At 43.3% G+C, this 71045-nt stretch overlaps 3 protein-coding genes, 1 long non-coding RNA gene and 1 other non-coding gene across 9 annotated transcripts; 3 read left to right on the top strand and 2 right to left on the bottom strand.

Annotated features, from left to right (window-relative positions):
* Nucleotides 1-24520: 24520 nt before the first annotated feature.
* LOC125544631 lies at nt 24521-28846 on the bottom strand. Of its 2 annotated transcripts, none has more exons than XR_007299577.1 (4): nt 28288-28846; nt 26506-26673; nt 26147-26415; nt 24521-25569 (listed from the first exon to the last, which is right to left on the bottom strand). It is a non-coding gene; the product is annotated as an uncharacterized LOC125544631 (long non-coding RNA). The 2 variants fall into 2 exon arrangements; XR_007299576.1 differs by having other exon boundaries at nt 24521-25197; nt 28288-28844.
* A 6425-nt stretch (nt 28847-35271) lies between these two features.
* LOC125548562 (nuclear pore complex protein NUP35-like) lies at nt 35272-37417 on the top strand. The gene is made up of 3 exons (XM_048712132.1): nt 35272-35807; nt 35897-36008; nt 36737-37417. The coding sequence occupies exons 1-3, from the start codon at nt 35302-35304 to the stop codon at nt 37064-37066; spliced, it is 948 nt and encodes a 315-aa protein (XP_048568089.1). The 5' UTR covers nt 35272-35301; the 3' UTR covers nt 37067-37417.
* Nucleotides 37418-39412: 1995 nt separating this feature from the next.
* On the top strand, nt 39413-47974 carry LOC125544630 (nuclear pore complex protein NUP85). The gene is made up of 18 exons (XM_048708374.1): nt 39413-39950; nt 40356-40458; nt 40603-40713; nt 40822-40905; nt 41105-41176; nt 41255-41311; nt 42108-42227; nt 43807-44007; nt 44689-44799; nt 44886-44923; nt 45021-45177; nt 46065-46166; nt 46246-46302; nt 46486-46632; nt 46772-46842; nt 46931-47018; nt 47177-47233; nt 47390-47974. The coding sequence occupies exons 1-18, from the start codon at nt 39529-39531 to the stop codon at nt 47585-47587; spliced, it is 2196 nt and encodes a 731-aa protein (XP_048564331.1). The 5' UTR covers nt 39413-39528; the 3' UTR covers nt 47588-47974.
* A 287-nt stretch (nt 47975-48261) lies between these two features.
* On the top strand, nt 48262-55573 carry LOC125544629 (dolichyl-diphosphooligosaccharide--protein glycosyltransferase subunit STT3A-like). 4 transcript variants are annotated; one of them, XM_048708369.1, is made up of 23 exons: nt 48262-48542; nt 48628-48690; nt 49087-49142; nt 49228-49299; nt 49401-49506; nt 49595-49645; nt 50630-50725; nt 50821-50880; nt 50962-51075; nt 51162-51248; nt 51493-51596; nt 51750-51845; nt 52930-53050; nt 53135-53215; nt 53295-53423; nt 53519-53767; nt 53844-53987; nt 54064-54250; nt 54344-54441; nt 54613-54692; nt 54773-54860; nt 54971-55063; nt 55174-55573. In XM_048708369.1, exons 1-23 carry the CDS (start codon nt 48405-48407, stop codon nt 55228-55230), a joined length of 2370 nt encoding a protein of 789 aa, XP_048564326.1. In that variant the 5' UTR covers nt 48262-48404; the 3' UTR covers nt 55231-55573. The 4 variants fall into 4 exon arrangements, with proteins under 4 accessions (XP_048564326.1, XP_048564328.1, XP_048564329.1 ...); XM_048708371.1 differs by lacking the exon at nt 49595-49645; XM_048708373.1 differs by lacking the exons at nt 49401-49506; nt 49595-49645 and having other exon boundaries at nt 48520-48542.
* A 1485-nt stretch (nt 55574-57058) lies between these two features.
* Nucleotides 57059-57253, bottom strand: LOC125549791. The gene has a single exon (XR_007301510.1). It is a non-coding gene; the product is annotated as a U2 spliceosomal RNA (small nuclear RNA).
* Between the last annotated feature and the right edge of the window lie 13792 nt (nt 57254-71045).

Below are 71045 nucleotides of genomic sequence, written 5' to 3'. Positions count from 1 at the left end.
ATCGAGGAGAACTTTGTATTGAGATCCAAAGAGAGAGAAGAAGCCTTCTAGATAATAACTATGGGCCCAAAGGTCTGTGGTAAGCTACTCACACATCTTCGGAGAGGCTATGGTGTTGATGTAGAAGCCCTCTGTGATCGATTCCCCCTCCGGCGAAGCACCGAAAAAGGCCCCAAGATGGGATCTCACGGCTACAGAAGGTTGCGGCGGTGGAAATAGGGTTTTGTGGTGCTCCTGGATGTTTTCGGGGTATATGGATATATATAGGAGGAAGAAGTATGTCGGTGGAGTTGCGAGGGGCCCACGAGGGTGGGGGCGCGCTTAGGTGGCAGGCGCGCCCTCCTGCCTCGTGGCCACCTCGTTTCTTTCTTGACGTCTACTCCAAGTCCCCTGGATCACGTTTGTTCCAAAAATAACTCTCCCGAAGGTTTCATTCCATTTGGATTCCGTTTGATATTCCTTTTCTGCGAAACACTGAAATAGGCAAAAAAAATAACAATTTCACTGGGCCTTGGGTTAGTAGGTTAGTCCCAAAAATAATATAAAAGTGTATAAATAAGCCCATTAACATCCAAAACAGATAATATAATAGCATGGAACAATAAAAAATTATCGATACGTTGGAGACGTATCAGTGCAGAGCGCCGCGGGCCCCAACAGCCTGCGGCCACGCTTGACGCGTGGTGATTGATTGGATGTGCGCATCTCCGCTTCCCCATGCTGCCTCGGCAACTGCCCGACTGACAAAAGACTGGTGCGGGCTGTATTTTCCTTCATTACCTTCCTTCGTTTTGCTCCAGATCCCCTTTCTTGCCCTTCGCTTCCAGAGACTCCAGATCAACCCAGGTCCTCCTTCGAGCTTGTCATTGATGGCGCCCGAGAAAGCCCAGGCTACTCCTTCGCCATCCTGGTACGAGCCCGCGCTCAACGCACCGAGCGTGTCGGAGAAGAACCTTGTTGTCGTGCACTTGATGACGGCGGAGGGTGACGAGAAGAGGAAGACTATGCTCCGGGTCGGTTCCGCCGAGCCTAAGGCCCCTGGCAGCACTTTCTACCCCTTCTTCACGAGTAGCATCATCGCCAGGTTGGTTCCCCCCTTCTCCGACTTCTTCTACTCCGTCCTCAGCCATTATAAGATCCACGCCCTCCATCTTCATCCCAACTCCGTCCTTCTCATGTCGATCTTCGCCTTCTACTGCGAGGCGTACGTTGGAGTGATGCCATCCGTGGCACTGCTGTGCCACTTCTTCTTTCTTCGGCTTAAGGAGGGCCCCTGCTCAGGGTGTGTTGGCTTCGTCGCGGCCAACAAGACCAATGCCATCTCGAAGGCCGGGAAAAGGCCGAGGGTTTCAGGAGCAAGTGGGTCCTGATGGACGCCAAGCGCGTCCACCCCCAGCAGGTGCTGCCGACGGAGATGCATGTGTCCCACAAGGGATGGCTTCGCGTGAAGCTCACCGACCCGTGGGCAACGCGGGTGCTGGAGAGGATGATTGCCGACCTGAAGCCCGGCGACTCAATAACCGCGAAGCTGACGGGGGCTATAATCGCCAAAGAATTCATGGCGCAACGCGTGGCTCCCCTCCAAGTGCACCCGCGCCCACTGTGGAAGCTTGGAGACGAAGGGGACGACCTCCGCCTGCGCCCGGAGCCCCTTTCCGATGAGGAATTGCGCTCGACTCTTTGTTCCTTGGTCGGGGACGACCAAGGGTACCCTCATGATGGCCTTGTTCCCTTGTACCACCGCCCGGATGGGGCGAAGGTTGTCGCCGCCCTGCCTGTCTTCGATGACCGTGGGCTTGTGCCGCCTGCGCCCACAAACATCCCGGTGATGACAACTCCGGTAGTCGTGTCTTCCGGCGAGTCTCGCAAGGAGGGAAAGGAGGAAGAAGAGGGAGAGGAGGAGCATGACTCGGAGGCAACCCGCGAAGGGGCAGGGGAGTCTTCCCCTTTGCGCAAGGCGAAGACCCGCCTGATGATGATGATGAGGCCGATGTCCCCCTAGAAAGGGAGAAGCTGCGTACTGCAGGGGGCTCCTCGAGGTCCAAGGTCAGTCCCTGGAGGAAGTCACCGGTCGGGATTCCGACGAGAAGAAGGTCGGCGCTGGTCTCCTGAGACGACGCCCCTGTTCTATCGCTGCCTGAAGCTGCTTCCAACTTGCCTGATGCCCCCTCTTCTGCGCCTAGAGCCCTTGCGCCCATGCCTCAGGCTGGGAGGCTCTCGGGCTTCAAGCTCAGGAAGCAGAGGGACTACGCCGCGGTGGACAGTAAGTATCCTTTTCTTGCCTTGTTCCTGCTTCTGCTATTGATTCTTGACGCCTTCTGTTGCTTGACTAGGCCGACGCCAGCGGCGAAGAGGAGGAAGGAGGACACGGCGGTACTGCTCGGGACCAAATCACCTGCAGCGGCCACACCCTCCTCCACAGGGAAGGATGGTGGCGGTGCTCACGCTTCCCCGACCCGATCGTCCTCACGAAACTTGGGGGAGCGCCCTCTGGAGGAGGAAGCCCCCATGGCCTCGCTGGCACCGAAGGCGCCGACGTCCGGCTCGGCTGCTGAGGTCCCCAAAGCTCAGGAGCCCTCAGCCTCCCATGCCATCGTGACAATGTTGCCTCTTCCTTCCTCCGCCGCTCTGCTGACCCCGGATTCTTCCGCCTCCCCCGACATCCTGGAGCACACTGTTTCTGCACTAACCTTGTTGCGGGAGGATCTTCAAGGCATCGACCGTCGCCTGGTGGTCGGGCGCCTGGAGCTGATCTCTGGCTGGCTCCACTTCGACGTGGTCGTCCGGGCGGCGCTGAGCCAGGCTGCAGTGGACTCCGAAAAGGACAAGCAGGCCGTCGCCCAAGCTATGGCTGCCCGCGAGGCGGCGCTGAAGGATGCCGGAGCCGCCCAAGGTCGCTGCCAGCTGCTGGAGGCCGAACTGAAGACCCTACGCAGTGAGCGTGCGGACGAAGCTCGGGGCCGCAGGGCGGAGGAGGAGAAGATGAAGGCCCGGGAGGACGGCGTCAAGGGTCAAGACGCCGAGCTTGAGCAGTTGGCGGAGGCGCAGGCTGTGGAGCGCAGCCGGCTGGAGAAGTTGGAGTAGAAGGTGGAGGCAGAGAAGGCCGAGCTAGAAGCCAAGGCACAGGTCCTGGCCGAAGTCCGCATGGCCTTCAAGTCCCTCGAGGAGAGGTCTCGCGCGGTGCTGTGGTCACTCTACGAGAAGGGCTTGGAGGAGCCATTGGCTACCGACAACGAGGGCCCCACCCAGCTGCTTCCTTATCTGGTCGAGGCGCTTGAGGAAGTCGTGAGCAGTATCGGCCCCTTGGCAGAGGCAGAAGCCCGCATCCTTTCCTCAGCCGCGTTGACGCGCGTCTTCAGCCACCTCCATCTTCGCGATCCTGCCGCCCACCTCAACGAGCTGCTAGAGCCCGTGGGCCACAGGCAGGCAAGTCTGGGTACCCCCGTTCCCAGGATGCCGACACGACCGATAAAGATCTTCGTAGAATATGTAGGAGCCAATATGGGCATCCAGGTTCCGTTATTGGTTATTGACCGAAGAGATGTCTCGGTCATGTCTACATAGTTCTCGAACCCATAGGGTCCGCACGTTTAACGTTCAATGTCGATTTGGTATTATATGAGTTATGTGTTTTGGTGACCGAATATTGTTCGGAGTCCCGGATGTGATCACGGACATGACAAGGAGCTCCAGAGTGGTTCAGAGGTAAAGATCAATATATAGGACGATGCTATTTGGTCTCCGGGATGGTTTTGGAATGCACCGGAAAGTTATGGAATACCAAAAGGGGTTTCGGAGGCACCGGGAGAGTATTGGGCCTTAATGGGCCAAGTAGAGGGGAACACACCAGCCCACATGGGCTGGTGCACCCCCTTATGGCAGCCACACCCAATTAGATGGAAGGGGGCACCACCTCCTCTTACCATATCCGGGAGAGGGGAGGAAGGAAAGAAGGGGGCGCCTCCTCCCTTTCCTTCCCCCTTGTGCCAATTTTTGGCAGGGGGCGCACCAAAGGGAGGAGCACTAGGGCTGCTGCCGCACCACTTGGGGTGCCCTAGGGGCTGCCTCCTCCCCTCCCACACCTATATATATGTGGGGAGGGGTGCCACACAATACATAGCTTATTCCAAGTCTTGTTTCGGCACCCCTCCGCCTCTAGTTTACTCCTCCGCTCTAGATCGTCGCAGTGCTTAGGCGAAGCCCTACGGGATTACTTCACCACCACCGTCACCACGCCGTTATGCTGACGGAACGCATCTACTACCTCGCTCTGCTTGCTGGATCAAGATGGCGAGGACGACATCGAACTGAACGTGTGTAGAACACGGAGGTGCCGTGCGTTCGGTACTTGATCGGGTAGATCGAGAAGGTGTACGACTACATAAATCGCGTTGTGACATGCTTCCTCTTACAGTCTACGAGGGTACGTAGACACACTCTCCCACTTGTTGCTATGCATCTCCATGGATACATCATTGCGTGTGCGTAAAAAAAGTTGTTTTCCATGCAATGTTTCCCAACAGTGGCATCATGAGCCAGGTCTATGCGTAAATGATATGTGCGAGTAGAACACAAAAGTGTTGTAGGCGGTGATAGTCATACTGCTTACCACCAACGTCTTATTTTGATTCGGCGGTATTGTGGGATGAAGCAGTCCGGACCAACCTTACATATCCACGCACATGAGACCGGTTCCACCGACTAACATGCAACTAGTTTTGCATAAAGATGGTTGGCGGGTGTCTATTTCTCCTAATTTAGTTGAATCGAATTTGACTGCGACCGGTCCTTGAAGAAAGTTAAAATAGAAAATTTGACGAAACACCATTGTGGTTTTATGCGTAGGTAAGAACGGTTCTTACTAGAAGCCCGTAGCAGCCACGTAAAACTTGCAACAACAAAGTAGAGGACGTCTAACTTGTTTTTGCAGGGCATGTTGTGATGTGATAAACGTTATTGTATGAGATGATCATGTTTTTTAAGATATCTAACAACTAACAGGAGCCTTATGGTTGTCTCTTTATTGTATGAAATGCATACGCCATGTAATTGCTTTACTTTATCACTATGAGTTAGCAATAGTTGTAGAAGCAATAGTTGGCGAGACGACCACGACGCTACGATGGAGACCAAGGTGTCAAGCCGGTGAGGATGGAGATCATGACGATGCTTTGGAGATGGAGATCAAAAGCACGAGATGATGATGGCCATATCATGTCACATATTGATTGCATGTGATGTTTATCTTGTATGCATCTTATTTTGTTTAGTACGGCGGTAGCATTATAAGATGATCCCTTCACTAAATTTCAAGGTAAAAGTGTTCTCTCTGAGTATGCACTGTTGCTACAGTTCGTCGTGTTGAGACACCACGTGATGATCGGGTGTGATAGACTCTAAGTTCACATACAATGGGTGCAAGACAGTTTTGCACATGCGGAATACTTGGGTTAAACTTGATGAGCCTAGCTATACAGACATGGCCTCAGAACACTAGAGACCAAAAGTTCGAACGTGAACCATATAATAGATATGATCAACATAGAGATGTTCACCATTGATGACTACCCCATCTCACGTGATGATCGGACATGGGTTAGTTGATTTGGATCACGTATCACTAAGAATTAATCAAGTTTATTTTGTCCAATGATCTTCATGAAAGTTTTTATTATATCCTTCTTGGATATCTATCACTTTGGAACTAATTTTCATGTGTTTCTTTTGAAAAGCTCAAACAAATATAAGTGAAGATCATGAGGATAATTTTTCTTTCTTTCTCTCAAATTAATTTAAGTGAAGCAAGAGAGAATTTCTTGAAAATTTTACTAACTCTCAAATAAATCTAAGTGAAGCAAGAGAGAATTTCTTCAAAAATACTAAAGCACACCGTGCTCAAAAAGATATAAGTGAAGCACTAGAGCAAGTCCATAGCTCATAAAAAATTTAAGTGAAGCATAGAGAGCAATTCTAACAAGTCATGACATAATTTTGGCTCTCTCAAATAGGTGTGTCCAGCAAGGAATCAAGACTTAAAACACAAAATAAAACAAGAAAAGACTCATATCATGCAAGATGCTCCAAGCAAAACACATAGTATGTGACGAATAAAAATATAGCTTCGAGTAAAATACCGATGGTCGTTAGAAGAAAGTGGGGATGCCACTCAGGGCATCCCCAAGCTTAGTTGCTTGCTCTCTTTTGGATAATAGCTTGGGATGCCAGGCCATCCCCAAGCTTAGGCTCTTCTTACTCCTTATTCCTTCATCCATCGTAAGATAACCCAAAACTTGAAAACTTCAATCACACAAAACTCAACAAAACCTTCGTGAGATCCGCTAGTAAAACAAAGCAAATCACTACTATAAGTACTGTATCAAACCAATTCATATTTTGTTTTTGCATTATATCTACTGTATTCCAACTTTTCTATGGCAAAAACTCATTAAAGAAAACCATAGAGCCATCAAAACAAGCACACAACACAAAGAAAACAGAATCTGTCAACACAGAACAGTTTGTAGCAATCTGACTATTTCGAATACTTCTGAAATTCCAAAAATTCTGAAAAATTAGGACAACCTGAGAAATTTGTATATTGATCTACTGCAAAAGGAATGGGTATTTTATCGCTCCCTGATTAAAAATGAGAATTATTTTCATGAGCGCAAAAGTTTCTGTTTTTTTCAGCAAGATCGAACAACTATCACCCAAGAAGATCCTAACGGCTTTACTTGGCACAAACACTGATTAAAACACAAAAACATAATCATAACAGTAGCATAATTGTGCTAACACTAAAAAATAGGAAGCAAAAATAAATTGTATTCATTGGGTTGCCCCCAACAAGCGCTATAGTTTTACGCCCTTAGCTGGGCATAAAGCAAGGATCTACGTTTTGTCATCTCCGGTCTTGGCTACTTTGGTAATGGTTTTCTCAAACCCGGGAGACTCTTTGTGCTTCCCTAAATTTTCAGGAAAATAAACCATTTTTAGATCCAAAATATCCAATTGCTTGTTGCAAAGAGTAATCAAGGTATTCATGCGATTGATACTACCATTGAGATGTTTGAGGGGTTCGTTATATTTCTGTAATTCAACCATGGGTTTATGCAAATCACCAAGTTTGTCTAACATTTGAACTCCCTCTGGGGTAAAACAAAACCCCTTATTTTGAGGTGGAACACCCAAAATTCCTTCTAAAATTTCATAGGCAGCACTGGCATCAAGCTCAATAAAATTCCCTTTAGCGGCAAAATCTAGGAGTTGTCTATGATGCAAAGCTAGTCCTATGTAAAAATTACGAAGCAAGATCTTAGCATTACCCCTTTAAATTGCAAATACGATAAGATTCCATAAGCCTATACCAAGCATCTTTCAAATTTTCTCCTTGTCTTTGCTTGAAGTAAAGAACTTCAAAATCTGGTAACAAAGGAGGGGTAAGCACACTAGCCATTTAGACTAGAGGGTAAGAGCACGGATAAATCCAATGATAAAACGGCGAAACAAAAAAGAGGGGCGAATAAAACGGCAATTTTTTTGTGAAGTGAGGGAGAGGAAAACAAGAGGCAAATGGCAAATAATGTAAATTGCGAGGAGATGAGATTTGTGATTAGGAACCTGGTATATGTTGAAGATCCTCCCTGGCAACGGCGCCAGAAATTCCTTTTGATGCGGCTTGAAGCTACGTCGGTATTTCCCCAAAGAGGAAGGGATGATGCAGCACAGCGATGGTAGGTATTTCCCTCAGATGTGAAACCAAGGTTATCGAACCAGTAGGAGAACCAAGCAACACAACGTAAACAACACCTGCACACAAATAACAACTACTCGCGACCCGACGTGTAAAAGGGGTTGTCAATCTCTTTCGGGTAGCAGTGCCAGAAATTGGCAAACGGGCGCGAGAGAGTTGTAAATATTTATAGATCGAACGCCAAATAAAATAAATTGCAGCAAGGTATTTTTGTATTTTTGGTTTAGTAGATCTGAAAATAAAAGGCAAATAAAATAGATCGCGAAGGCAAATAATATGAGAAAGAGACCAGGGGGCGTAGGTTTCACTAGTGGCTTCTCTCAAGAAAAATAGCAAATGGTGGGTAAACAAATTACTGTTTGGCAATTGATAGAACTTCAAATACTCATGACGATATCCAGGCAATGATCATTATATAGGCATCACGTCCAAGATTAGTAGACCGACTCCTGCCTGCATCTACTACTATTACTCCACACATCGACCGCTATCCAGCATGCATCTAGTGTATTAAGTTCATGAAGAAACGGAGTAATGCAATAAGAACAATGACATGATGTAGACAAGATCTATCTATGTAGAGATAGACCCCATCGTTTCATCCTTAGTAGCAACGATACATACGTGTCGGTTCCCCTTCTGTCACTGGGATCAAGCACCGTAAGATCGAACCCACTACAAAGCACCTCTTCCCATTGCAAGATAAATAGATGAAGTTGGCCAAACAAAACCAAAATATCGGAGAAGAAATACGAGGCTATAAGCAATCATGCATAAAAGAGATCAAAGAAACTAAAATACTTTCATGGATATAAAAAGACAGATCTGATCATAAACTCAAAGTTCATCCGATCCCAACAAACACACCGCAAAAATAGTTACATCATATGGATCTCCAAGAGACCATTGTATTGAAAATCAAACGAGAGTGAGGAAGCCATCTAGCTACTAACTACGGACCGAAGGTATACAAAGAACTACTCACGCATCATCGGAGAGGCACCAATGGAGGTGGTGAACCCCATCCGTGATGGTGTCTAGATTGGATCTGGTGGTTCTGGACTCTGTGGCGGCTAGAATTGATTTCCGTCGAATCCCCTAGGGTTTTTGGAATATTGGGGTATTTATAGAGCAAAGAGGCGGTCCGGGGGGCACCCGAGGTGGGCACAACCCACTAGGGCACACCTGGGCCTCTTGGCGCGCCCGGGTGGGTTGTGCTCTCCTCTGAGCACCCCCCAGGCGCAGCCTTGGCCCATTAGGTGTCTTCTGGTCCAAAAAAATCTCCGTAAAGTTTTGTTGCATTTGGACTCCGTTTGGTATTGATTTCCTACGATGTAAAAAACATACAAAAAACAGCAAGTGGCACTTGGCACTATGTCAATAGGTTAGTACCAAAAAATGATATAAAATGATTATAAAACATCCAAGATTGATAATATAACAGCATGGAACAATCAAAAATTATAGATACGTTGGAGACGTACCATTGACAAACTTGTTGTAGGAGGAGATGCAGACGTTATGAACGTTTTGCAAGCTCGATATGATGACTACTTGATAGTTTAGTGCGCCATGTTTTACGGCTTAGAGCCGGGATTTCAAAAATGTTTTGAATGCCACAGAGCATATGAGATGTTCCAAGAGCTGAAAATTGGTATCTCAGATTCATGCTCGTGTCGAGAGGTATGAGACCTCTGACAAGTACTTTGCCTACAAGATGGAGGAGAATAGCTCAGCCAGTGAACATGTACTCAGAATGTCTGGATACTACAATCAGTTGAATCAAGTGGGAGTTAGTCTTCCAGATAAGATAGTGATTGACAAAGTTCTCTAGTCACTATCACCAAGTTACTAGAACTTCGTGATGAACTATAATACGCAAGGGATGGCAAAAAAATCTCAAGCTCTTCGCGATGCTGAAATCGGTGAAGGTAGAAATCAAGAAAGAGCATCAAGTGTTGATGGTTAACAAGACCACTAGTTTCAAGAAAAAGGGTGAGGGAAAGAAATGGAACTTCAAGAAGAATGGCAAGCAAGTTGCCACTCCCGTGAAGAATCCCAAAGCTGGACCCAAGCCTGAAACTGAGTGCTTCTACTGCAAAGGAAATGGTCACTGGAAGTGGAACTGCCCCAAATACTTGGTAGATAAGAAGGATGGCAAAGTGAACAAACCTATATTTGATTTACATATCATTGATGTGTATTTTACTAGTGTTCGTAGTAACCCTAGGTATTTGATATCGGTTCAGTTGCTAAGATCAGTAACTCGAAACATGAGTTGCAAAGACTAGTTAAAAGCGAGGTGATGATGTGTGTTGGAAATGATTCCAAGGTTGATATGATCACCATCACACTCCCTCTACCTTCGGGATTAGTTTTGAACCTAAATAAATATTATTTGGTGTTTGTGTTGAGCATGAATATGATTAGATCATGTTTATTGCAATATGTTTATTCATTTAAGTCAGAGAATAATTATTGTTCTACTTACATGAATAAAACCTTCTATGGTCATACACCCAATGTGAATGGTTTACTGAATCTCGATCGTAGTGATACACATATTCATAATATTGATGCCAAAAGATGCAAAGTTGATAATGGTAGTGTAACATACTTGTGGCACTGCCGTTTAGGTAATATTGGTGTAAAGCGCATGAAGATACTCCATGCAGATGGAATTTTGGAATCACTTGATTATGAATCATTTGACACTTGCTAACCATGCCTCATGGGCAAGATGACTAAAACTCCGGTCTCCAGAACAATTGAGCGAGCTAATGACTTACTGGAAATAATACATACCGATGTATGCGGTCCGATGAGTGTTGAGGCACGCGGCGGGTATCGTTATTTTCTGACCTTCACAGATGATTTGAGCAGATATGGGTATATCTACTTAATGAAACACAAGTCTGAAACATTTCAAAAGTTCAAAGAATTTCAGAGTGAAGTGGAGAATCATCGTAATAAGAAAATAAAGTTTCTATGATCTGATCGTGGAGGAGACTATTTGAGTTACGAGTCTGGCCTTTGTTTAAAACAATGTGGAATAGTTTCACAACTCACGCCACCTGGAACACCATAGCGTAATGGTGTGTCCGAACGTCGTAACCATACTTTATTAGATATGGTGCGATCTATGATGTCTCTTACCGATTTACCACTATCGTTTTGGGGTCATGCATTAGAGACAGATGCATTCACTTTAAATAGGGCACCATCTAAATCCGTTGAGACGACACTGTATGAACTATGGTTTGGCAAGAAACCTAAGCTGTCGTTTCTTAAAGTTTGGGTTGCGACACCTATGTCAAAAGGCTTCAGCCTGATAAGCTCGAACCCAGATCGGAGAAGTGCGTCTTTGTAGGATACCCTAAGGAAATAATTGGGTACACCTTCCACCATAGATCCAAAGGCAAGATCTTTGTTGCCAAGAATGGACATTTCTAGAGAAGGAGTTTCTCTCGAAAGAAGTGAGTGGGAGGAAAGTAGAACTTGATTAGGTAATTGTACCTTCTCCCAATTTGGAAAGTAGCACATCGGAGAAATCCGTTCCTGTGATGACTACACCAACTAGAGAGGAAGCTAATGTTGATGATCATGATCATGAAACTTCATATCAAGTTACTACTGGACCTCGTAGGTCGAACGGAGCATGTTCCGCACCAGAGTGGTACAGTAATCCTGTCCTGGAAGTCATGTTACTAGACCATGGCGAACCTACGAACTATGAAGAAGCTATGATGAGCCCAGATTCTGATAAATGGCTTCAGGCCATGAAATCTGAGATATGATCCATGTATGAGAACAAAGTATGGACTTTGGTGGACTTGCCTGATGATCGGCAAGCCATTGAGAATAAATGGATCTTCAAGAAGAAGACTGATGTTGATGGTAATGTCATTGTCTACAAAGCTCGACATGTCACGAAAGGTTTTCGACAAGTTCAAGGGGTTGACTACGATGAGACCTTGTCACTTGTAGCGATGCTTAAGTCAGTCTGAATCATGTTAGCAATTGCTGCATTTTATGATTATGAAATTTGGCAAATGGATGTCAAAACTGCATTCCTTAATGGATTTCTTAAAGAAGAGTTGTATATGTTGCAACCAGAAGGTTTTGTCGATCCTAAAGGTGCTAACAAAGTGTCCAAGCTCCAGTGATCCATCTATGGACTGGTGCAAGCATCTCGAAGTTGGAATATACGCTTTGATGAGGTGATCAAAGCATATGGTTTTATACAGACTTTCGGTGAAGCCTATATTTACAAGAAAGTAAGTGGGAGCTTTGTAGCGTTTCTGATATTATATGTAGATGACATATTATTGATTGGAAATGATATAGAATTTCTGGATAGCATAAAAGAATACTTGAATAAAAGTTTTTCAATAAAAGACCTCGGTGAAGCTACTTATATATTGGGCATCAAGATCTATAGAGGTAGATCAAGACGCTCGATAGGAATTTCACAAAGCACATACCTTGATAAAGTTTTGAAGAACTTCAAAATGGATCAGTCAAAGAAAGGGTTCTTGCCTATGTCACAAGGTATGAAGTTGAGTTAGACTCAAAACCCGACCACGGTAGAATATAGAGAGAGAATGAAAGTCATTCCCTATGCCTCAATCATGGGTTCTATAAAGTATGCAATGCTATGTACCAGACATGTTGTGTGCCTTGCCCTGAGTTTGGCAAGGGGGTACAATAGTGATCTAGGAGTAGATCACTGGACAGCGGTCAAAATTATCCTTAGGTACCTAAAGAGGACTCAGGAAATGGTTCTCGATTATGGAGGTGACAAAGAGTTCGTCGTAAAGGGTTAAGTCGATGCAAGCTTTGACACTAATCTATATGACTCTGAGTCTCAATCTGGATACATATTGAAAGTGGGAGCAATTAGCTAGAGTAGCTCCATGTAAAGCATTGTAGACATAGAAATTTGCAAAATACATACAGATCTGAATGTGGCAAACCCTTGACTAAACCTCTCTCACGAGCAAAACATGATCACACCTTAGTACTCCTTGGGTGTTAATCACATGGCGATGTGAACTAGATTATTGACTCTAGTAAACTTTTTGGGTGTTGGTCACATGGTGATGTGAACTAGATTATTGACTCTAGTGCAAGTGGGAGACTGAAGGAAATATAACCTAGAGGCAATAATAAAGTTGTTATTTTATATTTTCTTATTCATGATAAAGGTTTATAATTCATGCTAGAATTGTATTGATCGGAAACCTTAATACATGTGTGAATACATAAACAAATAATGTGTCCCTAGTTAGCCTCTACTAGACTAGCTCGTTGATCAAAGATGGTTAAGGTTTCCTATCCATTGAAATGAGTTGTCATTTGATAACGGGATCACATCATTAGGAGAATGATGTGATGGACAAGACCCATCCGTTAGCTTAGCATAATGATCATTCAGTTTTATTGCTATTGCTTTCTTCATGTCAAATACACATTCCTTTGACTATGAGATTATGCAACTCCCGGATACCGGAGGAATGCCTTGTGTGCTATCAAATGTCACAATATAACTTGGTGATTATAAAGATGCTCTATAGGTATCTTCGAAGGTGTTTGTTGAGTTGGCATAGATCGAGATTAGGATTTGTCACTCCGAGTATCGGAGAGGTATCTTTGGGCCCTCTCGGTAATACACATCATAAGCTTGCAAGCAAACGACTAAGGAATTAGTCACGAGGTGATGTATTAAAGAACAAGTAAAGAGACTTGCCGGTAACGAGATTGAACTAGGTATGAGGATACCAACGATCGAATCTTGGGAAAGTAACATACCAATGGACAAAGGGAATTACGTATGTTGTTATTTCGGTTCAACCGATAAAGATCTTTGTAGAATATGTAGGAGCCAATATGGGCATCTAGGTTCCGCTATTGGTTATTGACCGGAGAGATGTCTCGGTCATGTCTACATAGTTCTCGAACCCGTATGGTCCGCACGCTTAACGTTCGATGTCAATTTGGTGTTGTATGAGTTATGTGTTTTGGTGACCGAATGTTGTTTAGAGTCTCGGATGTGATCACGGACATGACGAGGAGCTCCGTAATGGTTCGGAGGTAAAGATTTATATATAAGACAATGCTATTTGGTTTGAGGAATGGTTTCAGAATGCACCGGAAAGTTATCAGAATGCCGGAAGGGGTTTCGGAGGCACCGGGAGAGTATTGGGCCTTAGTGGGCCAAGTAGAGGGGAACACACTAGCCCACATGGGCTGGTGCGCCCCCGTTATGGCAGACACACCCAATTAGATGGAAGGGGGAGGCGCCACCTCCTCTTACCATATCCCGGAGAGGGGAGGAAGGAAAGAAGGGGGCGCCTCCCTTTCCTTCCCCCTTGTGCCAATTTTTGGCAGGGGGCGCACCAAAGGGAGGAGCCCTAGGGCTGCCGCCGCACCACTTGGGGCGCCCTAGGATCTGCCTCCTTCCTTCCCATGCCTATATATATGTTGGGAGGGGTGCCACACAATACACACCTTATTCCAAGCCATGTGTTGGCACCCCTCCGCCTCTACTTTACTCCTCCGCTCTAGATCGTTGCAGTGCTTAGGCGAAGCCCTGCAGGATTACTTCACCACCACCGTCACCACGCCGTTATGCTGACGGAACTCATCTACTACCTCACCCTGCTTGCTGGATCAAGATGGCGAGGACGACACCGAGCTGAATGTGTGCAGAAGGCGGAGGTGCCATGCGTTTGGTACTTGATTGGGCGGATCGAGAAGGTGTAAGACTACATCAACCGCGTTGTGAAATGATTCCACTTACGGTCTACGAGGGTACGTAGACACACTCCCCCCTTGTTGCTATGCATCTCCATGGATACATCGTTGCGTGTGCGTAAAAAAATTTGTTGTCCATGCAACATTTCCCAACATGACCGACCTCCTCCTCTAATACCCTAAAATCCTAAAACCTACAGGGGAGTCCACAAAATACTTTTTCCATCACCGCAAGTTCCAGAACCATGAGATCCAATCTAGAGGCCTTTTCCGGCACTGTGCCGGAGGGGGAAACGATCATAGAGGGGTTCTTCATCATCCTTGCTGCCCCTCCGATGATGCGTGAGTAGTTTACCACAGACCTATGGGTCCGTAGTTAGTAGCTAGGTGGCTTCTGCTCTCTTTTTGATCTTCAATACAATGTTCTCCTTTGTGTTCTTGGAGATCTATTTGATGTAATGACTTTTTGCAATTTGTTTGTTGAGATCCGATGAATTGTGAGTTTATGATCAGATCTATCCATGAATATTATTTGAATTTTCTTTGAACTCTTTTATGCATAATTATTATAGCCTCGTATTTCTTCTCTGATTTATTGGTTTGGTTTGGCCAACTAGATTGATTTATCTTGCCATGGGAAGGGGTGCTTTGTGATGGGTTCGATCTTGCAGTGCTCAATCTCGGTGACAGAAGGAGACAATATGGGATTTATTTCATATGTGAGTTTATCTTGTCTACATTATGTCATCTTGCTTAAGACATTACTCCGTTCTTTCATGAACTTAATACACTAGATGCATGCTGGATAGTGGTCGATGTGTGGAGTAATAGTAGTAGATGCAGAATCGTTTTGGTCTACTAATCTAGAACGTGATGCCTATATACATGATCCTTGCCTTGGATATCGTCATAATTATTTGCTTTTCTATCAATTGCCCAACAGTAATTTGTCTATCCACTGTATGCTATTTTCTCGAGAGAAGCCTCTAGTGGAAACTATGGCCCCCAGTCTATTTTCTATCGTATATTAAAACCAAAAATACCTTGCTACAATTTTCTTTTATTTAATTTATTTTGTATTTTTGTCAGATCTATGTATCAAAACCTATACAATTTAATCTTGCTCATAACCGTTGAGGGATTGACAACCCCTCTACACGTTGGGTTACAAGTATTTGTTGTTTGCGTGCAGATACTATTTACATAGTGTTGCTTGGTTCTCCTACTGGATTGATAACCTTGGTTTCATAACTGAGGGAAATACCCATCTCTACTGTACTGCATCATCCTCTCCTCTTCGGGGAAATCCCAACGCATATCACAAATAGCATCTGTTCCGTTGGAACCACGGGGGGCCAAATGAGCTCGTGGGCACTGAGTTCGATGACAGCAATGGACATCGGAGCTTGGCCAAGCGGAGTGAGGTCCCTGAGGACGCATGGCTTGATATTAATGTGTTGGTCAGCTTCTGGGGAGCACCAAGGTGGTCGGGAAGCAGAGGAGGATAAGCGGGGGTCACCGGAGGAAGAGACTGAGGTGGCGACGCTCTCGACGTACAGGAGGAGACATGGGTTGCGGCTGGCGAGGGGGCCCTGCTGGTCAAATACCGCTTCAACCTCATCCACGTCAGCAAATTGCCGAAGTAAACCCACCCATGATGGTTTTTGAACTGTATTGGATAGTTCAGGGGGTCAAGAGAGCAGAAAAGTAGTTCGGGGGGTTATGTGAACCAGCCACTTTGTTCATGGTAGTAAAATGGACTTTTTTCCTTAAAAACGAATGTATGGTCGACGTCATTTTGATGGTAACCCATAGAGCATACTTCCATTCTAAATCTCCCAATCCATGCTCTAGGTGATTGCTTTAATCGGTATAATGATTTTTTAGCTTGCACACTTTCCTACTGTCGCTTGACTAGTGAAACCAGGGCTATTTACATATACATTTCCTCTTGTAGATCTCCATGAAGAAAAGCATTTTGACATCCATCTGGTGCAATTTCAAATTTTTATTTGCAACTATGGAGATCAAGGCTCTAATTTTATTCATCTTTGCTACCAGGGAAAATGTCTCATCATAATATATTGCATAGGGTTGACTATACCCCTTAGCTATCAAATATGCCTTATATCTTTCTATCTTCCCCTCGAAGATTTGCTTAACAAAAAAAACACTTACATCCCACTACCTTTTATCTTGAGGAAGAGAAGTGACTACCTAGGTATTGTTTTTATCCAACGCCGTCATTCCTAAAGCATAGTAGCTCTCCATTCTTGGCATCTTTTAGACTCAAGTGCAGTTATGAAGGATCTGTATTGCGGACTAATAGATTCATATGAAATGAAGTGAGAGACATTATAAGTGTCTAATTTAGCATGTAGCTTACAAGTTGTACTTCTGGTTGTCTTCCTTCTAGCGATTGGCAGATCCAAGTCAACATCACGTGCCACTTCAGCTTCATCATTAGAGAGAGCCATAAGTTGTACTAGTGGCAACGGAGGTTCTAAGACCAAATCATGTGTTTCTCCTTCATGCACATTCTAAATTTCTGAATCAGATTTGGTGCGATCATTTCCTCCCCCCCCCCCTGTTTATGATACTCCTCCCCATCACCTTGTGGCTCCTCTCCCTCTTATGTTGTTATGCTTATACGCATTGTCCCAATAATCAGATTCATTGCACATTTCGAATCATTAATATTTTCATTCTCCTCTCTAGGAGTATTGCACACATCATTATTGTCATATGCATATAAGTCAAGAAAAACATCAGAAAAATCAACTGGATTCCCATAAAATGACTCATTTTTAAGCACTCCATCCATGCTAGTGAACATCCTCCTTCTAGAAGGACACCAACAATTATAGCCCTTTTGACTCTCAGAATAGCCCACTAGAATACATTTTAGGGATCTAGAGTCCAATTTGCTTATTGATGGTATGTAATATTTTACGAAGCGCACACAGCTTAGGTGGAACCACATATGTGTTCTTCCCAGTTAAACTCTCTATGAGAGTTTTGAAATTCAACACTCTATAGGGAATTCTATTAATCAAATATGCAGTTGTCCTCGGGATTTCTTGGTCGCAACCAAGCTGGTGGAGAAGAAGAGAGGAGAGTTCAGGTAAGTTCTACTTTCTTTCTCATTCATTCTTCTTCTTGCATATACACTGCATATATCCACAACACACGCACCTCCGTTTCCCATTTTAGCCCTTACTACACCTAACAATAGTGCATAGCCCTCCAATACTGCTCCCTTCTTTATTAGTTGCACAAATACCATTAGTGGACAAATAATTTCAGGGGGGCAGCCTGTTCGTCTATGATACATGGATAGAATTGCATATTCACAACTCTTTTACGGAATACCAAAAACCATATGTTAAATAAATTTAGTTATTACAAAAACGTTTTTATAAAGAAAGAAACTATTGGTAAGTCCTTGAATAAATCAGCATCGTCTTCCTTCTGCATTCATGAGCGGTGCGTCGTGAGCAAAGCTCATTGCCACCTTTGGTCCTCTGTCTCATTGGAGTAATCTTGTTGAAACTCAAAAACATAGAAGTAGAGGTTCGAAAGTGGTCGATGCAGACTAGAAAAGGCCAATGACTGTGAACTGGATAGATTGTCGCTCCACGTCACTGGGAAGGGCTAGAACATAATCTTAACTCCAACCTGACAGAGGAGGGACCACAAACCTCACAAGTTCCCCGATGGAGCCATATCTGGCTAAGCTTCATCAGACAGAGATGGAACTGGAGAATAAAAACACAACCCAGTGTCATGCTGTGAACAAACGGTAATCATGCCAAACTGAGTACCCAATGTTCGGCACCGTCCTCTGATTCGTCAACGCCACTCTGAGAAAGGACATCAACATGAGAAAAGTCGAGGAAGCAATATTCACATCGTCACTACTGTCTCAACTCCACCAAAGGGAAAGAACTCCCATGAGAAATGGATTGCGACACTCAGATCTGAGATTCTCCCATCCTCCCACCGTCGCTGCGACCGACAGATGCCAGGAAACCCACCATGGCGCCGCTGGCTCGTGGGGAAGAGGAAGCCGCCTCCTAATCGCCCTTACAAGAAAACCCAGCATATCTGCAACTCAATACCTTAACATAACATTTCAGGTAGAAAAAAAATAAACTTTTGCAGCCCACACAGAGTCAGCTTTTTCAACGGTATGAAAAAAATTCGGGTACATTAATTCTGGGGTTGCTTCTAACATCAATATGGTGACGTGAAATGCAGTACACCAAGATGACATTATTGATTTTCTTTCTTTGAGACTATGGCGTCATTGTTTTTTCAAAAAGGTTTCGAGCGCCATGCTACCGACCGAGACCATCCTGACGTCTTTGGTCTGGAGACGTGTCCTGCTCGCGCAGCGAACAGACTCCGGCAGAGGGCAGAGCAACACCCACGTCCCGGTGCCATTCCGTGCTTCCACGTACGCACCACGTATGGGTGTACCGACGCCCGTTCGATATGAATCGTTCGGACATGTCGTGCCTATGGAAAACTGGCCCGCCCTCAAGATCGAAGGCAGAAATGCAGCTGACGGATCAGAGAAGCAAAGCTATTTTCTCATACGCACACGCCCGATTTGTGATGTCTGTCCATGGTCTGCCATCATCGATGCCAACGGCGCCAGAACTTGCACATGCATGTATACGCTCGTACCATTCTGGTTTAAACCGCATCCTCTCCTACACAATACAGATCAAGCACGCTGCAGCTTGCTTGTTGACAGAGTCATATGGGAACTTTGTGCGATGCACGTAAGAGCAACTACGGTGCTGCTTGCACGAGCAGCCCGGGCGTCCAACCTCCGCTGCCGCCAGCAACCCCCCCCCCCCCCCCCCCCCCCCCCCCCCCCCCCCCCCGCTGCCGTCGGGCGAAGCCCGCATGGCGTCGGCGGCGGCGGGGCCTCCCCTCCCTCTCGTGTGGCTCTCGTGACGCGGGGCTTTGGATCTCACGAAGGCGCGGCTAGGCAGTGACAGTTCCACCCCACATGGATCTCGGGCCTCCTCCTTCTTCCTTGCTCTATTTGGTGCGCCGCCGGCTGCGGGGATGGCCTCCTCGCGTTCTTGGGGCCGTGGTGCCCCTCTGCGCTCGCGTCGATGTGTCGCCTCCTTCGTCCAAGCCCAGGGGTGGGCTGGTCTGGTCCTGCCAGATCTGGCCATGCAGGTGATGCCGCCGATTTGAGGGCTCGGGTCCATGGTTGTACTTGTAGGCCATGGTCGACGGGAGGGGCGCGGGGTCGTCCAAGGGCGTAAAAGTGGTCCCTTTCATCTCGTTTCTTCGGTGGGCGGTAACCGATGGCTAGGCTGGGCTTGGAGGCGGCGAGATCTGGGATGCCGGGGCGGCGGCCCTGGAAGGTGGACTGCGCGTCGGCTCTTCGACGAGCGGTGTTGCGGTGGTGGTGGTGTTTCTCCTTGGCTGTGCGGGCAGCGAGGAGCGAGGCGGCGGGGATTCTGACGATGGCATTGCTTCGGCAGGGGAATCGTCCAGATCGTGGTGTGGAGGCTTGTTTTGGTGGCGGTGGACTTGGACTGTGGTACTTCGATGTGGCTCGAGAGTGTCTTCGGGCGAAAGCTCAGCGCTTTGACGCCGACGGTGGCGATGCCTGTGGGTGTCGTGTCCCTCTTGAGGGCGTCGTTGTGGTATCTCTCCCCGCGTCGGGGCTCCGGGTTAAAACCCTTGACCGTGACTTCGGTCTCGATGGCAGCGTCCTGTTGCGTCGTCACCCTCTTGGGGGCGTTGTCGTCGAGCGCAGGTGGCCTCCGGTTGCGTTTCTTCGCCGTCGGCGGGCGAGCTCGGATCCTATCTCGGTACTCCTTCAGCTCTGGCTTGGGGCGGTGCCGACAGCTTCCTATCTCCCCTTACACGTGACGTCGAAGGCATCGCTCTCGGTCCTTGTTGTGTGCAGGCATGATCGGTGCTCCACGGTCGGGAGCTAGAGGGCAGGGGTGCCCTCTCTAGCACAAATTGGTGTGTGTGTGTGTGTGTGTGTGTTGCATAGACGTCCGGTGGTTTCTCATGGAGGCGTGGTCTCTTTTCTAGTTAGTAGCCTTGGGTGTGTCTTGATGAAGTGTGGGCACTCTTGTAAACTTGTTCTATCTTTGATATGCTTTGTAAGAGGTTTCCCTCATCACTTTGTATCGGTTCGGCTGTGGGCTTTATATATAAAGCGGGGCGAAAGCCTTTTTCGGTTAGAGCATCTACAACCGACTTGACAAATCCGGCCCCTTAAACGCCCGCGGACGTGTCCGTGCACCCTCGCGGGCGCATCCGAACGGGCCCTCATATTTTCTTTCGTGCATCCACATATCTCAAATCCGGCCTCTCAAATCCATGCAAATACATGGACGTCAATCGTGCACCACAATGTCGCACGTAAATAACAAATGTTGGTATCAAGCATACATAGTGTTTACATAAAATTTATTTGAAGTGTCAAACTCAAGCATTGCCTCCTTGGTTGCCATTGTGCATCCACGTGTGTACCTGCTGATTTCAAAGATTCTGATGCATCTGTAGAAAGTTCATAAGCTGAGCCGCATCTTGATCTTCCGCACAATTCCCCAACGAGCCTGAAGCACACCAAATGCCCTCTCCACGTCCTTCCTAGCCGCTTCCTGCATTGTTGCAAAGTGGCTCTGTTTATTGTGCAGTAGCTTTGCTCCGGACACTCTGTCCCGGTTGATCACTCTTCTCCCTTTGATTGAGCCCTTGAAGTTGAGAATATGCTCCATTTGTCGGTCCATTTCCTCTTGCATGCTCATGAGCATGATCATGTCCACTTTTTCGTCTGAATCCAATGGATCGAAGAACTCATCTTGAATCATTTGGTCAAGCTCCGTCAGGCCATACTCCTCGTCCAATGAAGTATCAGAATCCATCATGTACTTAATAAAATCACAATAATTCTGGTCGGTCAATGTGTCGAACACATCAAGCGTAAGGCGGAGCCGGATAGTTGCCGGACGTACCACGGTGGCGTCCGAGCCGGCGAAAACGTCCCCCACGGCGAGGATGGAAGCGCTTTTCCAGAGCTGGCGGCAGAGAGCCTGGAAACGGCTGCGGAGCGTGCGCGGCGGCGGAGATACGAGCCAGACAGCGCGAAGGAGAAAGAATAGAGAACAAATGGATCCGACAGCTCGGGGTGGCTTTGGTGCAATTTGAAGTGGGGTCAGGCTGTTGGGTCCGACGTGGCAAACGTGCCCGGGCCCCCCATATCCCCCCCCCCCTTCCCCCCATATTTAGGTTGGATATGGGGTGCTGGTCAGCCCAGGCGTTTGAGGGCCGGTCGAGAGAACCGTCTAGGTCAAAAAATCGTAACCAGACGGCCTGTCCGAACGTTTGAGACGGATTTGAGAGGTCCGGTTGTAGATGCTTTAATGCACATGCATAGCTCAACTCATGTGCACCACATAAGCGGATGGTGTATACTTATATAGCAGAAACTTGAGAGACAAAAGCATGTGAATTACTCGATCGAGCGGTCCAAGTGGTGCTGCGTCTTCCTCATCACGCCGGACCGTACTCATTTTGATCTCGCATAGCTGGGGCCCGGTGCACAGTGCAGCAGCGTGCCTACCCGAAACGAGGAAGACCCTACTGCCTCTCCTAGCTGCGTACGTGTGTGATTCATAAATATCAAACACATTCCGGATGCCTACACGCCGCGCACGTATTGGTGCTGTTGCACATGGCGTCTGTCCTTTTTTGGTGACTCGCCGTGCATATCGACTACGTGCTAGCAAGTGATGCTCACGCGCATGTTCTTGCCCTAGCCGGGTGGCAATGGCTACACCGACCACAACCACAATGCTGTACTAGCCAAGCTTTAGGATTGCTGAAGCAACACAAGATAATTTCGTTGGACCAGAAACGTACGTGTTATAGTGTCGACACTTTCTTTCGATAAAATATAGACGTGGCCAGTTCTGCAGGGGTTTTGGATAAGTGAAGGTGTCCATTTAGAAGGTCAACAACCAACCTTCTTTGTCGACTATCGATTAATTAACGGGAAACCACAGGTTGGTTGGATGCAAATGCAAAAAAGAGATTTTTCAGTCGTTTTATCATATAATTCCATAATAGTAACACTCCACTTACATGCTTGTTAGAAAAATAATGGTCAAAATTTAAAGACTCTGCAAAATCAATAAGGACACCTATGCAAATTTTGGTTGGTTAATTAGTTTTTTTGCGGTGGAACCTATCCCCCCGGCCCGGATTCAAGTACCTATTTAGCATGATTGCTTGTATTTTTCTGTACTTAATCTAGACTTTTCAACATTGTTGCTTTAGTGGGAGACAACATGTCTGTCGACTATGAGGTTTTAGTGATGACAAATTTATCGGCTCGGTCTCCCAAAGGTGATCGTAAAAGTAGGACACGCATGCATGCACACGCTTATATGGGCGAGTGTAAGTGCATGTATGCAAGCATTTGTGTTGCATTTATGATAAAGGACATCTATGTTGAAATGAAGGAAATGCATATCCAACCTGGCTTTAAGATGCACCGAATGTATGTCAACGATGATCATGACATGCATACATCATCTCCTTCTTCATATCTAAAAACAAGATGTCCTAAGCCATTAAGTATTCCATTCCTATTGCCCACTAGGTATGCTCCCAATAACCCCCTTGGTTAGTGTAGATATAGCTAGTTCTTGAATCCCAATAAATCAATACAATTAATGTGGAATGTGGATCAACATCGTTGGATGTAAAATGGGCTTAGTTAAGTAAAGGAAGTCACTGAGTATGACATAGAGCGGAAACATGATAAAACAGACTTGTTCGTAAGGGCTTTCATGAAAGGGTGTAGATGTTGTTGGGCAGGCATGTAGAAGAGGACACAATGTAGAAAGGTAATGATAAAGACCGACTCCAATCGCGTCAATGCCACTACTACAAAAGCAATTACGAACTAATGGTCATCTATCACAAGCATGTAGTCAGCCATCCGTAGTTGCTGATACATGCATTATGCATCATAAATTTAGCACTATTTAATATATTTAATCTGCACTGAATATATCTTGTCAACAATTATATTCTCATTAAGGGCTACATTGGTCGATCGATGTGATCCTGCATTCTGAAAAGGAGCGATAATTAGGAGATTTATGTATGCTATAACAATGTGTTAAAAACATGACAAAGTTTATCTGTGAAAATAAAACCATAACTAAACGGGTGTCGAGCGAGGCTCGTGAGCCCAATAAAATAGGTTGTCATGCTAGAGGGACACGTCACCCTAATGTGTGGGCCTTGTAGGGTGCCTTTACGACCCCTCCTTTTTACAAGATGTCCTTCATACCCTAAAATAGATACTAGATGCTTGGTGAAGGTAAAAAAAGGCTGCAATAGAATGCAAAAGTCATTTTATCACAACTAGTAAGCTGTCACGTGCAACACACGTCTAACAAAGTAGAAAACGATTTTCTCATTCATCTAATTATGACTTATGAAGCAATAAATAACATCATATATTAATTTCTGGATGCAAGATTTAAGTAAATAATTGCAGAGAAAACATTTAGGCAAGATTTCGGAACCTCTCGACTTACAAATTGCAATGCACGGACAAGCATTTTTTTCGAGGAAACAAAAACAAGCATCTAACCGTTGTACTCCCTCCGTTCGTTTTTATAAGGCGTTTTGGAGAACTGATTTTGAACTATTTAGAGCATGTTCTGAGCAGGCTTAAATGTCTTATATAAGTGAACATAGGGAGTAATAAATAACTGGTAACCCAAAAATCTACTGTAGTTATGTCACAGCGTACTGGTTTTCTTATTCTATTATGGCAATTTCGGAGGTGGCTCTATGCTTTATCTACCCCCTACACAGATGAGTCGTATTCATCTCATGCATCAGATACAATTATATTCTTGTGAAGCAAGTTGATTATACAAGTATAATGTGTTGTTTCATCGCAGAAAAAACACAATATTCCATTCATGAAATCCTTGAGTATGCACGCACAAAAAAATCAACTATACCCATATTACATCACAAAAACAAGTATTTTAGTATTACAGCTTAAAGAAAATACATTTGTATTCCATCGCAAGCAAGGATATGTTAGTCGAAGTTAGTTTTACAGCCAGACCCATACAGGTAGATTTTGTCTAATAGAGGGGAAAAGGGAGGCCCAAAACCTCAGCCCCCCACCATGCATCCGGAACAACTATAACAAAATCATATCTTGAATGTGGTGTCATTGACTTAATGTTCCAATTTTTCCTAACGCCATACGAGGTGAGTCCATGAAAATGCTTTTTCTCCTCCTTTGAAACCTGATCGCCATCCACCAGTCATAGATGGGAGCGATGTTTTAGGAACTGGGGGAGACAACACCTGGTATCATGACCAAAAGGCCACCCTGGCCATACTTGCCTCGCAAAGCTGGCCGTCTCTTCGCAAGAGCCACACGTCGGGCAAATCTCACTGCCTGGCCATCTCTAGCGCAACAGCTTATTGGCCATGAGGATGTGGCCATGCCAAACGAACCAGGATGAGGACCTCACTTTGTTATATATATGCAACCTAATACATAGCTTGAGGAAACAGAGCTTGCATTCTTCAGTCAGGCTGCATTCGCCTGTGGAAACAGAGCTTTAGTTTTTCTTATAGCCACTGAAGTCTGATATCTGCACACAACAATCTCCACATGATCAAGTTTGCTGAAACAAATTATCTCTGCACACAACATTGCTAGTGTGATAAAATTTGCAACGTAAACTTATAAGTGCAAGGTCATATAAACAATCGAGTTTATCTTGTTAATCCTTTGGAACCAAAAGTAGCAATTGCAAAATGATGGTCTAAATTGACATTCATCAGCCTACATGCTTTATTTTGCCCTCTTTTAACTATATTTTGCCCTCTTCTAAAACAACATACCCCTCTCTCTTGTGTACTCGACGGAGGAATACAATTATGATGTACACAGATGCTTATTATGACCGATCCCTCTCTATGCACCTTAGTTTATATTCAGTCTCAAGCTGGCCAACACGAATCTACAATAAAAGTGACTGTAGTTACTTCTTCGGCTACTCGGCATGATGCTGCGGCTCAAGTCATCATACTGGAAAAAACATGGTCGCCTCCTCATTTCATCGCATAATGCTACCAGTAGGCTGAAGTCATGATGCTAGAAAATACATGGTTGCCTCATCTCATCAGATAATGCTACTGGTATTAAAGCAATTAACTCCCAAGACTCAAGTATGAATCCACACAAATGGCAATTGAGACCCACTATCAGTTTCATTCGCCAGAAGGGATACATGAGCGATGCTATCTTCAGACGTATTTTTGGAAATCAATACAAGAAAGCTCACAACTTAGCTAGGAACACTTTCTTCCATATCCTTCTCTATTTCTTGTATGAATTATTGTGATGTTTCTTGCCCATTCAATCATGTTTTTAGCAGTGACATGTACTCAAATGTAATATGTTGCTCACAAGAAATGTCCCTCGAGGGAGCTTTTCCTTGAAAAAACATTGCAAACGATAATCTTTTTCTGCCAATCTTATTGGAAAACATAATCATGATATGCAAACGGCAACTTATAGGGAGCGAGAACAGATACCTAGGACTTTTAGTTCTGGAAGTAAGCAACGGTGGTGGTGGCTCCCACGTCCTCGGAGGCAGTGAAACAAGGACTCCGAAATTTCCTTGTTCATTGTTCAAGGGCTGCTTGGAAGGGAGGTAATTTAAAAATTAGTCAACAATAATACTTGGGATGTTTGATTCATATCAACTCATATTGCACAACAAAAAATTGCAATGAAAAACAGAGAACAAGAAAATGAGTATTCTTATTGTGGTATCTAGAAACTTGTTCTCCCAGTGGAAAACCTGCATGCATCGAAATATAGGACATCGTGGTGAACAATTTGAATAATATTCTTATTGTAGTATAATGAGAGCAGAACATAGGGCACAAACCTGTAGGGTTGGAATTTTGCATTGCAGAGACTACAGGTGCTTATACAAGTTCTTAAGCCTCCTAGAAAAAGGTACTTGCATTGGGCAAGGTATCTTTAATTATGACGTTTGAAGTTTGATCACTGCCCGTATTCTCGCTTTAACCACCCACGGAGCAGGAAGAGGTTCCTGCATTGGACGTGCACCGAAATAATCTAAACATTTATGGAAGGAAAAGTGGTCTGATTTTACATAACAGATGGAGTCAAATAGTGTCTCCAGCCAGATTAGTAGCAGTTTACTGATTCACTTCTATGTAGAAGTTATGTCTTGTATGAGCAGATTGGGGTGGGTAATGGGTCCCAGAAATTTCAACACTACATCTAAGTGATACGAAATTAATTCATTAAATAACTATTGTTCCCAATCATGCACAAGAAAACGGTCACAAATGACATACGCGAATGTAATCATCATTCCCACGGTCCCACCTCGTCCTGATTGCCAGTCACAATATTATGCAAAGAAAATTTGCATGAAGCAACAAAACAATTGATGTTTCTGATGGAACTCAGGCTGCAAGTGGACGCGGGCTGTCCGCGGTGCCCACGTCCAAGCCCACATAATTTACGATCGTGGACACCCACGGTTAGAGCACCGAGAGATGCGGATTATGTGGGATGTCCCGCGGCGCCCACATCAAACCCACATCCCTTCTGAGTCGAACGTCAGTCGTGCGGATTAGCCCGATTATGACATGCCGCCATGGTCGCGGCGCCGCCGTGTACCTTCCCCATGGCCGCCCAGCGCCGCTGTCCAACTCCGCTATGGACGCCGTAATGTCGTCGTCAACCTCCGCCATGTACAGGTGCAGTTCAATCTTCTTCTTCCCCTCTCTCATCTGTGATTTATTTCCTATCGACTACTACATCTTCAGCCAATTTCCTCTAAATTGTTCAGAGCAAAGCCGATTCATTCTACCCTGTTGAATCACGTATCATCTGTGGCCTGATAATGCGAGTCAGCGGTTGTGGTATCTTCCCTCCTCATCCAATCCTCCTTGATTTCTTCTTCTCTCAAGAACGCCATGAAGAAGCTCGCTGCTTCAAGGAACATCAGCTGCAAGCAAGCAGATTGCACCCTGCTCACCTCTTATTTTGATCTTATAACAGTGGCACTTCTAAAATCATTTTCGATGTGATTCTTCTACTGAAGCGACGCCCGCCGAACCACTGAGCTGCGACTTCGTAGAGGCAGAGGATTACCACTCCCAGATAAACAAAAGTACTACAAAAAAGATATAATTTGCAGTGTCAACTCTGAAGATTCTCCACCTGATATAATGAAGCCTGAACTTCTCTGCTCCTTCCATGTCCATTGCAAAACAGAAAATATAAGCTTGAGCCTGTGATTTACATAGGGATTACGTGGGATGTGGGATGCCCACTTATCCCGTGAAAAATTATGTGGACATATGCTGGATTCCCACTAATACTACGGGGCAGATGTGGGCGTGTTTGCGGGCTCCTGCGGAACGTCCCACTTGCAGCCTGAGATCGAACGCAACATATGTATCCCCTCGTCCAAGCACGGCCATCTTGAACCACAAGGATGTGCAGATTCACATTTCTCCAATCCAATGGCAAACACTGAAGCTAATCAAAATCAGCAGCAGTCGCGGTCACCACTCTCACGGCATTCCACGCACGCGGCATGAACAGCACGCGTCGAACACCTTGTCGCATATGCAATCAAAGGACGCAAGAGGGAAAACAGGCGAACCGGGAGCAGAGCTGCGCTCACCTCGGGGTCCTCGAGAGGCTGCGCGCCCGAGACCTCGTTGGCCGTTGCCTGAGACCTCGTTGGCCGTTGGCGCCCGGAACCAGTCGACGGTCAGCACGGTCCGAATCAGGCGTTGCCTGGCCTCCCGGTGCTCCTCGTCCTCGTAGTCGATGTTGTCCTCCTCGTCCTCCGACTCGAAGCTGCCGCCCCGACGGCCGCGGGCCCCCCTGCCCTGCGGCCCTCCAGCTTGTCGTCATCCTCCTCTCCCGCGGACACCCACCGCCACTCCATGGATGGCGCCTTCCGCATGCCAGCCGCCATTCCCGAGCTGTGGCCTCGATCAGATCGAGAGACGAGAGGACGGGGCAAGGCCAGGGAAATCCTCCCGCCAAGCTGAGCGGCTGCGGAGGATGATTGGATCGGCGGGCGGCGAACGGCGTGGGAGGCGGCGGGAGGATCGGCGCGGGAGGCGGCCCGTCCGTGCTGTGGCGAACGGCTGGCGTCTGTTGGGAGGAGGAGGAGTAGGCGAAAGTCGTGCGGGCATGGTGCGCAGCGGTTTTTTTTTCTGAACGGCGAACAGGGTTAGTGATCGACGGATTACCGGCTTAATTCAGTGGCTTATAGCGTTAAACATGGAAAGATTAGGAGCCATTAGATCTTGCTAATGGATGGATCTGATTATTTGGTTCTTCGTCTTCTCTTCTTTTTATAGGAGTAGTAGATGAAGGGATGGATTCTACACTATTGTGGCCTCGAGCACCGAAGCAACATGGGAAGCACCATTTTCACCCGCAACATCACCATCTTTAATGTCTTTCATATGCAGTGTTTACCGATTGGAGCTCATAACCCGCTATCGGTGTTGTCTCTCTATTGTTGATTGATATTTCGTGGTTGACGTAGAATTTATAATTTAAGATTATATACCATATTCATTAAAACTTTAATTTTGTGTACCAGGCAGAATTTCCACAACCATTGTACATGTCAGATATGGGTTGGCGTGTAGCTCCTCTTTTGGGGGGGCTATATATTTTTCTCCTCTCGCTTTCTTGAATGGGCGTGTGAGCTATGTCTCCCTTATTGTGAGACATAGCTCCAGTTCGCCTCTTGCACGAGGTTAGTGGGTCAGCCCAGTAGTATACTTGCCACTGCGCGAGTTTGTTTCTTTTAGCTCTTTGTGTTTTTCAGTTTTGGGTTTCACTATTTACAATTGGTTTTCTTCATATTTTTTCTATTTTGTTTTTCCCTTTTCTATTCTCCCTCTGGTTTCTTTGTAGATTTCGCCGGTTTTAATTATTTTTCTTTTATTTTTTCCTTTCTTATTTAACACATGTCTACTTTTTCATACACACTATGCATTTTTCATATACATCAGAAACATTTCTTATACAAGTTTAATATATTTTCAAATACATGACTAACAGTTTTTGAAATATATGTTTTGATGCCTTTTTTTCATACAAATTGTAAAATTTGGTATACATCTAAAGCATTTTTCTACACATTTAGCATTTTCCAATACATGATTAATAATTTTCCAAATATATTTTTTGCAAGAAATGGAATACATGTTAAATATTCTTTAAATACACATCCAAATTTTTTTAATAATGTGGAAAACATTAACATATGGGCACTTTTTTACATTGTATACTGATAAAAAATGTCTCAAAAATATTTTTTGAAACGTGTGAAATTTTTTGAAAATGGAATTCAAAAAAGGCACATAAAAATGCTCATATGTTTCCAAAAAAACATTTCTTAAAATTTAAATAATGATTATACAATGTAAATCAATATTACCTTAATTCAAAATTGTACATGACATTTTCTTAAATGTTTGCGCATTTCAAAAAATATGTTTGTGAAATTCATAAAACAGATATACAATGTAAAATTAATGCTCACCTAGTTAAAGACTGGTTTTTATCCTTCTCAGCATGTATTTGTAAAATGTTCAACGAATATTCAAAAAATGTATTTAAGAAAATATAAATAACATATTTAAAAAATGTTCAGCGTGTACTGGAAAAATGTACAATGTGTTTTTAAAAAAGAAGAAGCAACCCCAGCCTCTGCATCTGGGAGATGCATGCAGCAATTTTATTGATTATTCTCGAGAACCTTACAAAATAATACAACAATATGCCTGAATCCGCCATCTTGGCAACATCTGCCCCTACTCCAATCCATATGGTGAAGGGGTGCAAGCTGGGCCAAATACCCAGACCTCTCACTTAAGCCTAACATCTAAAGCCGAAGACCCCGACCGAGCCACATACCAGGTCCGGGGCACAAACCGGTCCGATGCACTCACACGTGTCGTCGCCGCCATCTGTCATTGGTCCATCTTCGGAGCAGATTGAGGTGCCAACCTTGGCAGGTGCCTCCGCCATCGACGCCACCATGACGCCAAACGACGACCTCCACCTACGCGAGTCCATCTTCAAGCAACGGACGCAGATCCATGTTAGGATAGGACCGCACCACCGCCGCCACCCATCACACACAAGCGCCACCCAGCCCCAAGGTTCCCAAAGCGGCGCCTTCAAGAAAGGAACGGTGTCGTGAGCGTCGTCACCTCCCAACAAAGTTAGGGCTTTCGCCCTGGAGACATGGGGGAAGGAGAAGTGAGGGGATCAGTCCATATCGACGCCTCCAAGGAGGGGAACGACGCCCTTAGGCGCGCCGTCGACGCAGCCGGCCATGGCCGACCAGGGATTTCGCTCGAATTAGATCCCCGCCACCAGCAGCGTCTCCTGTACAGAACCGGCGACCCAAGGAAGCGCGACCCGACCAGGCTGGCCCGCACGCCGAACAGGGGAGGAGGGGATGCGCCAGATCGCGCGCATCGGCCACCGCGGAAGCCGTCACCGACCGCCAACGATCACCAGATCCCGCCGCCCACGTGGCCGGGACGCCAGATCCATCGCCCGCACAGCTGCTAGTTGTACCTTGCCAATGGAGCCGCTGCTCCAGATCCGGGGTTTCCCACGCACAGGCAGGCAACCACCATGTACAATGTGTATTGAAAAAAAGCAGACATGTGTTGATAAAAGAAAAAAATAGAAAAAACTAAAAAAAACTCTTGATGAAACACAAAAAATCAAAGATAATTGGTGAAAGACAGACAAAAATAAATAGGTAAACGAACCACAGGAAAAACAGTCAAAACCTGAAAAACACCACGCAAAAAACTGGTCAAAACCACCACATAGACAAAACACAAGGCGAAAAACCACACAGAAAAAAAAGGTCAAAAGCTCTCCGAAAAAATCGCTCCCCAGAACCCGTACTGTGTCGGCCCATCTGCCTATCACTAGTGTCGAGACTTAGGGCATGTACAACGTTGTACAATCAGCTGTCTAGAAGGGGTTATAGCTAGGATTTTAGATGACGTGGAGGAGAGAAATTGAAGAGAGAGAAAGAGCCCGTCGATACAATTAACGACGATCTGCAGGGCTTGAAACTCAGTCACTACGGACAGCCTTTCTAGTGTTGTATCGAGTGTGTCTGCAAAAGACGGCAAATGCCCTTTTTAGAGAGTAGTAGCGATGGGGTCGGCCGGAGGTGGATGGAATTTAACCTCATAGATAATGAAGAAATTTACTAATTTTACGGTGTTACCGATAGTAAGGAAAGACGTCTATTTGTATGAGGTGTTTTTAGCGCAGTCTACAGATAACGTGGAGAATCATTGCAGACAACAAGCGTCTAAACTGATGTACATGCCCTTACTTAGGACTTGCTACCGGCGATATATAGCTCCCATGCGCTCTTTCTCGGTATAAGCGAGACAAAGCAGCGCCCTTGAATATGGGCTGGCTGAAGGTGCTTTAACCTGTACGAGCCAAATGGATCTTAGCCTTTTCTTAGAGTAACTTCGGAGAAATGTGCATGCAAAAGTGCCAAAAAAAACTTCCATGAACTCTTGCATCTTGACAGAAATCCAATAAAAATTTACATGTGACATATTTGTTTGTTGAAATTTTGATAGCCTTCTATTCCGAAGTGTTTCCATACAAAAACATTACAACGCTTGTAAAAATTCTTATATACTTAAGTAGTAGTTGATCCCCATAACTTGTATTTATTTTAACATGCACACATGTCACATCATCAACTCCACTGCTTTATTTCTTTTAACATGCATGCATGCCTATACTAAGTCACTTAACATGCACACATCCCACTATCAACAACAATATGTTATTTCTCTCAACGTATAAGAAATATTACTTGATAAATATATTTTTGCATCTATATAGTAATAAAATATAATAAGTGATATGTATTTCTAATCTTTCTAATCTTTAGTCTCATTTCAAATTGAAAACAATCAAATCTCATAAGAAAAAAAATTATTACAGTTTTTCCCACATGTTTCCATAGCAACACGCGGGGCATCATCTACTTTCTTCAGTGCGAAAGGCCCCGACCATTAAATGGAATCGATACAAAGATGGCCAAATGGGCCGGTCCTAGTGTGCTATCTTGATGGCCCACATGCCCGGTCCATGGTGGGCCTGGTCGACATGTTTACAATTGGGTTGTGCCGGCACGTGACCCACCCTAGGGCCGTGTCTTGGGAGAGCAATTAGTTAACGAGCGCTTCTTTGGAAGCCTCACAACGATTAGCGACACTTGGCGCGCTCTCAGCCATTCGCCACGTGTCGCGCTCTGGACGTTCTCTCTGGATTTTGTTTTTTTATTTTTTTTGCACGCGTTTTTGGCTTTTTAAACTGGTTTTTTTCCGGGGTTTTTTTTGATATTTTGGTTTTCGACCGGTCTTCCTTAGCTTTTCAACAAAAAAATAAAAAAATAGCAAAAAAAACGTGTTTTTTCCCTTTCATGTGAGTCACGGTTTTGCTTCCGCGAGACACACGGTTTTGCTTTCATGAGAGTCACGGCCGTGCCTCTCGAAAACGGAAAAAAACATGATTTTTTTCTTTCGCAAGAGTCACGGTTGTGCCTCTCGGAAACGGAAAAAAACGTGTTTTCTATTTTCTTTCTTTCGCGAGAGTCACGGTTTTGCTTTCGCGAGAAGCATGGTTATGCTTTCACAAGAGTCACGGCCGTGCCTCTTAGAAAGGGGGAGAATGTGTTTTCTATTTTTTTTTCTTTCGCGAGTCACGGGTTTGCTTCCGCAAAAGTCACGGTTGTGCTTTCACCAGAGTCACGGCCGTGCCTCCTCGGAAACGGAAAAAAACGTATTTTCTCTTTTTTTTTCTTCCACGAGAGTCACGGTTTTGCTTCCGCGAGAGGCACGGTTGTGATTCGTGAGAGGCACGGGCGTGCTTTTTCGAAAAGGGAAAAAACACGTGCTCCCGGTTCGGTCTTTTCGTCCGTTTTTTTTCATGAAAAAAGTTCGTCAAAACCTATCAACATGGTATCTAGTTTTGAAAATCTCGACACGAGGAATCTAACGGTGAAAACGGTTCGAGATTTGGACGCACGGTTTGAGAGATAAAACGTTTTGAATAAACAGATCTACGAAAAAAGGGAAAACTCTCAGGTCGTGACAAGTTGTGCGCTGCATGTGCGCCACTTGTCGCAACTACGGGAATTGGAGTGAGCTTTGCAACGAGTACTCCTTAATTAGTGATTTCGGTGTCTTGGCTGCGAAGCTGGACACGGCCCGTTAACTTTCTTCCGTTATTTTTATATACATTATTAGTTCTTCAAAACAGCCCAAATAGGCCGAAAAGAACCCAAAAATAGGGGGGGGGGGGGGGGTAAACATGGCCAAACCCTATTCGGCGCCTTAAACGCCCGAATTAGGTGTTTCTGCAAATGGGCGCAGACCCCTCCCTGCGCGATGGGCCGGCCCATTTATCCTATTATTCTGTTTCAGAACTGCAAAAAACTGCCGCCGGCGACACTCGAACTAGCACGCTCTGCCTTTTACCTTAGCTACGCTAGCCAACTTCGCAACTACCTTGCTCTGATTCGTGAGATCCTTTTTCTTTTATTGTATCTACTTTTAGTTTTCTTTTACTTTTTATTTCCCCGTTTCCTTTTTCTTATTCTTTTTCCAAAATGCATGATTTAAAAAAACAGTGAACTATTTTATTCAAAATCCTCGATGAATGTTTTTTAAAATTCAATGAACTTTTTTCGTGAACTTTCTAATTCGTAAACTCGATGAACTTTTTTTAAAGTTCAATTATGTTTTTTCAACTTTGATGAAATTTTTTCAAATTCGGTGAACTTTTATTCGATGAACATTTTTGAATTTCGTTGAACTTTTTTTTAAAATTCAATGAACTTTTTTCGTGAACTTTCTAATTTGTAAAATCGATGAACTTTTTATAAAATCCAATTAACTTTTTTCAACTTTGATGAACTTTTTTCAAATTCGGTGAACTTTTATTCGATGAACGTTTTTGAATTTCGATGAACTTTTTTGAATTTCAATGAACATTTTTGAATTGTGGTGAACTTTTTTTCAAGTCCGATGAGCTCTTTCAAACTTCATGAACTATTTTTTCAAATTCGATGAACTATTTTTAAACTCGATGAACTTTTTCAAATTCGATGACATTTTTTCCTATTCGGTGAACTGTTTTTAAATTTTTCACTGTTCTGAATCAATGAACTTTTTACAAATTTCTGTACCTTTCTGAATTCAAGAACCGGAGGCCATTTTTTTCCTGAAGCAACAAAACAGTAAAGAAAAAAAAACGAGCTGAGTTGATCGAGCGAACGAACAGAAGCTAAAAGGAAACGAAGCGAGGGAGCGATCTTATTATGGGCCGGCCCATGAAGGCGCCTGCGTGGGCGCCGCTTGCTCCAAGTGGCGCTTAAGGCGCTGTCGAGGAGGTCTCGTAAACATGCCGATGGGCCGTCCTATTTCCTTGTTGTGCCGTGACACGGCACGTGTGTATTAGGCCTGCCCCGTTTAGGCCAGGCCCTGCCGGCCCATCTGGCCAGGTCTGAACCGGAGAATATTCAATTACGGACCCCTCAAATCAAAACCCAAACATAAAACCCTGTCTCGTCGCGCTCTGACCGACCGTCATACCGCCTACCATGGCCTCCCCCTCGCCGTCCCCGCCCCGCCGCACACCCACCACCGGCGGGAGGCAGTCCCCCTTCTTCCGCGACCTCGCCCGTGCCATCCCTTCCCACCGGACCTCCGGGTCCCTCGACCCCTCATCCACGCCGCCGCCGCCGCCGCCCCTTTTCACCCTCGACGACCGCCTATACGCACAGGATTTCTCCCCTGATCGATCCGCCTCCAACCTCCTCCCCGTCGCTCCATCCCCATCCCCACCCACGCGCGCTTCCTCCGCCAGCCGCCCGCCCTCATGGGACCGGTCCCGCGGCATCCCCCCCGGTCCGTGCTCGCTGGGTGACTGGCTCGTGGAGCCGGCCCGTAAAGAGGTCCTCGCGCTGCCCCCGCCATCGCCGCCTCCTACTCGTGCGGCGAACGAGGAGGTGCGATCGCCGGTGATCCCGTTGCCTGCGCCGCCCAGGACGGCTCCATCAGCGAGCGTCACGGGGGCCGACGGGGAGGAGTGGGTCACCGTGTTCGGGTAAGTGGAGGGTGTGTGACGCTTCACGAGATGGACTAAACAGCCATGAAAGTTTGATAGTGGTATGTAATTTTTCGCTTCGTTTGCAGATTCACCGCGAGGGAGACCAACCTTGTTCTGCGAGAGTTTGGGAAGTGCGGAGTGATACTGAGACACTGCTCTGGCCCAAGAGATCTTAATTGGCTTCACATATTGTATCAGGTAGCCCCTTTTCACTGGCTCTCTGCTACTGTCGCGAGCTGCCTGTCTTTGTTCATAACTCATAAGTCAACCTTTCGTAACTGCATCGACCATAAAAGGTTATGGTTAATTGATTCAAAGGCTAATCATCTTTCTAGCCTTTATTTTTCGTCTTAAGATGCTCTGGGCATGCTTGGTTTGATACCAAAACACCGGCTAGCCAATTTTTGGTAGCAGACCAATCATGCCCCAATATTGCAGTGTCCTATCAATTTCAGTTAGTACAATATGGTTTTTGGTCTACTTAGTCACATCTTTAGACATGAATGTAGTACTAAACTTACGAGAGTCAGGCTGTTTTACTTGGATCACTAAGCATGTATCATAATCATGATACAATATCTTATAGTCTTTCCTTTCCTTTCTGAAAAGCAGCGGTTTATTTCTAGACGGAAAAAAATCATAAAACAGCAGCAAATAGTTATAATAAGTTCAAAAAGCTCTTCCCTCGCTGAGAGTTTTGTACCATTGGCGTTATTTAGAAAATTAAATGAATACATTCCTAGACTTTTCTGTATATCTTTCTCTTCATTCTCTGCGGTTACTTTGGAACATTTACTTGATTAGGAACCAATGCAGCCATACTTCTATGTAGATTTTCTTGTGGCTGTTCTGTTTTTTTCTAGTACCTACAGAACATCTTAACATTTTTCTCGCTGTCGACTAATATATTGTTTTTGCTCGTGAAGCACCAATACGATGCTCGAAGGGCCCTTGAAAAGAATGGAATCCAGCTGTTTAGTGGCGTTGCAATTGGGGTTAAAATTACTGATCCAGCGCAGCTGCAAATGGATGAGAAGATGAGTGAGAGCAATTATAAAGGTTTCATGGTTTCCTTGCCTTCGAAATCATCTATCCAGAATGCAGGGGCATCAAGCAATTTAGGAGATCTCCCACGTCCCTATGACCCAAAAGCTGGCAGAAATATTAACAGAGACATGGGTTGTTCAACAGGAAGTGTTGCCATGCCAGCAAAATCAGTATTGGTGAAAACTATGGACTTGATTTTTGGCATTTGATATGCAGTGCTGGAGATTTTACAATCTTTTTCCTCCCTTGCTCATCACTTCTGTGGAGTAATTTTTTATCACTGCATGTGCTGATCTGCGAGTTCCTTATTTCTAGTGTCCGAAGATGTTGTTTTTCACTGCAGATGGAGTAGTTCTTTTCCCCAGCATCTGCGCATATCCATTCATGGGTTTTGTTGTGTAGCATTTACAATGTGAAATGTTTGCGCTGGCTATGTAAATGTTGGATTGGCTATGTAATACCTTTCTAAAGTGGCGAAGTGTAAAAGGGTCTTGATTATACATGGTGTTCTACTCAGACCAGAAATGATGGCCAGTCATTTTTTATTGCTTCATGCTGTTTTATTCGTTCTCCTGAACAAGATAGCAAAGTTAGCACTTGCTTTTGGTTCATGCAGTTATTCTGTGTCATCACATTACTACTCAGTCCAAAATTCCAATTTATGTACATGTCCTTGGACCAGTTTGCGCTGTCCAAATTTCTGTGTTTTCTACAACATTATATGTTGTCCAAATTTAAACTACCTGTTCTAGATTTCATGAATTTGTAATCCGGAAATGAGAAATTCTTTACACATGTCAAATATAGCAGTGCACGCTTTTTATGCAGCTACTTATTTTATAGTAGTATGATCAATGGTGATATCATAAATTCATGGTTCCTTGGTATGAATAATCATTTTGGTACGCATATATTTATGAATATGTAAACAATTTCTTTGGTAGCTCTCACAATTAATAGGTGGCGTGGATAATCAAATGTCATGGGACCTTATGTCAGTAAATGTTGCTCGTAATATGTCACATGTACTATTGAAAAGTGTACATAAATACCTCACCAATCTCATGTCTTGTCCTCTGGCTCCTTGGCGTCATCTGGGAGCGTCAAAGCTTATGTTCCAAGGACCTGGCCAGACCTGGGGTTGTCGTCCAACTCTCTTCATTGCCTGCTTCTCTGGAGTGGCGATTTGTTTTTCAGATTGTTATCATCGGCATCTTCCAACTCTGACTAGCGACCTCTCGGCTGTTGCGTCAACAATGTTTTTCTGGCTTCGATATCGGAGATCCATAGAAGGCGTCGAGCCTTGCTCACGATGCGCCGCCGGAGAGTGCATGAGGAAGACAACGCCAGTTTTCTCAAAAACCGGTGTGTAATTTGTTTTTTTTTGTAAGGATGGCCTTGTAGGGTTGATTGACTTCAATATATGGCCTTTTGCCGTTTTGATCTTTTATATTAATAAAGCATACATATTTCTGTCAACACATAGGCTACCGAAAATACTCAATGGAGGCGTTACCTCCCTAAAAACCCTAGCAACCAAGCACTCCCCATGTGCATCGCTGATCTCCCCTTGGGGGGGGGGGGCGGATCTGGTGGTAGTAGTAGTTTGGGACTCTTCCCCGTAGTTAGGGTCACAGAGTCACTGACATTTTCCATCATGGCTGCAGCGGTGGCAGCGCTATATGTATTGGTCGAGACGACGAGGGGGTGATAATGTCAATAATGTCCTATGTACCTACTTCGATGAATCTGTTTGGGTTCGATCAACATTGGTTTCCGGCGGATCTCTTTGGACCAGGTCGACGTTGGTCTGTGGTAGATCCATTTGGATTTGGACGTCACTCGTGGTTGTTGGTTGTTTGCAGGTGCGACTTTTTCGAATTACCTTTTTCTTCGCTAGCGACGGTTGCTGCTCTGGTGTGCTGGCTGTTTGTGGCCTTAGCACGATGACTTCTTGACTGTCAACTACAACAATGTTTGCCCACTTCAATGAGGCAGGGCTTTCACTTTGCTTTTGTAGTCATCGCTATGTGATCCATGGACCTGGTTGCAATCTTTTTTACTTTTGTGGATGTGTGTATTTGCTGTCATATGATAAATTAGATTTCACGAAAAAAGAGAGAAAAGACCATTAACGGTCAGATTTCAATTTTGTTGGAAAGCATGTGCGAAGGAGCATTTCGGAGTAAGCGTCCCCTGCCATATAAGGCCTCCATTGGTTTGGAGGAATTTCATAAAAAAATTATAGGATAGAATTTTTGTAGGAATTTTGCCTTTAGAGGCCTTTGGTTCGTAAGAATGTAAAGCTGCTGATTAGCGATGGAGCCGCGTCGAGCTCGGGTGAAGAGGTGATATGTCTTTTTTTTAGTGGAAAGGATAGGTGCTGATTTTTTCATAGGATTATCCTGTCTTTTCAGTCCTGTTGATGTTTAGTGACTTGTAAGTAAATCTTTATTTTATTAATGAGACATGTATTACTATGAAAAAAAAAGACGGGAGCTTGTTTTTTTTCTTGACTGGGGCAGGAGACGGAGCTTTGGTTGTGCGTTACGACTTTCCCCGAGCGTCCGAGCCTTCGACTTCGAGCTCCTAAAACCTTTTCCTCCCCACGCCGCCCCAAATCCTCCCCGCCGTGCCCCTCCCCCAAAACCCTAGCTCCTCCTCGCCGACGATGCCGGGCATGCCGGCCGACAGCGGGAGCGCCATAGTCCCATTCTCGGGGGAGCCAAAGCACGCGGCGTCGGCACCGCCCGTGCGTCCCATCCGCCACGGCGTGCCGCCGCCCATCTCCCGCGTCTACATCTCCTGGTCAAGCGGCAACCTCCTGCAGGTCGCCTGCCTCCGACCTCCGAGTCCGGAGGAAGGCGCCGGCCGCGGCGGGGAGGAGGTTGGTGGGAGGGTGGTGGAAGTGAACCTCGGCGTCGGCGCTGGCAATGGCAGCACGGAGGTCGAGGAGGAGGTCGATGAGGCGGAGATGCGGCGGATCGAGTACGGTTCGGTACCGGCCTTCGCGCTGCTGCAGAGCAGGAAGAACGCCCTCGCAGAAGCTGCTGCTATGCAGCACATGCACTCAGTCTCAGAGCACGCAGAATGGTCAGCATTTTGGTTTACATGTGTTCGCTGCTTAATGCATTTTGGTTTTGATTAGGGATTGATTTGAGTACCAATTGTAACAGTGAGCTCTATTTCACATTTCTTACGGTTCAGAGGTCCAAATTGCGCGAGTTTGTTTCACAACTTATGCTTATATAGGAAATGGGCATTACATGTCTATTCAAAATCTTTAACTTTCGCAACCTATGTTACAATTGTAATGACTTTGGCAGCTATCCATGTGCTATAGAAGCCATAGTTGTACCTCTCAGACGTCCATTCTGAATTCTGATGCATATATTCATCATGCCTGCAAAAATAGACCTTACTGGGCAGTCGTATCACAGGAAGAACCTTACCAGTTACTGTAAAATCTGCTCTTGTTCTTATTGATTTTTTTATTAGGTGGCAATATGTGCTCGAATACAGCAAAACCATCGGTAATCTTCTTGGCAACCAAGATTCTCTTCCTGCTCTCATGATTGAAGATCCGAGGGCAATTCTTAAGGTGACCGTCTATATGTGTTACAAATTTACAATGCTTTCTTATCATTTAAGTTCACTTATATTTTTATTGTTTCCAGTAAGGAGTAACTGCTATAATTTAATTTTTGTTTCCAGTAAGGAGTAACTGCTATAATTTAATTTACAGGTTAGAGAGAAGCCTACTAGTTTAAAGGCTGCCTGGGAATTGTTAGAAATATTCTATGTTGACAAAGAGTTACACAGCTGGCTTCTGGAGCGACTCGTTGATTGGTTAGCCGTAATGCTCTTTCTGTCAACAATTGCCTTGTTATATCTTATTAAGTCCTATTTACTGTCAGAATGCCTGGGCTTATATCTCTCTTATTATTCCTCTTGGTATTATTAGGATTATGACAGCCTCTTGACCAAGACGGATGGCACGGTGTACTGCAAGCTCAACAATTTCCAGAAAAAGCTAATCAACCTGCAGGTTGATTCTTCTATTCTTTATGATAGCATATAGGGGCCAGTCTGGTATACAAACTTTAATAACTGACCGCACTGTTGAGTTGATGCTCTGTTGTATTTTATCTATTTACTTCTGTTATTAATATGTATTACTTCCATGGTCCAACCCTTGTACCTTAATATTGGTGAGAGTGAACTTATAATAAGAGGTATTTTTGTAGATTGTTGAAAATGATGATGATTACTGGAATGGATTATCGGCAGCACTGTCAGTTGGATGGCTTGATGTCGTGGTATGTCTATATGTTTTGCACGTTTTTCATAGGTTTATACTCTTGTGTGTAGCTTACCATCTGAAGTTTTTCTTGCAGGTGAATATGCTACGTTTTCATGGATCATACCAATTGGATCAGATGGACAACCGTGAGGTACTTAGGTTGTTGCTACTTTCAGGCCATTCATGATTTCTTTGTCACTTTGTCAGTGATGTTGATCTTGCAAATAAAATATGATTCTGGTTTGAATTAAGGGCCTAGATCATCGATAATTATATTGCCCTATTTGCCTTATCCTTTTACCAAATTAGAATTTAAAACTACCCAGATTTTCAAATGCAGAATTGCAATGAAAAATGCACACTCAGTTTGTCCCTTTTTTCTGTGAAGTTCATGTGGTTCAGCTATTGCAGCAAGTGCAGTTATGTTATATTGTTGGCCGTATACATTTAAAAGTTTAATCCTATTTAAAATATTGAACAGTAGCCTAGAAATAGTACACTCCCACCACCTTCCTGTCGATACAGCTATGAAGAGAACAATTAGGTGGCAATGATGAATGGATCCATTCTAATGCATAATTTTGTTAACATGATTGTGGGAAGAGAGTGGCCTGTAATGCAAGGACTCGTAATTTCTCTGGTCTGTTTTGGGATTTGACTTACCTTCATATTTTGCTTGAATAATTTTGTTTCACCAATAAGATACAACAAAAAAGTTACTCTGCTATATTTTCCTGATTCATTCTTTGATTTTGATATCACTTGTGCTAATTTACTTGCGGTTATCACTTGGACATTGTATTTTATTTATACTTTTGCAAGTTATTTCTATATGGGGCATGTATTTCCTTGTAGCTTTGCCCATATAATATGAAATTGTCTGCTGTCAGTATGTTTTATGTACAACTAAACCTAACAGAAACGGCTTTCGTCCTTTGGTCCATCAGACAGAAAACGGGTTGGTTGAGGCTGTTGCAGTTCTTGTCTCAACCATGCCGCGCATGAGACCGGATTTACCAAAGAGTAAATTAGGCCAGTGCTGTAAAACAAGACCTGATTTCATCAAGGTATGCTTTATAAATGTTGCCATCTTTTTGAGCACTTTACCATTTCTTCTGTACCCCCTATGAAAGTTGGATAGATCTAAGCCACTAATGACATGATCATTTCCCCCTTATCCTTGCGAAATCATAACAATGTTAATTATCCTGTTTTCACCCTCATTGCTGCTGCACAGTACAAGCTATGCCTTGCATGACCACCATGATGACCAGTTACTGCTGCTCATGAGAGTGCCTCCGTACCACAATGTTATAGTTATACTTCTGCCTCCTCATGTTCAATTTGCACATGATGGCGCTGCTTGTACTGTTAGGTAGCACCATCGCTACTTGCCATGCTGCCAAACTTATTTTGCATTTTTTTATTCTACTGTTTGCAAATGATTGCTGGTGCTTTTGGCTCCCTCTTCATACTTGCTGCTGCTTCCTTGGGCTGGAACCTGCTTTGTGCCCACTGTTGAAATATGAGTGCATTACCACCTTTCCTCAATATCTAAATGTCTGGCGAACTGTTTTGTGCATGAAAGTTTGTAGTATCAGATATAAAAGCGAGCTGGCGAGCACTGAATATAAAAAATTCCAGCCCATGTCGAGTCCATGTCATAGGCCCAAGGGAGCCTATATGTGGGGGTTGAGTATTAAGTATGAGTATATATTCCTCACTGTTTGTCACTACCTTTAAGTTTTGGGAGAACTTATTGCTGCTCGAAACTCATTATCCACCGAGGTTCAAGGAGAATTATTTGGGGACAACTCTATAAATGGTCTAAAAAACACAAATGCTTGCTGGGGGTGGCGTGTCCGTATCGGATACCGTATCGCACATGGATTTGTCCCCGATACATATCAAGGGAGTATCAGCTGATTAAGCATTAAAAGTAACGAATTTTAATCTCGATACCTCACAGGTATGTTTCCGATACGGCCCAGCCCAATAACTAGCGTATGTCTGAACCCTACCTGTAGCGAAACCCATCCCTGATCCCTCTCTCTCCCAGATCCAAAATGCCACAACCTAACAAGTAACAACCAGAACAACTATCCAAAACACACTACCATAGCTCGGACAGTCCCGAAAACAAAACACAAGGGACAACGAACGCAGCTGTCTCTCATAGCCCTGTCTTCAAAATGCTATCTTGCATCCATCCTCTGAAGCTGAATAATGAGGCTCTGGATCTTATCTTGCATGCCCCACACCTCTCCCGTCGTCCTTCTGGCGAAAGACAACGCCCTGCATGGAGGCGATGCGGATTGGTCAGGGTACATCTTTTAGTGTGGCACATATGCTCTGTTATTGGAATTTCGTGCATGCTTTTGGTACCCTGAACTTTAATGGTAATATGACACATGGTTCAAATCAAAGTGAAACATGTGATTCCTTGGTAATACTTCTAATTGAAACGGTTTTACCTTGTTACTCATCTGTGAAACTGGGTAGTGTACTGGTTGGGCTTGGTGAAATTGTTATGTCAATCTTCCATAGTCATTCTTTCTGCCTTCATAAGCTTTAAACTTATGTGTTAAAAAAAGTTGTCCCAGTTGAAGTTCACGGAAAGATTTGATGAGCTACTTGTATTTGCAGGCATGGGAAAAATGGCGAGGTCAAGTAAGTAAACTGGAGTGCAGTGCATTTTGGATTCAGTGCAGTCACCAAAAAACTCGTGATGGTTTGAAGAATCTGCTTCACATCATGATGGGAAACATAAAGGACCTCACTGCTGCTACTTCCCATTGGCTGGAGCTATTCGCTTCTCATTTTCTTTACATAAGGCCATTTACAGTGGTTCGTCTCATATCCATGCACTTGCTCTTGTATTGTCAGTTCCAATGCTTTGTGGTTCATTTGCTTGAGTAACTCTCAGTTTTCCTAAATACTTCTGTGACATTCCTTGATTCCCAATTCTTGCGTAAAGATGTGCCAGATGCCCTTATTTCCCTATTACCTAAGGTTTTGCGTGCAGTTTCCTCCCATGGTCTTCAGTTTCATGATTGCTATTAGAGCAACCCCTTGTCGACAAGATCATTTTACAATTGAATGTTTGCTCTAATCTGTTGCATGACCCCAGGACCCATTGTATGAATGCCACCACCCCCTCTAAACAATGACCAGCTATCATGGTTACTTAGAGCTCTCACTGTCACAGTTCTACTGGCTAGGGCCTAGGGCACAACAACTGCATCTAGCCAACATGGGCTCAAGTCCTCATCTTCTTTGGAATGAAAAGCTGGGGAATGTGGTCACACCTCTTGGTCTCATTCTTTTATTATGACAATTGATTTTGAATTGTCTTTGTGCAATAATTTGTGCTTTTAAGATGGCTAAATATTTACCCTGACTGAATTTCCTGAAACCTCTTATCACTCGTATGATGCAACAGTTAGCTTTTAATTTAATATATACATGTGAACAGTTCATCAAGGAGTCTTTGTGCAACAGTTTAGCCTTTTCTCTCCATTATTTTAGGGCTTTGAAGGGATGCATCACTTAGCACAGAAATGCATACAGCTTAAGCCGTCTTTCGACGCTAATGGATTAACAGGCCTCCTGAACGGCATCCTTTCAGAAAATCCAGAGGTTGGCATGCAACATTATCCTGGCAGACTCCATATAACCCTTGTCTTTCCTTTCTTGGTGATGTAACATTTCTTTGTCATGGTTAGGTTGTCTTGGCGGAATGCACAAAAAAATTTGGGCCTTGGTAAATGGACAATCTGTTACTCGGAGTATTTGATTTTCTACCTACTGTCAACATTGAAACACTGTGGCCTAATAGATTTTGCCATCTGTGACCACAGGATGGTTACACACTGTATGGAACTGTTGGCAGCTGATAATGACTATGCAGATATTATGTTGCATGAAGAACGACCTAACTTTGGTGGCATAAGCATAGAAGAACTACACCGGCTAGTCTACGCTCAAGTTTTGTGTTCTCATTCTTTAACTTGGCAGGTGAGTTTTATGTACTCAATGCACTACCAAATGACTAGAGCAGCTTCTGTTCTGTTCTGTGGTTTTAAATATTGAGAAAAGTCCATTTTGAACCTTGAACTATTGTGCTTGGTGTGACTTGAACCCCAAACTTTTGAACTGTCTATTAAATCCTGAACTTTCTAAAACCATTGAAATCAAACCCTAGAACGATTTTGAAAAATGGTTTTGTGTTAGTCTTCTAAAAAAGTATGAAAACAATTCATGGATGTCATAAGAAAATCATAAAAATACTATCTATGTGATGTGCAAGATGCGAGAGAAATTCATTTATCTTATCCAGTGAGTATCCCCACTGTACCCCTATTTTTTTCGAAGTCAGAAAAAGAGAATAATCGGGGATACGTGTAGCCGAGTGTATCCCTGTGTCGCCTGCTTACTGCATGGATTTACAGCTGACCCAGTCGTATTGGTGCTTTCTAGTTTTCACATTTTTTGAAAACAGCAAAATGTAAAACTATTATCTAAAACCAGGGTAGGGTTTGTTGAAGTGTATATGTGGATTGCCTAGCCCTTTCCATCAGTTCGGACTTTTGGTTGCGTTGTCTAGTGCATGAAGCTTAACAGGGTTGAAGTTAAATGGCGTTTAATATGGACAGTTTCATAGTTCAGGGCTTTATCGGACTTTCAGCCATGGTTCAGGGTTTACAATAGACTTTTCTTGAATAATATTCTGATGTATGTGGGTCTGAATGTTCTAGTGCATGCATGCGTATTGTGTAGTTTGCTACCATCCGTTGTCCACTTTGTTGTATCAGACCTATAGAACCTATGTTGTCTATATATGCTAGGCGAATGTCTTATTTTGATGTTGTTGGTAATGGCCATCTTGCATGTTTGGTACTCAGATCGCACCGACTTATCTGTCCTCGTGTCTAAACCAAGGCCTAGGGCTGCTGGAGATTCTACTTCTCAAGCAACCCATACAAGATAACCGTCTAGTGCTGAAGGTATGTTTATTCAACTTGATATTTAGTTGTGGTGTTTCTGTATTTTTGTTTGTCACCTAAAACTTGTTTCTGTGAGCAGACTTTGGAACTTTGTCGTTTGTATGAACTGGAGAATGTTGGTACAAATATCATGAAGGTAAAATGTGGTTGGTAATACACGCATAACTTTATTTTTAAGATAAACACAATTTTTCATGATCATCTTGGGTTTTAAAATGCCTTATTCTTCAACTAAATATTCGAACTTAACTTTGAATTCTGTATTTAACTGGCTCAACGCTCAAGATGTCCTATCTAATAACTTTTTTTTTTGTTTTAGATTGCAGGCATTTACCATTGGAAGCATGGTAGAAAAGGAACCGGGGTTTATTGGTTTCAGCAAGCTCATGATAAAGTACGACTTGATAGAATTGCTCAACAATTGTTTGAACGCATTGGGAAGTCAGTCGCAGATGATAATTTTAAGGTGTCAAATTCTCCCCTTGTTCCTCCCCTACAGTTAGTTTAGTCTTCAGTATTAACCAAGTAAAATGGATCAAAATATGCAGACAATTTAGCAGCTATATTATTCATGATAGTATCTAATAGTGATTTTGCTTGGTCAGCAATGGGAAGGGTTGCTCGAGTTACTAGGTTCAGACATTGGTAGTGCAGGTGGTCTTGAGTTCCTTCACAGGTATTTATTTCTTTTTGATTTTTTCATCAAATTATTGTTTCTTTTCTCTCCACAAGTGTGACATCAGCTTAAATATGCTTTTGCAAAGGTACCGGGATTTCAAGAGATCCCTTCAACAGGCACTAGAAGGAAGGACTGGCGAGGCTGCTCGGCAGACCGTGGAGTTTCTTATACAGGTAAAAAATTTCCCGCAGTTCAATGCTTCAATTCAAGATCACTGGCAGAAGACGTGCAAAAGAGCATGCACCTTGTAGGAATAGTTATCTTGTGTCCAGGTTTTAGATCTATGGCATTAGTTTTTTTTCCTTATAGACATGTAATTTTTCTTTTGCAGCTAATGAGAAATCCTTGTACACCACAACGTTTCTGGCTGCCCCTTCTACATGACTCGGTAAGCTCCTGCTGGTTTTGATTACTATAGCACCAAGAATCTTCATTCAGCGAAATAGCTTAGCTAAATCATATTTCTTCATCTTATCTCAATCCGAATTAACATTTAAGAAGTTTGAAGTTTTGATTCCATTTTCTGTCGCCACCTTTTCTACAGGTGAAACTACTCAACTGCAAACCCCGCCCTTTACTGAATGTTGCCGAGACGACCTTGTTGCTCAATAAACTACAAGAACTGTCCATGGCCAAGCTGCGTCCTGACTTCTGCAGTAATCACCTACCAAGCCATGCACTGAGCTCTGTCAGATTGGCTTTGGGATCAAATCTTGCCCGTGCCATTCTTGAAGAAGCTTGAACTCTGGTTGTATCTGGTGGTGTGTCAGCTCCAGTTTGGTGGAGTTACTCCGCAGTTGCATTATCAGGCTCCCTATTTTGTTGTTGAGAAAGTTTGAATTCGTTCGCTCTGGTTCAGCGGCTCTGCCATAGATGTATCATATATTGTTTTTAGCTTTGGTGATCTCATCTGTCTGTTGTTTTTTATACGAATCGATGCTTGTAACTGTGTTCCTGGGTAAAAAACAAGCATGTTGTTGCATAAAATCTAGTGTGCTTATTTCTAAAATGCAGTGGACCTGTGGAAAAGAAAGTACTCCGTCCGTTCCATAATTTTTGTAGTGGTTCTAGTTCAAAGGAGTATTTCTGCTCAAAAAAATAAAAATCTGAACGACTTGGCCCATTGTCACTGGGAGAATGTTCCTTCCTCCATAAATGTTTTTATTATTGGATAGAGCAAATCTTCTAAATTTGACCCTTGTGCACAAGGATGTCCACGTTGACTGGTTGTCAGGTGTGATTGTGAATACCATTTTTGTTTGTGTAGACAGAAGTTTCACTGGACTGAGGGCAAGACATTAGCCGCTTTTTGGTGAGCTTTAGCAACTCGTAGCCAGCCAGCATATAATCGGATGGGCGTTTTCTTTTCTTTCTAAATAAATATAATAATGATCACCAGTGAATTCGATCTGGAAACTTCGTAGAGCCAAATCGCCAAACAAGCTCAGTACTCCACTGCTACGGTACGCAGCGGCTTGACTGCAGGGCACCAAGACAGCAGCTACACCAACAGCCTTCCTTGGTCTGCTCCCCCAACTCCACCGCTCTGCTGAGCCGCCATGGCGGAGCTGGAGGCCGGGTCCATCTGCATGGCGGCCGGCGGCGGCGGCCGACTCCGGAACGCCCTGAGCGGCGTGCTGTGTGCTTTCACCCTCCTCCTCATCGGCGTCCTCGCCTTCTCCATCCGCCTCTTCTCCGTAAGATCCACGCCAACGTTCTCTAGATCCTATGGCCAACTCTTTGGCCGCCTCACATGTCCCTGGTGGTGGTGGTGTGCCGCAGGTGATCAAGTACGAGAGCGTGATCCACGAGTTCGATCCCTACTTCAACTACCGCGTCACTCAGGTCAGTTTCGGCGGCGTCGCATTGTTGCCCACTGTCCGTTGCTCAGGTGCGTGTGGAGTGTAGCAGCACTGTGAAACTGAGCTCAAGGCGTAGCAGGACGCGTTGCTGTGTTTGTTCGGAGCGTCATCGCATTCGAATTTTGGGAACTACGGTTGTAGGAAGCTTCGTTTACTTTCACGTGCTAGTACATGGTAGTGGTATTAAGCGGTGAGAAAATTGGGACGAATATAGGTTTTTTTCCCCCAATGTAAGGGCAAGCATCCTGGCCTCTGCATATGATTGGGGACTTGGGATGTGTTCTTTTGTGTAATTTGCTGCTTACATTTTCCTACAACTCTTGGTGTTCCAAAAGGACTATATCTTTTATTCGCTATATGTTTCCCTGCCTTGTCTCAGTTTTTGTCAAAGAGTGGAATCTACGAGTTTTGGAACTGGTTTGACGACCGAACATGGTATGGTTGCCACTTGCCAGGACACATGAATCATTCAGCGTGCGTTATGAATGTTCATCGTCTCATACTGTTATCTGTATATTAGGTACCCCCTCGGACGTGTTATTGGTGGCACTGTCTATCCTGGCTTGACACTGACGGCCGGCACGATATGGTGGTATGTAAAATGTTTCATTCCATAATCCGTAGCATAGAGCAATGCGTTGTTGGATAGCTTTGAAAAACTTCGATCGCGCCTCGAGTGTTTGGTTGGTACAGGTTGCTCAACTCCCTCAACATCCCATTGTCGGTGGAGACTGTCTGCGTGTTCACCGCTCCAATTTTTTCGGCAAATGCTTCCTGGGCAACCTATCTGTTGACAAAGGTTGTTTTCCTGATATAAGAATCACATGTGCTTACACTAGTTCTACAACCACAGAAGTTCTGTGGTAACTATGTACTTTACCTTCCAGGAAGCGAAGGGTCATGGGGCTGGTTTAATGGCAGCAACTATCTTAGCGATGGTATTCTCTGTTTCTTTTATCTTTTCTTTATGGAGGGACTGCTCAGTTTGGCCATGAGAAAATTAAGTTTTTTTTATATGCCTACCTGATTTATATTTCTCATTTTATACCTTGCTGCTTACACTTGTGTATTGGTACTTTGCTGTGAGTTCCAATGGACAAATGTAGGCTAGGTCTGTTCGTCCATTCGTTTGTGGGTAAATTAGAGAATGGGGATACTTTGATGCGATATTTCTGTTAGCTTTGTAAAAATTGCTTCCATATTTCCAACTGTATGAGCAAAAGCTTTTGTAAATTTGTGTCTTCATTCTTCCTAGCGGAATAACTTTTTCACATCCCAATCCTCATTCGTTAGGTTATTCTCAACTATCTCTTTTCTGGAATAGTTGTCAAATCACTTCTCAGCCGATCAATGTTTAGGAGTTGAATTTGGCATTTCCAAACAAAGGAGTCATATTTTGGTCCTCTGGTTCGAGCTCCGGTTGATTTTACGTCCTAATCATTTCAAGTGAGCTTATTTGGTTCTTCGACTTCACTATTTATCCGAAAAACCTTCTGTAACCGACAAGGTTCATTTCTTACATGTCAAAAACAGGAAAATTCAGAGATTTTACAACTGTTTAATCACAAGAATCAGTATCTAAAAACTGAGAGCTGAATGATCGAAGCAGCTTCATTAAAAAAGTTGAGGTCCAAGAATGGCCTGGCCTGGGAAAATATGAAAAATAGGGACTGGAACACAAAGCTGAGAACCAAAATATTTCTGAATTATGAAAGTTGAAATTTCCTGTGAATAAAAATCCTAATGATCATTGAGCCATGGGGTAAGGCTGTGTTTTTCTCATTTATTTGGGATCTGCGACCATGAGACATCATCTTTCCTTTTTTTATAAATATGCCTACCTACTGCTACTATATCCTTATACACTATCTTGTAAATAGCACTTGATCGAGAAACTACTTATCATTCCTCCTAATACGCAGGTCCCCTCATACATCTCAAGATCTGTTGCAGGCAGCTACGATAACGAAGCTGTAGCAATATTTGCTTTAATATTCACATTTTATCTATATGTAAAGGTTAGGTTCTCAAAGCGTCCTTAGAATTTTAGGCCTTGTTCATTTTAACCTTCTCTTTGTGCCTTCAAGAAGATAACATAATGATGACTATGCAGACACTAAACACGGGGTCACTCTTTTATGCAACACTTAATGCTCTCTCTTACTTTTACATGGTAAGTTTCTATTCGAAGATGTTTAGAATAGCTACAAGTTTCAGAAAATTCTTCACATTATACTGCATTTCCGCTTTTCAGGTCTGTTCCTGGGGAGGCTACACATTCATCATCAACCTTATCCCAATGCATGTTCTCCTGTGTATTGTAACTGGTCGTTATTCTTCACGACTTTATGTTGCTTATGCTCCCCTTGTAAGTCGATAAGTCTAATGGCTTACCAATTGGTTATGCACAAAAGAACAGCACAGATTCTCATTATCATGATTAGCACCATGCAGGTTGTACTGGGAACACTTCTGGCAGCATTGGTACCTGTGGTTGGTTTTAATGCAGTATTGACATCAGAGCACTTTGCATCATTTCTGGTACACCAATTGATTATCTACCTACGCATGTGTTCCTTTTTCCCCCTTAAATTGTCTGATTTCACCCAATTTTTGTATATCTGTTAAAAAATTGCTACTCCCTCCAATCCATATTACTTGTCGCTCAAATGGATGTATTTAGCACTGAAATACGTCTAGATACATCCGTTTGAGTGACAAGTAATATGGATCGGAGGGAGTAATTGCTTTCTCTTTATTTCTGAAAATGATGATTGAATTCCAGGTGTTTATAATCCTCCATGTGGTTGCTCTTGTGTATTACATCAAAGGACTTTTAACTCCTCGGCTGTTCAAAGTGGCCATGACATTTGTACTAACGGTTGGCTTGTAAGTTTCTGATGTCAAAACCAGTTAATGTGCGTTAAAAGACGTGTTACACTTGATACTGGTTCATAATATTGACAGACCAAACATTTGTTTCTCATAAGTCAAAACAAAGTAGATGTTCTGTACACATTCTAATATCAAGGATTCCTGCAGAGCCCTTTGTTTCGCTGTAGTAGCGATACTTGCTGCATTGGTCGCATCTAGCCCAACAAAAGGTTGGAGTGGGCGCAGTTTGAGTCTACTTGACCCGTAAGTTCTCATAAAGTATTTGTTTGGCGCAAGACTTGTTCCTTGTTTTTGTTTCACTGATAACAAAGCCTTCACTCTGGTTAACAATAAACATGACAATTTTAATTGGAACCACCTTTCCTCTGGATTTGGAGTTTCTAAAGAGATATGCTACCTTCTAGGTTTCCGCATTAGTACAAAAGAATTGTGATTTCTATTAGAGTGAATTCCAGTTTTTACTTCATACTCTGACGTTTTTGACAGAAATTACCCCATTTAACAGTTTTTCATCCGGATTACCCCATTTAGTAAAAGTTTTGCCCCCATTTAAAAAAAATACGAGTTTTTATCCCATTTAGTGATCTATCAGGTGAGCCCTGGTCATCAGGCACACATGGCGTGCCACATTGCATTTTTTTTCTGGCATCTTTTCCCGTGCCTGAACCGGTCAAATGGCTAGAATACAGTTTTTTCTCACGGTCGGCAGATGTACGTACGTACCACTTTGCCTTGATAAATTACTTCTTCATGTCATGCAGCTCCTTGTTCATTGTTTCCACCTCATTCTTCTTCACGGCATTTGCTTCTGGAGCACTGCTATATGTACGACAGGCCTTATCCGATATCTGTATGATGATTTGGATCTGACCTTGCAGCATTTGGGCAAAGGAAATAAAGACCATTGGATTTAGCATCGTGCTCATATCGTACAAGCAATTATCATATGTGCAGTAGTTCCGTTGCTTCTGGGTGTTGCATGTACTAGGCATAATTCCATTGATGCTTTGTATGGCAAAAGAACCACTGGAGAAGCTATCCACAACCTAAAATACTTTAAATGGGGTAAAACTGGCAAAACTTTTGTCGCATGGGGTAATTCGAATGAAAAGCTATTAAATGGGGGTGGGTAATTAGCGTAAAAATACCAAAGTAGGGGGTAAAAAATGGAATCCACTCTTTCTATTACCCACGATGTACTGATAACTTGAAATTTATTCTGTATACAGGATGGACATAATTCTGGTTCCTGTTTATGATGAATTCTTCTTCTGTTTTCTATATAAGTTGATGCCTTGAATTCCTTCGCTTTGTTCCATTCTGACAGAACATATGCAAGCAAGTACATCCCTATCATTGCTAGCGTGAGCGAACATCAACCACCTACCTGGCCTTCTTACTTTATGGCTATCAATGTGCTAGCCTTCTTAGTTCCTGCTGGGATCATAGTAAGCATTCATGTTTTGTTGGAAAATGGATTTTACTTCGTGTTTAGCATGGTTTTAATTAATTTATTGCAACACAACCTGCAGTCATGCTTCTTACCTTTATCTGATGCAAGCTCATTTTTGGTCTTGTACTTGGTAACTTCAGTATATTTCTCTGGGGTAATGGTAAGTCATCACTGCTAAGACATTTACAGTACCGTATTGCTTTATTTATCAGTTGATAGTGATGTTAGTGCAATGTTAGGTACGACTGATGCTTGTTCTTGCCCCTGCTGTGTGCATTTTGTCCGGGATTGCTCTGTCAGAAGCTTTTAACGTCCTCACACGATCAATGAAATTTCAGCGCCCAATATCAGATGATACCCTTCCTACTGTATGATCATTTCATTAGTACTATTTTTCTATTTTTCTTATCCAGATTTAGTTTCTACAAAAGGTTTACTGATGTACTCTCCTGTCAAATTTAAGGCAGGAGATAGTACCCCAGGGAGTTCCAGTACAGCCACTATCACAACTTCCACGAAAAATGCGAACATAAAAAAAGAAAAAATGGGGACTATTTCAAAGGAAAGATCATCAAAGAAGAGTCGGAAGGAAACAGAATTGGTGGGAAGTTCTCCTGTTAGGCCCGAAAAGGAGGAGAAGCTTTGTGTACTGCCTTCTGAAGCATCTGCCATGGGTATACTGTTCCTGATCATGCTTTGTGGACTTTATGTGGTAAGGTATCTGTTCTCACTGGAAGCAGCATTCTCATTAAAAGCGACGCTATTACTTAACGATGCCATTTTTGCAGATCCATTGTGTATGGGCAGCTGCAGAAGCATACTCTGCACCCTCAATTGTGCTGACATCACGTTCACACGACGGGTTGCATGTTTATGACGATTTCCGTGAATCTTATGCATGGCTGCGCCATAACACAGAAGTAGACGATAAGGTATGCCTTCGAATGGACCTACTCTGATCACTTGAATTGCATCATTCTGATAGAAAGATGGCAATGATTGCTGTAGGTTGCGTCATGGTGGGACTATGGTTATCAGACAACTGCAATGGCCAACAGGACTGTGATTGTAGACAATAATACCTGGAATAACACGCACATAGCGACAGTTGGGACAGCAATGTCATCCCCAGAAAAAGGAGCATGGGAGATCTTCAATTCCTTAGATGTCAAATATGTGCTTGTGGTCTTTGGAGGTTGATGTGTTTTGGACTTGCAGAAATAACAATATTCTAAACAAAGTGCTTCCTGAATCCCGACCCCATAAAACCTGACGATTTTATTTTCAGGTCTTATTGGCTACCCAAGTGATGATATTAATAAGTTCCTCTGGATGGTTCGAATCGGAGGTGGTGAATTCCCTCACATCAAGGAACAGGATTACCTTGTGAGTGGTGAACTTGTGTTCTGCAACTATCGTGCATATCATTCGGTAGTGTCGTGGTAGAAAACTAAAAATATCAGTTTGCATTCTAGTATAACATGTGGAAGAAAAGCACCATCAACTATGTGAAATTTCAGACTTCTTCTGAGTTATTATGCTATATTATTTCTATAGAGGGATGGCAACTACCGTGTTGATGCTCAGGGCACTCCAACGATGCTGAATTGCCTCATGTACAAGCTTTCTTATTACAGGTATGTCAGTGCAAGGAAGTTACCATGCTGATGTATCACAATCATGGATTTTCTTGACATTTGTTCTCCTTTGCATCTAGATTCGCTGAGACTGATGGCAAGGGATTTGACAGAGCGAGAAGATATGAAATAGGAAGGAAGCATTTTAAACTGACCCATTTTGAGGAGGTACAGTGCTACTACTCTTCCCTCCAATCATTTAGAAACCAGAACCCCCCCCTCACAGCTTTGCTTGACTGCACCTGCAACGTGTTCATGTACCATATTGCTTAATGCAGGTTTTTACAACCCAGCACTGGATGGTTAGGATTTACAAACTGAAACCACAAAAGAACAGGGTCCGAGGAAAGTTGAAACTGAAATTGAAATCTGTAAGTCAGACAACACTACAGCTTGCCTACAATCATGTATACGTCATTAATTGACGCAGCTTTAGTACAAGTTTGATCTTTAGCATCTTTTCCTTTCTTCTTGACTGCAGAGTTCGAAAACAAGTTTAATGCGCAAAGGGGCTGGAAAGAAGAACCCATGGCGATAGTCGAATAGAGAACACAAGTAAAGAACACAAACTCACTATTTGGCTTGCCCAAAGTTCCCGAACTCGGGAAAATTACACGCTGATGAGAAGAACTTGGTTAGAGATATCCACATTTTTGTATACTTTGCCGTGCGTCACATTTTTTTCCTCTTACACCTCCAGTATGGTTCTGTGGTGCAAAGAGAGGAAAGCGTTATCCCAGATGCAGGAGATTCCATTTCCCATGTAGCAACTGAGTGAGAACCGTGTTAACATTGAAAATTTTGAATTATGTCAACGAGTGAACTACTGACAAGTGGCACAACTTGCTATGTGCTGTATACAAGGTTGCACCTTGCTGTCACCGTCACCACTTCTCCCCGAGCAAGTGCCTATGATACCTTGAAATGGTATGATTGACACTGTTAGAAAAAGTACTGTTGGCACTCAGTTTTTTTAACTTGTATAAGAGTTACAGTCAACAGCCTGATCATCGTCATCAAACTGAGGCATGCTCTTCTTCGGGATTAACTTCTCGCAGCTTATACAGTTCATCTCTCGGCTTATTTTAGATAATCATTCGTATCTGACATTTTCAATTCTTCAAACTTTTACCTGCAGTTATATTTGAAGCGGTGAGGTCTAAAAATATACACTTTTGGAAAGAGTTGTTCTGTATGCAGCATCCTAAGCCTGAGAAAGCTGGAAGCCTGGAAGAGTTTGAATTAGTTTTGGTTGGGGTGCGCCAGGCCAGGGCAATAGTGCAAGAAAGAATTCCTTATTTAACACTATTTTAAATTCTGTTTCCCTATTTAACACTGGAAAAATGTTTCTTCTCTATCTAACACCAACTTTAAATTTTGTTCCCAATGTAACACTTTCGTCCATTTTTTGACCTAACGGTGTTAAATGGAATGTGAAAGGACAAGTTTACCCTTGGTTCTGGCTGCAAAAACTCCTCGAAGCAGTGGGGATGGCTCAAAATAGCGTACGTGGTTTGTGTCCCATTTGTACACATTCAATCACCAAGTTGTAGTTGTACGTACGTGGTTCGTGTCCTAGGCTGCTGCTATATATACATATACTTTGTAAGACCGTGGATTGAAGCAATAAAGTAAAATCACCACTCAGGATACGTACGTGTGACAATCAGCCGAAGTCTCCTACGCGTGTGTGCGTTTGAGTATCCAACCAAAGGTTGTTGTGTACGTACATGTTCATTTTCTATTTTTTGTTGTACGTACGTCGGTACGTGCTTGGAGATCACTAGATCAGCGAGCTGAGGCCAACTTTGCATTCTAGTGCATCGGGCTTCGTAAGGTGAGTCTCGACATAAAGTATATCATCGGGTTGAGCCGACTTGGGACAGAAACCAAGACCATCAATGTTGCTTCACTTAGTCGTCGTTCGACAGTGTTGTCGTAAAGTACTCGATGACAGGTCTGCCCCAACAATGACCAAGGCGCAGCGGACGGGAGCGGACGAGTGTTGAGCGAGCCCGTGATCGAGTGTTGGTTTTAGAATGCCGGATCGATTCACCCAAGTAGTACGTGCATTGCTAGCTCAAAAACACATGCAGCTTGATTAACTTTTCCTTAGAAGCAGAACGTGCTCATCTCTAGCCACGTATGTACGAACGTACTTGGAATCTTGCTTATGCTAGCTTGGCGAATAGAACGAACATGTCAAAGAAAATGGTTGAATAGATGTTTAAGGGCAGAATTGTCATTTCATGTGCCATTTAACACTGTTTGCACAAAAAATGGATGGAAGTGTTATATTAAGAATAAAATTTAAAGGTTGTGTTAGATAGGGAAGAATTATTTTTTCAATGTCAAATAGAGAATAAAGTTTTTGGACTGTTAAATAAGGAATTCTCTCATAGTGCAACACATGTGGGCCCTAGTAGCAAGCTACTATTATGAACTCAACCCCACAAAAAATAAATTTAATATCATTGTGGGCACATAGACCCACATATCAGATATTAAACTGATAAAAATAAATACTACACTTGATCTTAATCAAAAGGCCAAAAAGGTATGAATTCTCTTGCTGCCCTGCCTCTCATTTTATACACCTCTCGCGGCTCGCTCCGCTCAGCGCAGGCGAGGTGGGACTAAACTAGCATCACGCGCATGCTCTGTGTGTGAAGCAGTTTCCATTTTTTAGGGCTGGGACGGCGTAGCTGGGCTCTTCTTAACTCAATCCCCCAAGACCAGGCCCAGATCGTAACGCAACGACCTCGCTGCGAGTAAACGATACACGCTTTGCATGGCCCTAAAACAAAGCTACCAAAAAAAAAAAACTACACGCTTCGCGTCGGAGGAAACGGACTGAAAGATGGCTCAACCGGTGGGTACCATCGAGACCCAGGTATTGTGCGTCTCGTTTCTAAAAAAAGGTATTATGCGTCTCTGTGTGTTTTTGTGGTGTTTCATTCATATATATATATATATGTGCATTAGCTATCCAATGCTGTTATCACCTTAAATGAAAAAGGAAAACTATCGATGCTGTTTAGGTAGTTGAAAAAAGAACTATCCATGCTGTTTAGGTAGTTCAAAGTGAACTCTACGTGTTGCACAGCTCAGAAAAAAAAAACTCTACGTGTTGCAAACATATATGCTGTTTCATGAGGAATCAACTTGTCAAAGGATGCTTGTAATTTATGTACTGCAAAGTTCGCTGGTGCATGGCAAGTATCCAATGTGGCTACTTGCAAATTCTAGCTTTGTGCAGCCCCGCCTTCTTCTTGATTCTTGATTCTTTTGCATGGTAAAACATGTCTTATCCATATCATAAAAAACAAAGTACAAGTCACGTAAAAACCGATATAACAAAACTAAAAGGATAGCAAAACGTCTCTAAGCTTGACACCAACGCACGTCACCTGCCTTCGACACCACCACAACAACATCAAAGGAAAAAAAATAACGAATCACCTCCTCACCCGAGCTCGACACAGCTTCATCATTGATATGCAGTTTCGTGGACCTCCAAGGAGGGTCACCAAAAGTGAAGCCATTGTTTTTGAACGAATCAGACCGGGACAACACCCCGGACACGCCATCAAACTTCAGATCTTGCACCCCACCGCGATTATGATGCCGAATGAGGAAATCATACCTACCATCAATCAACCACGAACCCAACACAGATTCCTTCTTCCAGATGTCGTCGATGCAGACCATAATCTGCACCCATTCCTGGACTACCTCCCAAGCTCCGTGCCGGCGTTGGAGTAGACGCCGTCGCAACGGCGAAGCCTGAGGACACAGGTCCACCACGAGGATGCCGCCGCCACACCATCCTTACTTAAACAAACTTATTTCCAAATCCGTCCCCCAAATATAGGACCGATTCCCTCGTTGGGGACAGATCTGAAGCTTCTTTATTCAGCACCGTGCTACCTCTTGAGCACTGTGTTGGTTTTCCCCGAAGAGGAAGGGATGATGCAACAAAGTAGTGTAAGTATTTCCCTCAGTTTTTGAGAACCAAGGTATCAATCCAATAGGAGGCTACGTGCGAGTCCCTCACACCTGCACAAAACAAATAAATCCTCGCAACCAATGCGATAAGGGGTTGTCAATCCCTACATGGCCACTTACGAGAGTGAGATCTGATAGATATGATAAGATAATATTTTTGGTATTTTTATGATAAACATGCAAAGCAAAATAAAAGCAAAGTAAAAAAGCAAAGGAAATTACTAAGTATTGGAAGATTAATATGATGAAGATAGACCCGGGGGCCATAGGTTTCACTAGTGGCTTCTCTCAAGAGCATAGGTATTTTACGGTGGGTGAACGAATTACTGTTGAGCAATTGACAGAATTGAGCATAGTTATGAAAATATCTAGGTATGATCATGTATATAGGCATCACGTCCAAGACAAGTAGACCGACTCCTGCCTGCATCTACTACTATTACTCCACTCATCGACCGCTATCCAGCATGCATCTAGAGTATTAAGTTAATGAAAACAGAGTAATGCCTTAAGCAAGATGACATGATGTAGAGGGATAAACTCATCCAATATGATGAAAACCCCATCTTGTTATCCTCGATGGCAACAATACAATACGTGCCTTGCTGCCCCTACTGTCACTGGGAAAGGACACCGCAAGATTGAACCCAAAGCTAAGCACTTCTCCCATTGCAAGAAAGATCAATCTAGTAGGCCAAACCAAACTGATAATTCAAAGAGACTTGCAAAAATAACCAATCATACATAAAAGAATTAAGAGAAGATTCAAATATTGTTCATAGATAGACCTGATCATAAACCCACAATTCATCGGTCTCAACAAACACACCGCAAAAAGAAGATTACATCGAATAGATCTCCACAAGAGAGGGGGAGAACATTGTATTGAGATCCAAAAAGAGAGAAGAAGCCATGTAGCTAATAACTATGGACCCGTAGGTCTGAGGTAAACTACTCACACTTCATCGGAGGGGCTATGGTGATGATGTAGAAGCCCTCCGTGATCGATGCCCCCTCCGGCGTAGCTCCGGAACAGGCCCCAAGATGGGATCTCGTGGATACAGAAAGTTGTGGCGGTGGAATTAGGGTTTTGGCTCCGTATCTGATCGTTTGGGGGTACGTAGGTATATATAGGAGGAAGGAGTACGTAGATGGAGCAACAGGGGGCCCACGAGGGTGGAGGGCACGCCTGGGGGGGGTAGGCACGCCCCCACCTCGTGGCCTCCTCCTTTGTTTCTTGATGTAGGGTCCAAGTCTCCTGGGTCTTGTTCGTTGAGAAAATCATGTTCCCGAAGGTTTCATTCCGTTTGGACTCCGTTTGATATTCCTTTTCTTCGAAACCCTAAAATAGGCAAAAAACAACAATTCTGGGTCGGGCCTCCGGTTAATAGGTTAGTCCCAAAAATAGTATAAAAGTGGATAATAAAGCCCAATAATGTCCAAAACAGTAGATAATATATCATGGAGCAATCAAAAATTATATATACGTTGGAGACGTATCAAGCATCCCCAAGCTTAATTCCTGCTCGTCCTCGAGTAGGTAAATGATAAAAACAGAATTTTTGATGCGGAGTGCTACTTGACATAATTTTAATGTAATTCTTCTTAATTATGGTATGAATATTCAGATCCGAAAGATTCAAGATAAAAGTTTAATATTGACATAAAAATAATAATACTTCAAGCATACTAACAAAGCAATCATGTCTTCTCAAAATAACATGGTCAAAGAAAGTTATCCCTACAAAATCATATAGTCTGGCTATGCTCTATCTTCATCACACAAAGTATTTAAATCATGCACAACCCCGATGACAAGCCAAGCAATTGTTTCATACTTTTGACATTCTCAAACTTTTTCAATCTTCACGCAATACATGAGCGTGAGCCATGGATATAACACTATAAGTGGAATATAATGGTGGTTGTGGAGAAGACAAAAAGGGAGAAGATAGTCTCACATCAACTAGGCGTATCAACGGGCTATGGAGATGCCCATCAATAGATATCAATGTGACCGAGTAGGGATTGGCATGCAACGGATGCACTAGAGCTATAAGTATATGAAAGCTCAACAAAAGAAACTAAGTGGGTGTGCATCCAACTTGCTTGCTCATGAACACCTAGGACATTTTGAGGAAGCCCATCATTGAAATATACAAGCCAAGTTCTATAATGAAAAATTCCCACTAGTATATGAAAGTGATAACATAGGAGACTCTCTATCATGAATATCATGGTGCTACTCTGAAGCACAAGTGTGGTAAAAGGATAGTAACATTGTCCCTTCTCTTTTTCTCTCATTTTTTTATTTGGGCCTTTTCTCTCTTTTTTATGTCCTCTTTACTTTTTATTCTTTTTTTTCGTCTGGAGTCTCATCCTGACTTGTGGGGGAATCATAGTCTCCATCATCCTTTCCTCACTGGGATAATGCTCTAATAATGATGATCATCACACTTTTATTTTCTTACAACTCAACAATTACAACTCGATACTTAGAACAAAATATGACTCTATATGAATGCCTCCGGCGGTGTACCGGGATATGCAATGAATCAAGAGTGACATGTATGAAAGAATTATGAATGATGGCTTTACCACAAATACGATGTCAACTACATGATCATGCTAAGCAATATGACAATGATGGAGTGTGTCATAATAAACGGAATGGTGGAAAGTTGCATGGCAATATATCTCGGAATGTCTATGGAAATGCCATAATAGGTAGGTATGGTGGCTGTTTTGAGGAAGGCATATGGTGGGTGTATGATACCGGTGAAAGGTGCATGGTATTAGAGAGGCTAGCAATGGTGGAAGGAAGAAAAGTGCATATAATCCATGGACTCAACATTAGTCATAAAGAACTCATATACTTATTGCAAAAATCTACAAGTTATCAAAGCAAAGTATTACACGTATGCTCCTAGGGGGATAGATTGGTAGGAAAAGACCATCGCTCGTCCCCGACCGCTACTCATAAGGAAGACAATCAAAAAATAAATCATGCTCCGACTTCATCACATAACGGTTCACCATACGTGCATGCTACGGGAATCACAAACCTTAACACAAGTATTTCTCAAATCCACAACTACTCAACTAGCATAACTTTAATATCACCATCTTCATATCTCAAAACAATTATCAAGCATCAAACTTCTCATAGCATTCAACACACTCATAAGAAAGTTTTTACTATTCTTGAATACCAAGCATATTAGGATTATTTAAGAAAATTACCATGATATTTAAGACTCTCAAAATAATCTAAGTGAAGCATGAGAGATCAATAGTTTCTATAAAACAAATCCACCACCGTGCTCTAAAAGATATAAGTGAAGTACTAGAGCAAAACTATATAACTCAAATGATATAAGCGAAGCACGTAGAGTATTCTAACAAATTCCAAATCATGTATGGCTCTCTCAAAAGGTGTGTACATCAAGGATGATTATGGTAAACTAAAAAGCAAAGACTCAAATCATACAAGACGCTCCAAGCAAAACACATATCATGTGGTGAATAAAAATATAGCTCCAAATAAAGTTACCGATAGAAGTAGACGAAAAGAGGGGATGCCTTCCGGGGCATCCCCAAGCTTTGGCTTTTAGGTGCCCTTAGATTATCTTGGGGGTGCAATGGGAATCCCCAAGCTTAGGCTCTTGCCACTCCTTGTTCCATAATCCATCAAATCTTTACCCAAAACTTGAAAACTTCACAACACAAAACTTAAAATAGAAAATCTCGTGAGCTCCCTTAGCGAAAGAAAATAAAAGACCACTTCAAGGTACTGTAATGAACTCATTATTTATTTATATTGGTGTTAAACCTACTGTATTCCAACTTCTCTATGGTTTATAAACTATTTTACTAGCCATAGATTCATCAAAATAAGCAAATAACACACGAAAAACAGAATCTGTCAAAAACAGAACAGTCTGTAGTAATCTGTAGCTAGCGCAAGATCTGGAACCCCAAAAATTCTAAAATAAATTGCTGTACGTGATTAATTTATCTATTAATCATCTACAAAAAGAATTAACTAAATATCATTTTCCAAATAAAAATGGCAGCAGTTCTCGTGAACGCTAAAGTTTCTATTTTTTACAGCAAGATATCAAGACTTTCCCCAAGTCTCCCCAACGGTTCTACTTGGCACAAACACTAATTAAACACAAAAAAACACAACCTAAACAGAGGCTAAAGAAATTATTTATTAATAAACAGGAGCAAAAAGCAAGGAATAAAAATAAAATTAGGTTGCCTCCCAACAAGCGCTATCGTTTAATGCCTCTAGCTAGGCATAAAAAGCAAGGATAGATCTAGGTATTGCCATCTTTGGTAGGCAATCCATAAGTGGCTCTCATAATAGATACATAAGGTAATTTAATTTTTTTTCTAGGAAAGTGTTCCATGCCTTTCCTTAACGAAAATTGGAATCTAATATTTCCTTCCTTCATATCAATAATTGCACCAATCATTCTAAGGAAAGGTCTACCAAGAATAATAGGACATGAAGGATTGCAATCTATGTCAAGAACAATAAAATCTACGGGTACATAATTCTTATTTGCAACAATAAGAACATCATTAATTCTTCCCATAAGTTTCTTAATAGTGGAATCCGCAAAGTGCAAGTTTAGAGAGCAATCATCAAAATCACGGAAACCTAGCAAATCACACAAAGTCTTTGTAATCGTGGAAATACTAGCACCCAAATCACATAAAGCATAGAACTAATGTTCCTTAATCTTAATTTTAATAGTTGGTTCCCACTTATCATAAAGTTTTCTAGGGATAGAAACTTCCAATTCAAGTTTTTATTCATAAGATTGCATCAAGGCATCAACGATATGTTTAGTGAACGCTTTATTTTGACTATAAGCGTGAGGAGAATTTAGTACGGATTGCAACAAGAAAATACAATCAATCAAAGAGAAATTTTCATAATTAAATTTCTTGAAATCCAAAATAGTGGGTTTAGCAACATCTAGGGTTTTAATTTCTTCGATCCCACTTTTATCAATTTTAGCATCAAGATCTAAAAACTCCGAATTCTTGGAACGCCTTCTAGGTAAAGGTGGATCATATTCAGTCCCATCATTATTAAGATTCATATTACAAAACAAAGATTTATTAGGGGACACATAAATAACTTTTAGATCTTCATCTTTATTTTCATAGGAACTAGAAGAACACACTCTTATAAAGGCATCTTTCTTAGCACGCATCCTAGCGGTTCTTTCTTTGCACTCATAAATGGAAATTCTCATGGCTTTGAGAGACTCATTGATATCATGCTTAGGCGGAATAGATCTAAATTTCAAAGAATCAACATCAAGAGAAATTCTATCAATGTTCCTAGCCAACTCATCAATCTTAAGCAATTTTTCTTCAATCAAAGCATTGAAATTCTTTTGCGAAGTACTAAATTCTTTAATATTAGATTCAAAATCAGAGGGCATCTTATTATAGTTTCCATAAGAATTGTTGTAGGAATTACCATAATTATTAGAGGTATTACTAGGATAAGGCCTAGGATTAAAATTTCCTCTATACGCGTTGTTACCAAAATTGTTCCTACCAACAAAATTCACATCCATAGATTCATTATTATTCTCAATCAAAGTAGACAAGGGCATATCATTAGGATCAGAAGAAACACTTTTACTAGCAAATAATTTCATAAGTTCATCCATCTTTCCACTCAAAATATTAATTTCTTCTATCGCATGCACCTTTTTATTAGTAGATCTTTCAGTATGCCATTGAGAATAATTAACCATAATATTATCTAGGAGTTTAGTAGCTTATCCTAAATTGATTTCCATAAAAGTGCTTCCCGCGGCCGAATCTAAAAGATTTCTAGAAGCAAAATTCAATCTGGCATAATTTTTTTTGTATAATCATCCACAAATTCAAACCATGAGTAGGGCAATTACATATCATTAATTTCATCCTCTCCCAAGCTTGTGCAACATGTTCATGATCAAGTTGCTTAAAATTCATAATATCGTTTCTAAGGGAGATGGTCTTAGCGGGAGGAAAATACTTAGAGATAAAAGCATCTTTGCATTTATTCCAAGAATCAATACTGTTTTTAGGCAAAGACGAAAACCAAGCTTTAGCACGATCTCTAAGCGAAAAAGGAAATAGCTTAAATTTAATAATATCGTTATCCACATCTTTCTTCTTTTGCATATCACACAAATCAACAAAGCTATTTAGATGGGTAGCGGCATCTTCACTAGGAAGGCCGGAAAATGGATCTTTCATGACAAGATTCAGCAAGCAACATTAATTTCACAAGATTCAGCATCGGTAAGAGGAGCAATCGGAGTGCTAATAAAACCATTTTGTTGGTATTGGTAAAGTCACACAATTTAGTGTTATCTTGAGCCATCGTGACAAGCAAGCAATCCAACACACAAGCAAACAAAAAGCAAGTGGGCAAAAAGAGGCAAAAGGAAAAAGAGAGGGAGGATAGAGAGAGAGAGGGCGAATAAAACGACAAGGGTGAAGTGAGGGAAAGGAAAACGAGAGGCAAATGGCAAATAATATAATGCGGGAGATAAGGGTTGTGATGGGTACTTGGTATGTTGACTTTTGCGTAGACTCCCCGGCAACGGCGCCAGAAATCCTTCTTGCTACCTCTTGAGCACCGCGTTGGTTTTCCCCAAAGAGGAAGGGATGATGCAGCAAAGTAGCGTAAGTATTTCCCTCAGTTTTTGAGAACCAAGGTATCAATCCAGTAGGAGGCTACGCGCGAGTCCCTCACACCTGCACAAAACAAATAAATCCTCGCAACCAATGCGATAAGGGGTTGCCAATCCCTACACGGCCACTTACGAGAGTGAGATCTGATAGATATGATAAGACAATATTTTTGGTATTTTTATGATAAAGATGCAAAGCAAAATCAAAGCAAAGTAAAAAAGCAAAGGAAATTACTAAGTATTGGAAGATTAATATGATGAAGATAGACCCGGGGGCCATAGGTTTCACTAGTGGCTTCTCTCAAGAGCATAAGTATTTTACGGTGGGTGAATGAATTACTGTTGAGCAATTGACAGAATTGAGCATAGTTATGAGAATATCTAGGTATGATCATGTATATAGGCATCACGCCCGAGACAAGTAGACCGACTCCTGCCTGCATCTACTACTATTACTCCACGCTATCCAGCATGCATCTAGAGTATTAAGTTAATGAAAACAGAGTAACGCTTTAAGCAAGATGACATGATGTAGAGGGATAAACTCATGCAATATGATGAAAACCCCATCTTGTTATCCTCGATGGCAACAATACAATACATGCCTTGCTGCCCCTACTGTCACTGGGAAAGGACACCGCAAGATTGAACCCAAAGCTAAGCACTTCTCCCATTGCAAGAAAGATCAATCTAGTAGGCCAAATCAAACTGATAATTCGAAGAGACTTGAAAAGATAACCAATCATATATAAAAGAATTCAGAGAAGTGTAACATCCCAAAATTTTAATTTGGAATGTTATTGTAACATCCCAAATTTTCAATTTGGAATGTTATACACAGATCATCCATGCATATCATGTTTTACTGCTTTTCTGTTCCGTAATCCTCGAAATCCTAAGCAACTCAAGGACCCACAGAGAGAGTTGGGGTTTTTCCTGTTTTCATATTTGATTTCTATCAAATAATGGAACGAGGATTTTGATTTTAAAATTTTTTCTCTCTGAAAAATATTCCACTTATTAAATCAAATGAGTGGAGATAATATGACTTCTCCGAAATAATTGAAATATTGGAGGAAAAAATATTAAAATCATTTATTGGATTTTATTTGGATTTTATTTGCATTAGAAAAATTGCACATTTTCAAAATTGCATTTTAGGGCCAAGAAAATGTTCAACTCGTCCTAAATATTTTATTTAGACGGTGAAAATTTGTTTTGGCATTTTTTAGATTTTTATTTATTTTTTTCTAGGATTTTTCTTCGATCGGCGGTATTATAAAAAAAATTCCCGCGCCGACTGGGCCTAAGGCCCAGCCGCGCCACGCCGCCGCCTCCCGCGCGCGCGAGCGCCGCCGTGCCTTGCCCCCTCCTCCAAGCCGCCCCGCCCCTGCCCTTTATATACCGCCGCCCTAACACCACCACCACCGCCGCCAAGCCCCGCCTAGCCACAGCAGCCGCCGCCTAGCCGCGCCGCCTTGCCGCCGCAGCAGCCGCCGCCTGCCGCCGCCGCCGCCCCGCAAGCCGCCCCGCCGCTGCCCCGCCTCGCCGAATCTCCCGCCGGAGGCCGCGCCCTGCCGCCGGTTTTTACCGTTCGGTTTTTTTGAAAACCCTAGAACCATTTTTTTGGATTCGCTGGTTTTTCTCGGTTCTTCTAGTTAGCGGACGTTCGTCCGAACGTTCGTTCTAACGAACGGTTTTTTTCGCCGTTAGATACAACTAAACGAACGCCCGTTCGTTAGTCCGTTCGTCAGTTTTCTTTGATCGGACTTATTCTGCGACTTTTCCTGATCGTGATTTCTGATCCGATCTTAGTTTCTGTTTATCTTTTCGCTCGTTAGTCGGAATCAGGTGATTCAAGCGCCTGGAGTTTCGTCTTGAAACCCTCTTTCCGTTTAACCAACTCAAACAAGTTTTGCTACTGTAAAATTTGACCTAGTTTCAGATTAGTAAACGAAGCTTCTTTCTTTTGCCGTTTGAGTTTTGTTGCTCCGTTTGATTTGATTCTTTTTGCGTACCGGAGTTCTTAAATTGAACTTCTGGTCAACCTCTCTTATTTGAGTTTTGCTTGTGCATCGTTGCTTGTTACTTATGTATGTTATTGTTTGCTTGCGATAGAATTCCTGGAATGTGAAGCGTGTTACTACGAGTCTCTAGGATTTGCGGATCGTCAGCAAGGCAAGTAACACTTTGACCATATCCCATTATTACCCAGTTTTTATGCATTAGTTCCAATCCTCAAACATTGCATGATTAGGATGTCATTAACTTGTGGGTTGGGAAGTAGTTGCTGAGGTAGAACCTATTGCCCTGTTACATTCAAACCCTTGGGAGTTACTTTTACGTATTGCTCATATTGCTATGCTATGCTCATAGACGTGGTTTGGGTTTGAGTGAAATTCATGACAGATGTGAGATTGTTAATTAATGGTTCAACTTAAGGTGGCAACTTAATCAAACAACTGGGTGGATTGAGGCACCTGGGGAACCCAGTGTTGTCTGTTTTTTTGGAAATCCTGGGGTACCCGTGTGATCTTCCTATGGACTGCCACCCAGGCTCAAAGGGAACTGAGATGATTCATGCTAGAAACTTCCGTGTGCAGCCACAAGCTATTATGGGCTCTAGCATAGTTGAGTAAGTTACGTGAAGCTCTTGAAGAGGTAGATCAGCAGGTAGTGGGTTTTGTAGGTTTGGTATGGTCTACCCGGAGTAGAGAGTTAACGTTTCTGAAAGACTGTGTCTCGGTCATCCGTTTCTCAAACACCATGCAGTGCGAGAAATCCAACGGAGGCGATCGAGTCTTGTGGGGAAAAGTGCGCAAACCTCTGCAGAGTGTACAATCTAATCATGGTTAGCCGTGTCCTCGGTTACGGACAATTCTTGAGTATCTAGTACTTGGGTTATCACATGTATCTCACCATGCTTAATTAAAATTTTTGGGATGTTAATTCACTTTAATTGGGATTGAGTTGGGGGTACCTTCTCAATGATGTTTCAACCACCATGATAGTAAATTAAAAATCTATTCCGTTGTTGTAGGGAAAAATTGGCTTTTCGCAAAACTACAACCATACAGCTTTCCACCAGCCATATATTCTGTTTTTGCTCTACTGTGTTACATTGCCAGCATATTCCATGTGCTGACCCGTTTCGGGCTGCAACGTATTATGTTGCAGACTTTTCAGATGAGGAGTAAGGTTCGTTAGGTCGTTGTCGTGCAGCTCAGCTATGCCGTTGGAGTTGATGGACTCACTTTATCTTCCAAGCCTTCCGCTGTTATCGCATTAGATGGCCTTAAGCCATATTATTGTAATAAGTTCTCTTTGGAGACTTTTTGATGTAATAAGTGTGTGATTGCTACTCTGTTATAAATCCTCGAGTACTGTGTGTGTCAGCATTACCGATCCAGGGATGACACTGAAGCACAGAGACTTGACCATTTGAGGTCGGTTCGCTACAAGATGGTATCAGAGCACACGCTGAGTGTAGGACACGACCACTAAGATAAACCCTAGGTCACACTTCTCTTCTCATTTCTGACTCCTCTCCATTTTCTACTCTTTAAGATGACGGAGATGAAGAACAAGTTTGCACAACCAGATGAAGACACACCTTTTGGACGCCACTTGAAGGAAGTCACTAGGTACTTGAACATTGGAATACCAAGCTTCACCGGGACGTACAACGCCACTTTACCTAAAGAGGAGCGCTGGACGATTCAAGTACAAGTTCCAGGAAGGACGTTCTCGCCAACTTCTAAACCCATAGAATTTTCCTTTGACGCACCAACCTGGAGTTTAGGAAAGAGTATGGCAGCTCACATCACCATGGGACGCATTGGAGAAGTTTACAACAGGGAGCTTAAGGACACTATTTACCAAATATGTGGGCGCCGAGATGAGCAATGGGAAGTAATCAACACCAGGAAGGATAGATCCATTGCAGCTTTCATCCAGGAGTTAAACCAGCACATTCGACGTCAGGAGAACCAGATGTGTGCGGACATGATGGACTTGAAGAAGGCGAAGACTAAGATCACCGAGCTAGAGGAAGAACTCAAGTTTACCCGCGATGGATATGAGGAGGAAATCAAGACACTACTGGAGAAGAATGACGACCTAGTCAAGAAGATCGGAGTATTCATGGGAGGACCAGCACCAATAGCAGAAGAAGAAGAACCCAAGGAAATACGCCCCGAGGACTACATCATCATCGACGACACCGACTCCGACCCTAGTGATGATGACTTTGAAGACAAAGCTGGAGTAGACATCATGGAGTCTTCCACCGATCAAAATTTCTAGATGACTACCATATATTAGTAGTATTTTCCCCATGTATATAGTAGTAGTGAGCACTTTTGCGATAGTTCTAGACCGTTTGTATGCCCTTGCTTGATTGATTGAGTGAAATGATTGTGTTTGTCTCATGTGCATATGGGTAGTGCTTTCTCATTAGACCCCTCTTCTATTCTAATATCTTCCATCTAAATCCATCAGATGCCTCCGAGACGTGACACCGGTTTTGCCTTCCCGCCAGAGCTCACCTAGTTAATCCAGCAGCAGAATGCCTTGATGCAATTGCTAGTTCAGAACCAGGGCAACAACAACAACAACCCACCGTCAGTGGACAACCTAGCCCGTTTTCTAAGGTTACAGCTGCCGGTGTTTTCCAGTAGCACCGAGCCTATAGTTGCTGATGATTGGCTACGCCGAATTGGAAGGGAGTTGAACACCGCAGGTTGCACAGATGCTGAGAAGGTGCGCTTTGCCGCACATTAATTGGATGGACCAGCAGCCTCATGGTGGGAGAATTACACAGCCACTTTTCCTATAGCCAATGTCACTTGGGACCAGTTTCAGCAAGCTTTCCGCACAACCCATGTCTTTGCTGGAGCTATGCAAATGAAGAAGCGGGAGTTCTGCAACTTACGCCAGGGGAACCGTACTATGGCTCAGTACGTGGATGAGTTTAGCAAGTTATCTCGCTACGCCCCTGATGATGTGGCCACAGATGCCGCGAAGCAGGAGAAGTTTATGGAAGGGCTGAATGATGAGATGAGCATGCAGTTGATGATAGCAACCTTCAACAACTACCAGGAGTTGGTAGATAAGGCTCTTATGATTGAAGGGAAACAGCAGCAGATTGAGAGCCGCAAGAGAAAGTACGGACAAGGGAAGTATAACTCAGGAGCTCAGCAGAAGCCTCGCCTAACCCCGAACTCGGGAGGACTTGTTCACAACCATGGAGGTCACAACCACACTGGAGGAGGATCACATAACCACAGTAGTGCTAAGAATGGGAATGGGAACAGAGCTAACAACAATCAGAACCGCTCCAACCCGTCCACTCCCGCCAAAAGAGACTTAAGTCAGGTTACCTGTTTTAAGTGCGGGAAGACGGGGCACTATGCCAATGATTGCCCCGAAGGAAGGAATGGAAACGGAAATGGAAGCGCTGGGAAGAAGCCCAATCCATTCAATAAAGGACAAGTGAACCACGTTAACGTGGAGGAGGTTGAAGAGCAGCCGGACGCGGTAATAGGTAAGTTTTTGGTTAATTCATTTACCGCTCTAGTTCTTTTCGATACTGGTGCATCGCATTCATACATATCAAGGGGATTCG

This window comes from Triticum urartu, chromosome 3 (genome assembly GCF_003073215.2).
Source record: "Triticum urartu cultivar G1812 chromosome 3, Tu2.1, whole genome shotgun sequence".
NCBI classification, from domain to species: Eukaryota; Viridiplantae; Streptophyta; class Magnoliopsida; order Poales; family Poaceae; genus Triticum; species Triticum urartu.
Note: the sequence above shows the minus strand (reverse complement) of the source record. Positions and strands in the feature narration are given on the sequence as shown.

Excerpts from the sequence above, each read along its gene's own strand:
- LOC125548562 (XM_048712132.1), top strand. The coding sequence starts at position 35,302 with ATGGCCTCCCCCTCGCCGTCCCCGCCCCGCCGCACACCCACCACCGGC. Across the intron at positions 35,808-35,896 it reads GAGTGGGTCACCGTGTTCGG|ATTCACCGCGAGGGAGACCA; the intron begins GTAAGTGGAGGG and ends CTTCGTTTGCAG. Across the intron at positions 36,009-36,736 it reads GGCTTCACATATTGTATCAG|CACCAATACGATGCTCGAAG; the intron begins GTAGCCCCTTTT and ends TTGCTCGTGAAG.
- LOC125544630 (XM_048708374.1), top strand. The coding sequence starts at position 39,529 with ATGCCGGGCATGCCGGCCGACAGCGGGAGCGCCATAGTCCCATTCTCG. Across the intron at positions 39,951-40,355 it reads GTCTCAGAGCACGCAGAATG|GTGGCAATATGTGCTCGAAT; the intron begins GTCAGCATTTTG and ends TTTTTTTATTAG. Across the intron at positions 46,633-46,771 it reads TCGCAGATGATAATTTTAAG|CAATGGGAAGGGTTGCTCGA; the intron begins GTGTCAAATTCT and ends TTGCTTGGTCAG.
- LOC125544629 (XM_048708369.1), top strand. The coding sequence starts at position 48,405 with ATGGCGGAGCTGGAGGCCGGGTCCATCTGCATGGCGGCCGGCGGCGGC. Across the intron at positions 50,726-50,820 it reads CATTTTATCTATATGTAAAG|ACACTAAACACGGGGTCACT; the intron begins GTTAGGTTCTCA and ends ATGACTATGCAG. Across the intron at positions 51,249-51,492 it reads AGCACTTTGCATCATTTCTG|GTGTTTATAATCCTCCATGT; the intron begins GTACACCAATTG and ends ATTGAATTCCAG.